General features: G+C 45.3%; 1 protein-coding gene across 1 annotated transcript; it reads left to right on the top strand.

Annotated features, from left to right (window-relative positions):
* The first annotated feature begins 15868 nt into the window (after positions 1-15868).
* On the top strand, positions 15869-49050 carry MAD2L1 (mitotic arrest deficient 2 like 1). Its single transcript, XM_082243584.1, has 5 exons — positions 15869-16051; positions 24737-24883; positions 32189-32309; positions 35455-35558; positions 48745-49050. Exons 1-5 carry the CDS (start codon positions 15982-15984, stop codon positions 48912-48914), a joined length of 612 nt encoding a protein of 203 aa, XP_082099710.1. The 5' UTR covers positions 15869-15981; the 3' UTR covers positions 48915-49050.
* Positions 49051-72089: the final 23039 nt, after the last annotated feature.

Raw genomic sequence — 72089 nt, 5'->3', positions numbered from 1 at the left:
TTTTTTTGCACTTTAATATGCACTGTGTTAAGGCAGCATATTCAAATGAATAGATTGGCAATGCACCAAATGTCCAAAAAAATTGACATGCACCATTTTTGCAATGCAGCACAGTAGTGCATTACCATTTGTTGTGGTATGATAGACAGGTGTGAATGGGCCCTTTAGGATTTATAAATGAAACAAAAGGATTTAAATTGGTTGATACAGGAACCAAAAAAAAGTTAATCTTAGCCTGCTTTTCAGAATAATACTTTCTTTGGTATAATTTGTTTTGCATTTTATTATTTATATTTTTCTTATAAGTATTATAAAGATCTCATATCGGCCAGTATGAAGAAACCACGTGAACAAACTGTAAGATGATAATTAAACAGTAAATCCTGTTATTTTTTGTATTGACACTAGATATTCAATGACTTGGTTTACCGAAAATCTTCACAGACATACTGAAAAATACTGATGAAACTATGTATATACAAAGTAAAACAATACAAGACTATCCCTATTCAATCACTGAATGAATAATAAATGTATTGAAAGACCAAGGCGGCCAGTTATAATAAACATCAGCCAACTGAAAGCAGCCTGGAATTTAATCATAGGCTGACATCACAGGGGGTAGGATTATTTTTATTCTTGCACTTCTATGTGAACAAAATTAATATTTGGTCCCTTGTGATGAACAAAAGCATCCCCCAGCTAAGGAATGAAATAATACTATTTGAAAGATCCAGGGGATAGCAAAGTGTTATTTAGGCTAACACAAGTAATTTAAGTGTTCTGAAAACCTTGTTAAATTATGGTTGCATAGCTACATCAATTTCTTTCCATAGCATTTGTTTCAAATTAGGAAAATTTATAAAGACCTTGAAAATCAAGCACTTTCACAGAGCTGGATTCTCTGTACATTCACTGGGAAATTCACATTTAAAATACTGAGGATGCCACCTTAGCAATTTTTCCTTAGCAATGTCTTGAAAACAATTAATGTGATACAGATAAAGAACCCAGTGGTGATTAAATACCACTAAACAAAATTTCTAGAAGTTAAAAAAAAAATGATAAAAATGTAATTTGGTTACATTGCTGCATGACCGCGCAATTGTCATTCAAAGTGCAACAGCTCCGAAAGCTGAAAATTGACCTGGGCAGGAAGAAAGTGAAAGTAGCCAGTAGGCAAATGGTTAAATAATAAACATGTTATACTTAGCTGCTCTCTGCAATAGAATTTCTCAGAGCAGCCCTGATTTTCCTCTTCTGAGGTCACCTGTCAGCTCTCCTGGATTCTCCTCTTCTCAGTGTAACACCATAGGAAGGAGTTTCCTATCATTGGACTGTCAAGGTCTTACCTTGCCTTCCCGTTGGCAGCCATCTTGGACATGTGCAGACTGCTGTCTCTTATAAACTCTGTTTGTATCATCACTTGCCTGCTGCCTGGGCGTCGCTCAGTGATGATGTTGCACACCTGACTATTTATATCACCTGATGACTTGCAGTCCTTGCCCTTGTATTTGTGCTCCAAAGTGCATCACTTCCAGCAGTCTTCTGTTCTCCATGTTCCTCCATGCATGACCTGGCTTGGCTGATGACTTTCCTGGCTCTCGACCCCGCAATGGCTTACGTCCCCACATCGGTAGATGACCCGGCATCGGCTGACTACCCGCATCTGGACTTGACCCCGGCTTGGATGATTACCCACTTCCAGAATCGATCCTGGCTTGAATGACTACCCGCTTCTGGACATGACCTAGGTGTTCCCGATTACCCTCCTCTCTCTTGCTGTGCGTTTGCTCTAATAAACTGCTTTATTTTACTTGCATCTTTGTGTGGTCTTTTTTCCTGGCATCCTGACATGGACACCTGCAAGCTCGATCCATAGACACAAACAGTGTGGCTCAGCCCCACTTCCCGCTCCCTCATCACAGGAGTTGTCTGACTGACAGCAGCAGGAGCCAATGACAACTTTCTACAAGTTACAGAAGGGCCACTGTTGCCACACAATTGAGGGGCAAAAGGGTCAGTTCTCTTAAAGTACGTAGCTATGTCAGTCATTCTTTCCCAGGATCCTCCCATGTGCAATGAGGGAGGTGGATTGAAAGTCCATGTATAGCCCTGATCACTAAGATATCCACACCTTTGGTGTCAATGTTTGAAGACATTTTTAGTTCTTCTGCTGCCACAACAAAGTTATTTCCTCTGTCTAAGCGGACGTGTTTCACAGGGCCCCAGATAACAATGAAACATCTAAGAGCATGCATAAAGCTGGAAGTGTCCATAGCCTCAATCACTTAAATGTGGACAGATGGTCATACAGGTGAATATGACCACCCTTATTGCTTGCATGACTGCCTCTAGTGTGGCATGTAGCCACAAACCAGGCTCAAAGGCATCAAGGCCAACATTGGTGAAAGGAAGGTCTGGATTTAATCTATCAGCTGGAAGATTAGCCATCTTTTGCAATTGTAGCATGCCACGAAGCCTGTGGCAAGTAATACTTTTGAAGATTACCCCACTCATGCATCTTTTAGCTCCACAAGCCAGCAGCTGGTAAAGCCCCTTCTGTAAATAGCTGTCCTTGATATTTGACTTGGAGGTGATGGTGTAGCACATTTAAAGAAGCATTATGAAGATGGCCAGAGGGTTTAATCATCTGGTTTGATTCTCTGTGATGGCCACCTACTCTCAATAAGTAATTTTTTTAAATAAATATATACATTTTTTGCAGAGCACTGTCAATGGGAATTGATTTCTTGTATAGGGTACAGTCAATCTCTCTGGCATAAGTTTCATATTGCACAGTGTGGATGATGAAGTCTTGAGACTGTTGAAGTTCTTCTGCTGAACTAAATTTTTGACAGTGGTGCCAGTCTTTAATCACAGCTATTTGCATGGGTGGCACATTTAAAGGAATGAGACATATAGATGAGGCAAGTAAGAGCTTGAACAAGTGACTCTAGGTTGTGAATCTGTTAAAGAGGAAGTAAACTCAAATGCATAATTTGTACCTATAGGTAAGCCTACAATAAGGCTTACCTATCGGTACTGTAAATATCTCTTCAACGTGTACCGTTTACACCACATGCAGCCAATGACGTCATTGGCGCATGCGCTCTGAAGGAACGGCCATTGGTGCAGTGAATGACGGCTCTCCCATGCATGCACAGGAGTGACATCATTGCGTCTCAGGCCTGTAACACAGCCAGAGTCCGCGGACCCAGAAGGAAAACTGGGCGAAGATGGACGCTGCCTCCAGCGATTACATCGCATTGCTGGAGGGCTTCGTTTTCAGGTAAGTTTCACATAATGTGCTAACATGCGATGCATACTAGCACATTATGCTTTTACCTTGCGGATGCAGAAAAAAAAAAAAAAACACAACCAGCGGTTTACAACCACTTTAAATCTGTGGGATTTAAAGGATAAGTTCACCTTTACCAAAAAAAAAAATGGTGCATCTGTAACACGTTACACACTGAATATGGGTGCAACATGTGTAACATGTTATGAAAGGTGAAAATATACTGTACTTTAGGCTACTGTAACTCACTGAAGTGTGGAACTCTCAGGGCAGATTTCAACATCTGAGTCTGGATGTACTAGCTCAATTGTGCCACTCCCAGGATTGATCTGTTCTGTACTGTACAAGAATGCTGGTCCTGTAAACCATGTTGTTTCCTTAAGGTGACATGCAGCAACAGCATGGTCTGCAGGGTTATGGTCAGTCGATACATAGTGCCATTGTGTTGAACAGGTGGATCTCTTAATCCTTAGCACTCTGTTGTGAGCATGAACATAGAATCATCCAGTCTCATTATAGATGTAGCCTAACACCACCTTGCTGTTATGGCACAAATTGGCATCTTTAAGCTCAATCTCCATTTCTGATCCAATATGTCTGGCGAGCTCGACAGCTAATATCACAGCAAAAAGTCCTGGTCTAGGTAGGGTGTGCTGAGGGTGTGGAGCCAGTTTTGTTTTGCCCGTAAGAAATCTTCTGTGGCATTGTGCTGTAACATCTACAGTTTTTAAGTAGACAACAGCGGCTATTGCTTTGATAGATGCTTTGGAGAATATGCAAAGTTTTTGGCTTTTACTTCTGTAAAGACTACAAAAGCATTTGGGCCTGAAACACGCAGATCAGATAAAGCCATCAGAGAATTTCTCCACTCTACCCAAGAGTTTCTTTTATCAAGGGGCAGTGGCGCATGCCAGTAAGATGTTTTACGAGTTAAGTTTCTAATTAGTGCTTTATGTTGAATAGTGACAGGGGCTTCAATTAGATCATACAGGCTATTAATTGTGGACAAGACACCTCTGCGAGTGAAAGGTTTTTCCTGCTTATTTGGAAGGTAAAGGAATCAGAGTTCAAGTCCCATAGCAGACTAAGATTGTGTTTTACAGGTAAATAGCCTGTCTCTAAATCCAAGTCTTCTAGATCATTAGAGTGATCTTCTGAAAGGAAAGCTTCTATTACTTATATACTGTTGGGAGATCTGAGATTGGAGCAGGCTATCATTTGCTGTGATCCTTAATTGCAGACTCATTAGAAGGTAGAGATTTTAAACAATTATCTACACCACATGTGTCAAACACAAGGCCCACTGGCCGAATGCAGCACCCAGGCCATTTCATGTGGCCCTCGTACCTTTCCTGCAGCTGTGGCACTCCCCTTTTCTCCACTCCCACCTTCTCTAAGCATTCAACAGCAGAGAGGAGGACAGAACTCCTCCACCAGATCCTGCGCTTCTTTGTGCAGACGCGGGAAGGCTCGTCTCTGCCCCCTCTGTCTCAGAAATTGGCAACAGAGAGGAAGAAGGTCAGAACTCCTTCTACAGATCCTGTACCTCTCTGTGCAGATGCAGCACCCCTCATCTCTGCACCCCCAGTATTAGTATTCAGCAGTCTCCAGCAGCTGACCTCAGCCCTCCTCTCCTCGAAACCCTGCACTTTATGCTTCCCAGCTTCACCCCAGCTTCTTCCTGGCAGCAGCACAAGGTAAGTGGGGGTGCACCATGAAGTAAAAGAAGGTGGGGGACTCTTGACTTCAGCTGGCGGGGGTCTCTTGACAGCTGATGTAAGGGGGGGGGGGTTCTCCAGACATTTAGTCTTACATATACAACCGGCCTTTTGAGGGCAACTGTAATTTTGTGGCGGCTCGTGATAAAATTGAGTTTGACACCCCTGATCTACAAAAAATTCCTTTTCTATGAATTGTCAAGCATCTGAGCCATACTCAGGCTCACCTTCCTGAGTGAAACATCTGAGCTCATAGACAGCAACTGCAGGAGAAGGGCTGTTGCAAAAGATGTGCACTCTCATGCAGTACTCAATGATGTCTTTGGAGGGGTCAATATCTCTAAACCAAAGAAATATCAAGAAGTTTCTGTCTTTTTCTCTGACAAGGGAGCAATGTTGGATGTCAGCTATGAAAGCAACAGAGTCTCTGTGAAATCGTAAGAGCACCTCCATAAGTTTTTTATTTAGGTCTGGACCTGTCAAGAGGACATAGTTTAGGGATATACCCTCAAATTTGGCACTGGAGACAAACACTACCCTGATCAGACCCTGCTTTTTGGGGTGGTATACTCCAAATATCGGTAGGTACCAGCCTTCCTCAGAGTCTTTAACAGTCGGAGCTATTTCTGCATGACTGTTCTCAAAGATTTTTTTCCATGAAAGAAAAGAAGCGGTTTCTCATCTCTGGCTTTCTTTGAAAATTAGGTTGAAGGGAAGAGAAATGCCTTTGTGCCTGTTCTCCATTATTAGGTATGTGTCGCCTCTGCGGTCAGAAGGGAAGGGGGGTGACCCAGCTGTTTGTGTCATCTTTTACTCATATCTGCTCCATTATTTCCAAGAAGAGTTTGTCCTGATTGTCCTCTTTTGCTTTTTGAAAGACTGGGCACCCTAATCATCTTGGTCACTGTCACAGGCAAGGTTGTCACTAGAGAAGCCTGTGAAGGGACAAGGTAAGTGGGTAGTGTATGGCAATTCCTTTATGAGGAAATGGTTGTGATATGATTGGAAAGGCGAGGGACGTTCATTCTCTAATTTACTTGTAAGCATTCTGCTAAGAGAGGTAGGTTTGTGCATGTTTCCTAGAGAGCCAACTCTTATAATGGCTCATCCTAGGTCTAAGTTCTAGGCATAGGGAGCATTTTGGGGACCAATAATTTTAGCTCTTGCTTTATGGACTCATAAGATATCTCTCCCAAGGAGTGGAATTATCTGAGCCTGAAGATAAAGTTCTGGTATCAAGTGCGCTATGCGTTTCAAGTGTGGGTGATGAACTGCTATGTCTGGAATGGGAATCTCAGATCTGTGATCAGGGATCTAATTGCATCCAATAAGAGTTGATAAGGACAGGCATTTTTGTCCATCAGTATACTCGACTAGGTAGAAAGATGCTTTCATACTATCACTCTCCATTATTCTAAGTTATTAAGAAGTAGGGAACACTGGAACATTTAATGCAGAATATGTCAAAGAAGGTTGAGGTGGCTAAAGATTTGTTACTATGATCATCAATAACTGCCTAAAGCTTAATGGCTTTGTTTATTTGGCCTAGTAAATTCTAACTAGACAGATTTTGGAGAAGGACCTACCTATGGTTCCTTTGCAGACCTCTTTGAAATGTGAAATTATCAGTGTAGTTGCAGCAGTGTCCTCCTCCTCCCCACCGGGCTCACTAGTGCTGTAAGTGTGATGTAAAATCCATGGGGCTGACCCAGGATGTCAAGCTGTGTTGTGATCTTAGCTGTCACATTCTGTGCATTTTACATTGACCTTACAATCTTGGCAAAGTGAGATGCCAATGAGCAGCACTTGTAGCAGATGTTGGTCTCCTTCAGGAAGGCTTTGCGGACTTTTCTCTGAGGGTTCTGCATTTTAGAGGAGGATGTCGCTTTTGGTGCAAAAGACACTGCCAGTGCCTATTAGGATCTTTGACCTTTGTATTATGTGAGAGGGGCTGGCAGATCTGTGAAAAGAATCTTGGGGAGTCACATTAGATTTGTGTACAGTGGCAGCTGGTGATCAAAATTTTTTAGGGGGCTCAAACAGACAAATCGAATAGGCATTGCTTTGCGGCAAAAACGCGGCAAAAAATTGCATGGCTCTGAGGTCACAAAAGTGTGAAAGGGGCCTTCAGTAATCAAAGTATAGTGTGCCCCCATTCAATGCAGAGTTACCACAGCATGTCCCCATCAATGCAGAGTTACCACAGCGTGCCCCCTTTCAATGCAGAGTGACCACAGCGTGCCCCCATTCAATGCAGAGTTAGCACATCGTGCCCCCATTCAATGCAGAGTTAGCACAGCGTGCCCCCTTTCAATGCAGAGTGACCACAGTGTACCCCTATTCAATGCAGAGTTAGCACAGCGTGCCCCCATTCAATGCAGAGTTAGCACAGCGTGCAGAGACCAGCGTGCACTTACCTGATGCAGCGGTGGCTTCTCCTCAGTCCTCCGTGTCTCCCGAGTCCTCTTCCTCCTCCTTGGCCAATTGCAAAAGTTTGCCTTTTGGCCAATCAGGAAATGGGTCTCAGACCCGCTTCCTGATTGGGCAGGAGGAGGATCCGTGTGACAATAGCGAATATTCATTCGCTATTGTCACACAATGGGTGGGCCCGGGGCGCACTGTTCTGCGCCCCGGGTCCACGTGCTTCAGAAGAAAAAAAAAACCCATTGAACTCCATGCGTTCGGCACCCCGCATGCAGATTAGGGGGCCAGACGCATGGATAGGGGGTGCGGCGCCCCCAACGCACCGGCCGCCACTGTTTGTGTACCATTACTAGACGCTAAACGTTTTCGAGGGTTCAGTCCCTTGTGAAGTCAAAACTAGGATAATTTCTTGTTCTAACAGACAAAAATTGAATAAGGGGAAACATAACCATCATATATCAACCATGTTGCCTGTAGGGTTCTTGCCAAATAACCTTAGGCAAATGAGTGAAAAAACAAAAATTTATACCTCTGGAGGTAAAGCTCCACAGTGACATAAAAAAGAGGCTAATGACTAGGCAAGTTCAACCGGTATAAGATGAAAAAAGTGTACAAATTTATTGAAAAGTAAAAATAAAAACATATGTTCTACAACATGGTGTCGAATGACAACACAGTATGCACATATATCAGTACCTGATGTCCACACCTACATCACCCATAAAAGACAGACAACAAAAAATATAAAAAGACGCATAAAAATTGAAAGGCAAACAAAAGACAAAAACAAAAAAGTCACAAAATAGCATCCAGACGCAGTGGAATATATGCAATGAGAAGTCTATACGGAAAAACTGTATGTGAATTCAAGAAAAAAATCTTCTAATAACCAAAGACTAATTATTGCACTTAGCCCATATTAGTCTGGCCTATGAAGATGGAAAATGTGCTGAGATTTAAAGCGGAGTTCTGGCCACAGAATCATTTTTTTTAATAAATACTTCCCAAACAGTGATCCACCGCCCTTCAATCATCAGCTAATCTGGTTTTATACAGTTTAATAATAGATTGGCAATCAGAAAATCTTACTTTATAAAATGTGTGCAGAGCGCCGCCATCTTTGTCCGGGTCACCCGAGGCCGCTGTATGCAAATGTCTGCCCTGCTTCCTGGTTGTAGATGGAGGAGGCCAGTGAATGCAGCGTGAAATCTCACGCATGCCCAGTACTATACGATCGGCATAGAATGTGTTTCCATAGGGACACCGTCCATGGCGCCGCCGCGCTGGGCTACGCCTATCATTGCGTCATTTCCTGTTTGGAAATAACCCGATGAGAGGAGCGGCTGGCCACCTACGTCACTGCCCATTGCATCCTGGGAGTGATGAGTAAGAGCTTCCAGGACGCATTACGGGACAGGAAGTGACGGCGCGGGCCGCGGCCGAGGAGGGAGGAAGTGGAAGGAAAGGTGAGTATATTTTATTCTGAAGCCCAATAGGGAGGAAACGCGTCAGAGCGAAGGAGGAGTCACGCCGTCAATCACAATAGCCGCGGCTTGCAATGCAGGCAGCCGCCGCTCTCCAGACAGAACTTGTATCTTCGTTTTTTCCTGTAAGCGCAATCTTTACTTTTCTAATAAATGTGATAAAAGGTAATGCACTATTAGTCTCTTCCCTCATTTTTATGGTGCACCTTATATGAGTGTCATTCCGAGAGAAGAACCAGGAAACACCAGGAGTCCCTCATTTACGTATCCAGAGAGAGTTTACATTCATTACATGTTTGGAAACAGTGGGATCTGGTAAGCAGCCCCCCCCCCCTCCCCTGTCACACACGAGGGTGGATTCCAACATAGCACTCCCTTTGGTTATCTACAGAGGTCCCTTTGGATTCATATTCTGTCTATCTGCCCTAAATCTACCTAAAGCTGGTAAGCGGTGAATTCACCAGGTGATGGGATTTTCTTGTCACGCTCGTTGATTTGCAGCAGCACTTGGTTTTATCACGACCACCAGTGATTATTTTTGGAATTTTCATGAACACTGGACTTCATTTGCACATTCATCTATTTAGCTTTTTTCTGGTGGAGTTGTTCACGGAAAACACATTATATTAATTAGCAAGAGAAACCAGAGACTTTGTTCACTCACATTTTCATTTGTTTCAAATTGTTTGTACACTATTTTGTATGCATGATTGACATTGTTTATTTTATTGCAATTTAGTAGCGCACCAGACTTATTAACACTATTCCTTTATATTAGTTTGTGGAATTTACAGATGCAGCAATTTAGAAACTGGATGAAAGGTTTAGCACTGGGAAACACTTTTTGAATAGTGTTGCGACCTCATCCCTTTAAACCAGGACACATATTAATTACACAGGTTCTGAGGCTAATACAGTATAATGCACTTAAAGTGGAGTTCCACCCTATTTTTATACTTACCTCCATCTTCTCGCTCCGGGTCACCTGAAAAAGAAATGGATAATCGCATATTTTTTTTTTTTTTACTTACCTCGTAGCAAAGAAAAAATACTTACCTTACTTCCTTCTTCCTCCTTCCTCGGCCGCGGCCCGTCGTCACTTCCTGGCTCTGCAATGATTCCTGGGAGCTGAACGTCATAGCTCCCAGGAATCATTGCGCCTGCACCGGCCCCGACGTCAGTTCCGGGTCGCGCGCGTCATCCCCTTCTAAACAGCTTCTGGGCATGCCCAGAAGCTGTAGAGGGATGACGCGCGCGACCCGGAAGTGACGTCGGGGCCGGCGCAGAGCATCGTGGGACCAAAGAAGGCGGAAGAAGACGCCGAAGGGGATCTCGCTGGCTTCAAGCTGCCCACATCTGAGATGGCAGCGCTGGACAAGACGTTTGCAAGGTAAGTATTTGTCCTAACAGGTAAGTGCAACCCGGGACAGATCAGAGGCTAGCCATTGTGGAATGTACTAGCCCTGACTGTCCCGGGGGTATTAAAAAAAAAAAAAAAAAATCCAGGGTGGAACTCCGCTTTAAGGCACGGAAAGTGAGTTTAATCACTGGGCAGCTGCAGGCATTATTCAGATATCATTTTTTTCCTCTGCACAGTAAGAACAATCATAGCGGCTGTTCAGTGGCTTGATCGTTCTTACAGGCAGTGGGTGGGGACATCCGACCGTGTGATCAGCGAGCCAGAGAAGGAATCCGCTGGCAGTTGCAGTACACCATAGAGACTACCGAGAACCAGATGGTCCTCGGCAGTCTCAATGACCCTCAGAGAACTGGGCGCGACTTTATCACGTCATGCCCAGCCTGGCAGTTGTCAATACTGCCGTGATCTTGGCATAGCTGAGATCTTTTTTTTATTTTATTTTTTTATTTCAGGCTTTTCAGCCTGTAGGAGAGATATGAGGTCTTATTGACCTCAGATCTCTCCATAAAAATGACCTGTCATGCATTATTCCTTTTACAAGGGATGTTTACATTCCTTGTAATAGGAATAAAAGTGATTAAAAAAAAATTAAGGTGTAGCACCCTTCTAGTTAGGTAGGTGCTAGGTAAAAGCATCTATTGCTCCTGCTGCTTATCAGGGGAGCCTGATCTATTAGTTTGCCTGTCACATGTTTCCGGGTGTGATTCACTGGGTGTGAGGGAGTGTCCCCACTGTATCCAATGAGGGAGCTTGTTGGAGAGTGGAGGAAACCCAGCCAGTGACACATCGTGTTTTATGGCAGTCCCAGTGGGAGGGCATTCCTGCAATGCATCCTGGGATTGACCATAAATACGGAGTGGACATGTGACAGGGTGTTTTTGGCGGGAAGCAGAATCCCAGGAGGAGGCAGACGGCTGGTCTCTCCTCCTGAAGGTGTGAGGAAAGTGGTTCAGGCAGTCGACCTAGTGAACTGAGTGTGGAGCTGAGCTGCAGAGGATCCAGAGTGCTGACAGTGGAGTTGGTGGCAGAGTTTCTCAGGAAAAACAGTGTAGTGAGCACTCTTGGATTCGCCACAGGGTCTGCCTAGGAGAGGGGACCACTCCAGAGAAGTCAGGGGATCAAGGAGTTAGCTCACACAGGAAGTTTAACAGTAAAGGGGGTGCTGTGTAGTTGACCCTGAAGAATAGGAACAAAGGGGGTGCCAGGAAGGGCCCTGAAGATTGTTCTGCAGTACAGTACAGTTTACCTCAGGAAGCTCACTCAATTCTATTTAAAGAGGAAGTAAACCCTCCTCTGACACTTTTCCCTATAGGTAAGCCTATGATAAGGCTTACCTATAGGTACTGTAAATATCTCCTAAACATGTACCGTACGATGCATACTAGCTCATTATGTGTTTCTCTTACAGGTTGCAAAAATAAGAGAATTTTTTTTTTTCAGGTTTACAACCTAGCTGTAGGTTTATGGCCTAGCTGTGACTAGCATTATACAGTGCAACTCAGTGTTACTCAGAGTTAACCACTTAAACCCTGGAAGATTTTACCCCCTTCGTGACCAGGGCCTATTTTGCGATTCGGCACTGCGTGATTTTAATGGACAATTGCGCGGTCATGCGATGCTGTACCCAAATGAAATTCCCCACAAATAGAGCTTTCTTTTGGTGGTATTTGATCACCTGTGCGATTTTTTGATCATGCGCTATAAACAAAAAAAGAGCGTCAATTTTGCAAAAATAGCAATATTTTTCAAATTTTTTTATATGAAATTCCCCAAAAAAAATGTAAAAATCAAAATTTTATAACATTTTAGGCCAATTTGTTTTGTGCTACATATGTTTGGTAAAAAAAATCACAATAAGCGTATTTTGATTGGTTTGCGCAAAAGTTATCGCGTTTACTAACTAAGGGAAAGATTTTTGTCATTTTTATTGTTTTTTTTTTTAACGAGTAATGGCGGCGATCTGCGATTTTTTTTGCGGGACTGAGACATTGCAGCGGACAGATCGGACCCTTGACTGACATTTTCTGACACTTTTGGGGGTACCAGTGACATTACTACAGTAATCAGTGCTATACATATGCACTGTTACTGAAAAAATGACACTGGCAGGGAAGGGGTTAACTTTATTAGAGATGCAGTGGCTATGTGTGTCCCTAGGGGCGTGCTTCTTACTGTTGTGGGACGTGGCTTTTCATGTAACAGCAGAGATATACGATCCTACATAGCAGGACCGTATGATCTCTGCTGTTACACAAGGGGGAATGACAGGCGGCTTTGTTTACATTAGCCGCCTGCCTTTTTCCCTCTGTAACCGACGATCACGAGTGAGCGGTGGACATCGGGTCCGCCGCTCACACGCGCGGGGGGGGGTTCGTGAGCGAGCGGGAGCGTGCCTCTGGCGGCGCGCGCTCGCTCCCTAGAGCCTCACAGGCTAGTGACATACCCCTACGTCACTTTGCCTGTGAGGGGCTGACCGCCGCCGTATATAGTCGGCAAGTGGTTAATCAGCATTAATCAGTCGTCCCAACTAATTGTGCATAGTTATACAAGTTGGAGTATCCCACTCATTCCCTTCTCCCATCCAAGTTCTCAATAAAAACACAAAAACCAAAGCTCCTGGACTGTTTCCTGACTGAGCCAAAAATCACTTGGGGAATGTTGAACTGTCGTGTTGTTGCTAATGGTAATCAGCAGCTCCCAAGGGAGTAGTGCTACAAAGTGCCACAAAGGGAAAGTGTAAAAATAAAAATAAAGTAAACAAAAAGAAAAATTTAAAGTGCCCCCGTCGCCGTGTGCTCGCACGCAGAAGCGAATGCATAAGTATGTTGTGGCTACATATGTAAACCCTGCTCAATCCATACGTGTGAGGTAGTGCCGCAAACGTTAGAGCGGGAGCAACAATTCTAGCCCAAGACCTCCTCTGTAACTCTAAACTGATAACCTGTAAAAAAAAAATTAAAGCGTTGCCTATGAAGATTTTTAAATACCGCAATTTTTTTTAATCAAATTTTATTGAAATTTTCAAAAAGTATAAACAAAAGAAAATACAGTCTATTTTCAAGGTCTATCAGTCTTTTCGCCTGCTCCCCCATCTCCCTGCGTAGCCGTCACTCATCAACAGCAGCCGTTATCAACAGCAGCTGTGATGGTGGGGGACAGTAGGGCGGCAACGGCTTGGGCTATGTGGGTGTATTGGTCCTCATCGCTGGGGGAGACAGTGCCATCTGTATATGGCTGTGGATAGGCCGCGAGTCCTGCTAGTGGCACAGGAGATGTGGCGGCCATATTGGCTGAGCATGCGGAGGGAGGTTCGGCGTCTGAGCGGGCCTCTCCTGAACCCGGAGTACCGTCTATTACATACTGGTCCATGCCTGCGACTTTCCTGGGTAGGATGGAGGCGAGTTTGGGTGTCACCGCAGGGTGGGGGAGCCGTTGCAGAGGTTTTATAACCAGGTTACTCCGGAGCCACCGCTCTGCCTGCCTAGCTCATCAGGCGCCGGAACTGGAAGTAGTTTGCGCAATTTTAGTGTGACATGTTAGGTATCTATTTACTTGGCGTAACATTATCTTTCAAATTATTTGTAAAAATTGGGCTAACTTAAGAATTTTTTTTTCCAAAAAACAAACGTTTGAAAAAAAAAAATTGCTGCTCAAATTCCGTGTGACATAAAAAGTTGCAATGACCACCATTTTGGTCCCTAGGGCAGTGATGGCGAACCTTGGCACCTCAGATGTTTTACATTTCCCCTGATGCTACCCTACACTCAGACATCTCAAGTCTCCCGCAAGTCGCGGGAGACTCCCGCTATCCGCCCTGAGCTCACGGACACCCGCGAGCTCAGAGCAATATCCCGGCTCTGTGTGTGAGTCAGTCTGAGTGAGTCAGATGAGATGACTCATCGATCGATGCAGGCAGGAGTGTGACAGCTGTCAGCAAGCTGAGCCTGCACAGACATCACGTCGGAGCCGAAGTAGATCCGGCTCACAGGCGGAGTGATATGAGTCATGCACTCCGCCTGTGGGAGGAGCTGCAAAGAGCAAGAAGCGGATTTGCTCTCTACTACAGCCACATTCTACTCCAGGAGGCATTTTGGCGCGCGGGACCGTGACACTGTGACACCCCACTCTGTGACAGTACCAGCAAGTGACCAGGCCAGTACCAGCAAGTGACCAGCACCAGTGACCAGGCCAGTACCAGCACCAGTGACCAGGCCAGTACCAGCACCAGTGACCAGGCCAGTACCAGCACCAGTGACCAGCACCAGTGACCAGGCCAGTACCAGTACCAGAACCAGTGACCAGCACCAGTGACCAGGCCAGTACCAGTACCAGCACCAGTGACCAGCACCAGTGACCAGGCCAGTACCAGCACCAGTGACCAGGCCAGCACCAGTGACCAGGCCAGTACCAGTGACCAGGCCAGTACCAGCACCAGTGACCAGGCCAGTACCAGCACCAGTGACCAGGCCAGTACCAGCACCAGTGACCAGGCCAGTACCAGCACCAGTGACCAGCACCAGTGACCAGGCCAGTACCAGCACCAGTGACCAGGCCAGTACCAGCACCAGTGACCAGGCCAGCACCAGTGACCAGGCCAGTACCAGCACCAGTGACCGGTACCAGCACCAGTGGACCAGTACCCGCACCAGTTACCAGCACCAGTGAACAGTACCAGCACCAGTGAACAGTACCAGCATCAGTGACCAGTACCAGCATCAGTGACCAGGTATACTGATTACATTTCATTTCATTATTCTCTGGTAGTGTTAAATTGGAAAGGGGGGTGCGGCGCAGGCGTGCGTGGGGGGGGGGGGGGAAGGCGTCATGTGCGGGGGGGGGCTCACCTCCCTGAAATGACTTTGCACCTCCCTGAAATGAGTTTTTGCAGGTTGGGATGTCTGCTACACTGCATGAGTGCATGAGCATTGTGGGAAACATAGTTCCAAAACATCTGAGGTGCCAAGGTTCGCCATTACTGCCCTAGGGTCACTGCTAAAAAAAAGTATAATGTTTCAGGGTTCCTGATGATTTTTACATGTAGGAGCTGAGTGGCAGAATTGGCCCCATATGGAAGTGGTTAATTACCACCTTAATCAGCCACAGAACCTGTGTAATTAATATATGTGTCCTGGTTTAAAGGGGTGCAGTGGTAACCCTATTTGTGAAAGATAAAAAGTGCATTTTACATACAACAAACCAAAATGAGGTACAAATGAGGAGGACAGAGGGACTTTGTTCCAAATCTGGGACAGTTGGGAGCTATGCATGAACTCTCCAAGCTGTCCGCCACTCTAACAAGTATATTCATTACAAATTGGCTTAGCTAGCGTGCAGTCACATGCACATTTATGCGTGTTAGTCCCTTCCTGCCCTTAGTAAAAATGGCCGACGTTCACAGATGACGCATACTGCATACAGTGTGCTGTGCATGGCTGTATCTAGCTTGCTTACCCTTACCAAAAATGGCTGAAAACACAGCAAAGACGACTATCTACACGTAACCAACCAGAGAGCACGCTCGTCGGCTGGGCGTGGCAATTGCCTCGCTGGCGGTTTGAAGCGGAAGGCGCGACTCTTCATAGAAGTGTTTGGGTTGCAGTGAATCGGGTGACGGTCGCAGGGCCAGGAAGAGAGATGGCGGGGCAGCTGACATGTGAAGGGATCACTCTGAAAGGCAGCGCGGAGATCGTGTCCGAGTTCTTCTGTAAGGGGAATGAATGAGCTGCCATGTATGATAGGCTGACTGTGACCCCCAACCTCTCCGGTGTACTTAGGGGTGAACTACAAGGTGCAATAGGGTAAAGAAGGAGCGGTAACCAATCAAGTGTCTGATCTGGAGTGGGCGTGTCTGAGAACTCAGCAGCCTTGTTCACACTTTTGTCTGCTCTTTGAAATGTACAGCTAGAGGAAATGTTCCCTATTAAAGGGGAATGTCACGTGTGGCTATTGTATACACATAGTGACATTGATCCAGCTTGGACCCTGTATAACTATGTATATACCATATCTGGCTGATGCCCTGGAAATCACTGCGATACACACTGCTGATCTCTACTAGCTTCAGGGTCCCATGCTCTGTGGCTGCATTAGATTGGTTGCTCAGCATTAATAAAGGGCTCAGATCACAGTCCTAATCTACCTGAGCAATCCCGCCAGGAAGCCGTCATTGCACGCCTCCAATCATAGGCAGTGAGGCATTTCCTGGTCCGCAGCTGCACTGCTTGTTATTGGCGGTGTGCAGTGACAGCTTCCTAGTGGGATTGCTCAGGTGGGTTGGGACTGCGATCTGAACATTAGGAACAAGAGGGCGCACCAGCCTTTCACATTACCTCGAAAAAAAAGAAATTGGCTTTAAAAGTGCAAATTCATTCTCGCAAACGAAGATTATACAAAGGCATATTAATAATATTGTTGCATCACAGATATGAAGTCCTTGCAGCAACTGTCTAATGCGTTTTGAGGACCTGCTTTTCCTCCGAGCCTAGGATCTGAACATGTCTGAGCCCATCACTATTTGGCATGGGCACTGTTCAGAGTATGATTTGCATTTTCCCAGTGAATGCATGTTTCTTTAAGCACTTAACCAGTTTTGGACCAGAAGGATTTGCCCCCTTAATGACCAGGCCCTGTTTTGCGGTTCGGCACTGTGTTACTTTTACGGACAATTGCGAAGTCATGCGATGCTGTACCCAAATAAAATTTACTTTTTTTTCCCCCCACAAATAGAGCTTTCTTTTGGGGGTATTTGATCACCTGTTCGATTTTTTTTTTGCGCTATAAACACAAAGAGCGACAATTTTAAAAAATAAATATATATTTTTCACATTCTGCTATATGACCTTCTCAAAAACAAATTTTAAAAATCTAAATTTTTTTTAACGTTTTAGGCCAATTTGTTTTCTACTACATATTTTTGGTAATAAGCATATTTTGATTGGTTTGCGCAAAAGTTATCGTGTCTACTAACTACGGGAAGGATTTATGTAATTTTTAATGTGTTTTTTTTTTTTTTGCGGGACTGCGACATTGCGGTGGACAGATCGGACCCTTGACTGACATTTTTGACACTTTTGGGGTTACCAGTGACATTACTACAGTGATCAGTGCTATACATATGCACTGTTACTGTAAAATGACACTGGTAGTGAAGGGGTTAACTTTTTTTGAGAGGGAGGGGCTGTGTGTCCCTAGGGGCGTGATTCTAACTGTGATTGGCTGTGGCTTGAGGTGTAGGAACAATGATCAACGGTCCTACATAGTAGAACCGTATGATCACTGTTCCTACACAGGGGAGAACGACAGGCGGCTTGTTTACACTAGCCGCCTGCCTTTCCCCCGCTGTCACGGACGATCGTGAGTGAGCGGCGGACATCGGGTCCACCGCTCACGCGCGGGGGGGTTCGTGACCGCGCCTCCAGCGGCGCTCGCTCCCCAGAGCCTCACAGGCTAGTGACGTACTGGTACATCAATTTGCCTGTGAGGGGCTGACCGCCGCAGTATATGTACTTGCGGCGGACGGCAAGTGGTTAAGATCGTGACAGGGGGGTGAATGGAGGTCGCAATTTTTTTTTTTTTTATTTTTTTTTGATCGTGCAGCTCTAATGTATATTGAACAAAATTATAAAGGCAGCACTTTTGTTTTTGCCCCCATTTTTCATGAGCTCAAAGGTCTTAAGAGTCGGTTCACACTGGGGCGGCACGACTCTGTACTACTTCGGGGGCGTCTTGTGCAGTTCCGTGCACCTCGAATTCCGCACACTTCACATAATGGAAGTCTATGCAAGTCGGTCCGAGGTCGCCCCAAAGTAGTACAGGACCCTTTTTCTAAGTCGGAGCGACTTGTGTTGCTCCTATTAGAACGGGTCCTGTAGCAGTCAATGGACTGCGAGGGACCGCGACTTGTCAGGCTGACAAGTCACTCTAGTGTGAATCGAGTCTAAGACTTTTTCTATGTACACAAAAGGTCTATTTCTCTCAAATATTGTTCACAAATCTGTCTAAATCTGTGTTAGTGAGCACTTCTCCTTTGCCTAGATAATCCATCCACCTCACAGGTGTGGCATATCAAGATGCGGATTAGACAGCATGATTATTGCACAGGTGTGCCTTAAGCTGGATACACACTATACTACTTTTGTTGTTAGATTGCCTTTAGATTTACCTTCAACTATGTAGTGCAAGGGCCTGACTGATTGCATACAAATTGAAAGTGTTTAGATTTGACCTCATATTATATGGTTTTGGTTTCGGCCGATAATGGGTTAACATTGCCAAAAATAATGGCCGCCGTGGAGAAGGAGGAGGGCGCAGCGCAGCGCAGGGCAGGCTTTAAAAGTCCCACCTCTGGCCGGCCGTCCGCCTCTCAATGACGTCCCTACTACTCTGTGCATTAGTGAATGGACATACCAGGCGGGAGGGCGGGGCGAGCGGCAGCTATAGATATTACTATGTGATCCTTCCCTGTGCATCCCTGTCAGCCTGTCAACTATGTGTGAATGAGAACAGAACAGAACTGACCTAACACTGGGCGGGGGGGCGGGGCGAGCGGCCGCTATAGATATTACTATGTGTGAATGAGAACAGAACTGACCTGACACCGGGCGGGGGGAGCGGCCGCTATTAGCTGTAACTATGTGAGCGCTTCACTTCCTTGTCAGCGGAGATACATGCCTGTCAGGGAAGTGAAACGCTCACATAGTTACAGCTAATAGCGGCCGCTCCCCCCGCCCGGTGTTAGGTCAGTTCTGTTCTGTTCTCATTCACACATAGTTGACAGGGATGCACAGGGATGGATCACATAGTAATATCTATAGCGGCCGCTCGCCCCGCCCCCCCCGCCCGGTGTTAGGTCAGTTCTGTTCTCATTCACACATAGTTGACAGGCTGACAGGGATGCACAGGGAAGGATCACATAGTAATATCTATAGCGGCCGCTCGCCCCGCCCTCCCGCCTGGTATGTCCATTCACTAATGCACAGAGTAGTAGGGACGTCATTGAGAGGCGGTGTCCCCGGCCAGAGGCGGGACTTTTGAATGAAGGACACCCGAGGAGGGGTAGCTGAGGCAGTGGGGGGGGGGGGGGGAGCTGAGGCAGCTTACCAATGATATTTGTATTATGAAGCATGAGGGATTAATGTATTGTCACTGCTGGTCACTCATCTATTAGTGACTGACCAGTGGCAGGTAATTAACCCCTTTGTGCTGCATTAGTGCAACCAGTATCAGTGCAACCAGTGTTAATTAACACTGATACTGGTTGCACTAATGCAGCACAAAGGGGTTAATTACCTGCCACTGGTCAGTCACTAATAGATGAGTGACCAGCAGTGACAATACATTAACCCCTCATGCTTCATAATACAAATATCATTGGTAATTTAACCTCTTGCCAACCCGTCACAGTACATATATTGTGACAGGGTGGCAGCGACAGATGTACGTCGCTGCCTGTTTTTGGTGTATGCCCCTGTTCTATCCATTTTACATTTTTTGGGGGGAAAAAGTCGGTTTCGGTTTTTGGCCAAGGGCTTCCTGCATTTTCGGTTTCGGCCCAAAATTTTCATTTCGGTGCATCCCTAGTTTTGGAAAATCTAAAGACAATTGTATAGTGTGTATGGCCCATTAGGCTGGCCACAATAAAGGCCACTCTAAAATGTGCAGTTTTATCACACAGCACAATGCCACAGATGTCAAAAGTTTTGAGTGCAATTGGAATGCTGACTGCAGGAATGTCCACCGGAGCTGTTGCCCTTGCATTGAATTATTTCTCTACCATAAGCCGTCTCCAAAGGCATTTCAGAGGATTTGGCAGTACATCCAACCGGCCTCACAACCCAACCGCAGACCAGTTACACCAGTCCAGGACTTCCATCTCCAGCATCTTCACCTCCAAGATTGTCTGAGACCAGCCACCCAGACAGCTGCTGCAACAATCGGTTTGCATAACCAAAGAAATTCTGCACTAACTGTCAGAAACTGTCAGAAACCATCTCAGGCAAGCTCATTTGCATGCTCACCAGGGTCTTGACCTGACTGTAATTCGCCGTCGTAGCTGACTTAAGTGGGCAAGTGCTCACATTTGATGGTGTCTGGCACTTTGGAGAGGTTTTCTCTTCACGGATGAATCCCGGTTTTCACTGTACAGGGCAGATGGCAGAAGCGTGTATGTCGTAGTGTGGGTGAGTGGTTTGCTGTCAATGCTGTGGATCGAGTAGCCCATGGGTGGCGGTGGGGTTATGGTATGGGCAGGTGTATGTTATGGATAATGAACACAGGTTCCTGAGGCCCATTGTTGTGCCATTCATCCACGACCATCACCTCATGTTGCAGCATGATCATGCACGGCCCCATGGTGAGAGGATCTGTACACAATTCCTGGAAGCTGAAAACATCCCAGTTCTTGCATGGCCAGCATACTCACCGGACATGTCACCCATTCAGCATGTTTGGGATGCTCTGGATCAGCGTATACAACAGCGTGTTACAGGTCCTGCCAATATCCAGCAACTTCGCACAGCCATTGAAGAGGAGTGGACCAACATTCCACAGGCCACAATCAACCTGATCAAATCTATGTGAAGGAGATGTGTTGCAATGCTTGAGAAAAATTGTGGTCACACCAGATACTGACTGGTTTTCGGACCCCCCCCCCCCCCCCCCCTTCCCCAATACCGTAAAACTGCACATTTTAGGCTGGCCCTATATTGTACAGTCTTCTTTAAATTTGCCTTCAACTATATAGTACAAAGGCCTGCCCAATTGGATACAAGTGAAAGTGTTGTTTAGCTTTGACCTCCATATTATGTGGTTTGTGGTAAATCTAACAGAAGATTCTACAAGAAAATTGAACATGTATGGCTAGCCTAAGGGTCCTTTCACACGAATGATCCGATCAGATCCGCCTGTCAGTTTTTTAGGCGGATCTGATCGGATCCCCCATGCATCCCTATGGGGCAGCGGATGTCAGCGGAAACATGTCCGCTGCCATCCGCATCCGATCCTGTCCGTGAAATCCGGACGGATGGAAAACCTATTTGCCATCCGTCCAGGGGATCGGATGAGAGCGGACAGGCGGTCCGCTCTCATCCGATTCCCCCATAGAGATGCATGGGGCTCTGACACCTCCCTCTCCACACACAGAGCGGAGAGGGAGATGTCGCCTTCCTGCTCAGCGTGTTTTCAATCCCCTGCTGAGCAGCACGGATCCGCCTACGGAGGCGGACCGTGTGAAAGAGCCCTTATTGTGGCCAGTTTAAGGCACACCTGTGCAATAATCATGGTGTCTACTCAGCATCTTGATATGCCTCATCTGTGAGGTGGACAGATCATCTCTGCAAAGGAGAAGTGCTCACTAACACAAATTTAGACAGATTTGTTATACATTTTTTTTTTTTCTCAAATATTGGTTGTGTGTATATGTATGTATATGTGTGTGTGTGTGTATATATATATATATATATATATATATATATATATATATATATATATATATATATATATATATATATATATATATATATATATATATATATATATATATATATATATATATATATATATAATTTTTTTTTTTTTTTTTTTTTTTTTACTAGCAATGGCAGCGATCAGTGACTTATAATGGGACTGTGATATTGCGGCGGACAAATCAGACACCTAACTGACACTTTTTTGGGGACCAGTGACACTAATACACTGACCAGTGCTAAAAATGTGCACTGTCACTGTACTAATGACACTGGCAGGAAGAGGTTAACATCAGGGGCAATCAAAGGGTTACTGTGTGCCTAACGTTTCAGTGTAGTGGGGGAGGTGCTTTTACTAGTGGATGGAATGGATCAATGTTTCTGCTTTACAGGAACACAGGATCCATGTCTTATGTACTGACAGAATCTGCCTTGTTTACATAGGCAGACCAGCATTCTGTCAGTGTACCAAATGATCGGCTCCCGCTTGAGTGAGCTGCCAGCGGCGCTCACTTACGCCTAAAACCCGGAAGTGCAGATTCACGCGTATGTGATTTTGCACAGCGTGGTAGTACTGTAGCAGTAAATTTGCTATGGGGCGGTTGGTAAGTGGTTAATGATGCCGAGCAACCAACCTCTTATGTTCAAAATGCAGCAGGGTAGCCGTTCGGCAAGAAACACTGAAGCTAGTGTACCGGGGGAGCAGCTGTGTCTACTACTGCGATTTCCAGCTTCCAGGAGGATCTCACAGATCTAGTCTATGTAAAGTCCAAGCTGGACCTTAACTGTCAAATTAAGGCTGCCTATAAAGTGCAGCCAAAATTTAAAATCAGCACCTACAGTCCGTAGGATGGGGCCTTTGTGCTGATACATACACCGCTTCTATAGGTGTCCGCTCTCCTCCACCGGTACCCGCTATGTCTGTCCCGGGCCCGCAGTTGGAAAAGCAGAGCCCGGGATACATAGGGGTCGCTTTACTGGCGTGTGTGGAAGCAGTTGGGCGGTAGCGGAGCCTTACAAGTAAGCCCTGCTGTTTGCCCAAAGCAGGGCTAAATGTATTAGCAAAAAACCTGCCCAGTGCCCAGAGCTGCACGTATCGGGTGATATAAATAGCGCATCCCTGAGCTGACAAAAGGCCAGGGATGCGCTGGACAGGTAAGTGCCCTAACATTAAAGTCTGCAGCTACATATTTGTTTTTGTAGATGCTGACTTTTAAATGGGGGGGGGGGGTTTGTTTAAAAAAAAAAAAAAAAAAACATGTTATACTTATTTGCCCTGTGCACAGAGGAGCACCTGGCCCCTCCCTCCTCCAAGCAGCTTGCTATGGGCGCACCCGAGCCAAACCGCTGCTGTGGGTCTATTTAGACACAGAGCCGTCGCCCACCCCTGCCCTCTCTCTTTATTGGCTCACTGACTTGGCTCCCGCTGCTGTCTCAGCCAATCAGAAGAGACAGTCCTGGACAGCCAAAGGGAGCTGCTGCATACAGAAGGTTTTTTTTGTCTTAATACATTAAGATAAAAAAAACCTGCCTTTAAAACCACTTTAACAACTTTGCTACCGGGCACTTTTACCCCCTTCCCACCTAGACCAATTTTCAGCTGATATTTAGGACACGGTTAGTGCAGATGTCGTTTTAACACAAGCCGATTTTTTGCTTTTTTTTTTTTTTTCCCCTCTTCATGCTGTCAGAGCGAGGAAAGAAAAGCCAACAACCTGCTTGTGTTTACGTCAGTGATCAGCTGTCAGTGGACACAGCTGATTAGGTGGTAAAGGGCCACTGTGATTGGCTTTTTACCCTGGTCTTGGCAAACAAAGCTGGCCAGCGCGATCACTGGAAGACGTTCATGGACGCCCCCCCAGGCATAGTAAGTTCGTGCTATAGCCATCTACCGGCTATAGCACTGACAGCTTAAAGTGATTGTAAAGCTTTGATTTTCATTTTTGCTAAATGTCATACTTGTCTGTTGCTATGTGCATCACTCCTGGCACCTCCTCTTCAGCAAATGCCCCTATAGAAAAACCCTTTCTTATGGGGGCACTCATGCAGGTTTGCTCCTGAGCCACCCTGTCTGTGTCTATAGACACATAGTGCAACACGGTCCTGCTCCCTCATCACAGAACTTGTTTAAATGCAGCAGGAGCCAATGGCTTCTTGCAGCCTGCAAGGAGAGCGAGCAGAGAAAGCCACTGCTCGCACGCACAATGCTGGATTAAAACCGGACTCAGGAAAGTATAAGGAGGGGGGCAGGGGGATCCTGTGACACAGGTCTTGTAGCTTTTGTAACCCTGGAGATGTAAAAACAATTTAGTGCCGGTTCACACTAGGTCGCTCCGACTTAGGGGGCGACCTGTGAAGTTGCGTGCAGCGTGACTTCGGCGCGACTTGCACGGACTTCATAAAATGAATGTCTATGCAAGTCGCCTCCAGGTTGCCCCGAAGTAGTACAGGACCCTTTTTCTAAGTCGGAGCGACTTGTGTCGCTCCCATTAGAACGGCTCCTGTACCGCATAATGGGAGAGTGACGGACCGCGACTTGTCAGGCTGACAAGTCGCGGTCCAAGTCAGACCAGTGTGAATGCGGTCTTAATGTGAACCTCAAGGTGTTTAATAAATGTAGCCCTTGCTGCAATACTCGCATTCAGCCCAGAACTGCAATACTCTTTTTACCACAAGATGTCCTCAGTCTTCCAGGTAAATGACAGCCAGCATAGTGTGAGTGCAGAGCTTCATAGGTCCTCACTGTGTAATGGTGCAGAGATCATTAACCAGCCCAAAGACTTCAAAAGAAGACAAGTTTAAGAAAAACTGCTGGGGGGAACCTTCAGGAGGGAGGGGGATAAGCCAGAATTTGAGCTTTAATTTATGTATATATATTTTCTTTTACTATTATGGTTATTTATAAAACACACCTTTTGTCACCACAGTTTTTGGCATCAACAGTATTTTGTATCAGCGTGGTATTTATCCTCCAGAGACCTTCACCCGTGCACAGAAATATGGGCTCACCCTGCTAGTCTCTACAGATCCAGGTCTAAAGGACTACTTGAATACCGTGGTGGAGCAACTCAAAGGTACTGATGGGAATACAATTTGGTTCCTTTTTTAGGCTCATTTTCCCTAAAACGTCTTTCAGGACAGCACCTTAGAGAGATGGCTCCTCCCTCTCCTCATCAGGAAACACCCCATCCACCAGATTTTAAAAGGAGGCTTCTCCCACCATTCATCAGTTTTTGTGTTTCCTCCGGCCGAGGAACACCTCTGTGGGGAGCTGGGCTCTTAAGGTGCTATCCTGAGAGACCGGGCTTCCTACGTCCACCTACCCTTTTTTTGGAGACGGTTGCTTCTCCCATTCACGCGACCGACTGCAGTGCATGGGCTCCTTCTTCCTCTTCAGTGCTCTAGGCTGAGTCAGGACCCCGCAGAGCACAGCCCTGGGAAGGCATCTTGGAGGAGCGGAACGATTTTTCTTAGGCTTCCGCCGCCTTTTTTTCAAATTTGCCGCCATTTCTCCGGATCGAGTGACGCTCGTCCGGACCGGAAGTGAGGTTCCGGAAAGGGCAGCGTTCTGCAGGGGGCGTATGGCGTCATTTCCGCCGGACGCAGAGGAAGAAGGGAGGAGCAAGCTGGTGCCTTATTCCGGATCCGGTCCAGTGCAGGTGCGCTTTGGTCTCCGGAACCGGTACCGAAGCCACGGGGTGATACCGCTGCCAAGCGATGGAAGCTCCTTCAGCGAGTGGGACAGGCACAGGCACCAGTAAGGCCCAGGTAAGGGGTATCTTTATATGGCCTATCTTACTGTGGGGTCTCTCTCCATCCCTTTTACTATCCCCCCGGTGGCTGGGGGCCTGTCAGGGCACATGGGACTTCCCTTTAAATGTCTTTCTGTGCACCTTTGGTGGCCCTGAGAATCAGGCTGACTTTTAAGAAGCATGTGTATGTTTTCCCATTCATGTCTTCCAGGCTAAAAGCTCTGAAACTGTTTTCAAGAGAAAGTGTCCTTCATGCAAAGCAAAGTTGTCGGAAAGTTGGAAAAAGACACTTTGCCAGGGATGTATTGATGCACTAGTAAAGGAAGAAGCATCTGCAGTTTGTGGCGATTTAGTCGCATCTGTGAGGAAGGAATTGGATGCTACCATCCAATCTTTTCGGTCATCCCTACAGGACCCTGCCCTGAGTCAGCCATCAGCCTCACTGTCCTCTCAGGGTTCACAATTGCTTCCTTCGGTGGGGACAGAAGGGGTTCCTTCCACCCAAGGAGATAATTCCCCCTCACATTCCAAGGAGGATTCAGAGGAAGAAGAGGAGGGAGGGGCACAAAGCAGGCCCACTAAATACAAACTATCCTTAGAGCAAGTGGATGGTCTCCTGAGGGCAGTTTATATCACCCTGGGTCTAGAGGAAGAAAAGAAGGAACTGTCCCTACATGACAAAATGTATGCAGGCTTGGAAGAGCCTAAGGGCCGTATCTTCCCAGTACATCAGACCATCTCAGATGCAATAAAACATGAGTGGACTGATCCGGAAAAGAAAACCTTCTTCCCTAAAGCCTTTAAAAGGCGATTTCCTTTTGATGAGGACCCAGGAGCTCCCTGGAATAAGATGCCAAAGATTGATGCAGCCTTCTCCCAGGTTTCTAGGTCAACAGACCTAGCATTTGAAGACATGGGAATACTGAGGGATCCCATGGATAAGAAGATGGACCAGCAACTTAAGAGATCCTGGCAATCCATCATGGGGAGTCTGAAACCTGCCATGGCAGTAACCTGTGTGTCCAGGAATCTGGAATACTGGCTTAGCCAGCTAAAAGCACACATCACAGCAGACTCACCTAAACAGGAAATTTTGGATTCCTTTTCCACGCTCTCCACGGCCATAGCCTTCATTTCTGACGCTTCAGCAGAGTCAGTGAAAATGACCGCAAGATCTGCAGCTTTATCCAACTCAGCCAGAAGGGCTCTTTGGTTAAAGACATGGCCTGGAGATACAGCTTCTAAAAATAAGCTATGTGGACTTCCTTTTCAAGGGGATCTACTATTCGGGCCTGGGCTAGACTCTGTTCTAGATAGAACAGCAGACAAAAAGAAGTCTTTTCCTGTGAAGAAGAAACAGGCAGCAAAGAAGCTTTTTCGACCTCAAAAAGCTCAGCAAAATAGCAGACCCCAGGAGAAGAGAAGAAACTGGTCGACACAAAAACCCAAAGGGAAAGGAGGTGTTCTCTTCCATCCTCCTGTGTCAACCAACAAAACACAATGACAAGACATTGCCGGTGGGAGGAAGATTGAGGGAATTCCTCCCCTATTGGGCAGCCATAACAGAAAATCAATACATTCTGGGTATGCTGTCCCAAGGCTACAACATAGAGTTTTCAGAGACGCCACCCGAAAGGTTCTTTGTCACAAACCTCCCAAGAGATGCAGAAAAAGCCCTGGCTATGATGGACCTGTTAAAGGACCTGAGGCGACAGGGAGTTGTCTGTCCAGTTCCAGTGGAGGAACAACATCAGGGATTCTATTCCCACATATTTTTGATAAAGAAACCATCGGGGGATTTTCGTCTTATACTGAATCTAAAACCATTAAACAGGTCAGTTCTGTACAAAAAGTTTCGAATGGACTCAATTCTTACAGTCAGAACCCTGTTAACAAAAGGATGCTTCATGGCATCAATCGACTTAAGGGATGCTTACCTACATATCCCTATTGCCCCTCACTCACAGAGATTCCTAAGGTTGGCAGTAAATCTGGGAAAGGAAATGCTCCATATCCAATTCAAAGCACTCCCTTTCGGGCTATCATCCTCCCCTCGTATTTTTACGAAGGTAATGGCAGAGTGTCTAGCTCCCCTCCGCCTTCAGGGAATCTCTGTGGTGCCTTACCTGGACGACCTGCTTTTCTTTGCCCCGTCAAAGGAAAAACTTCAAGAGGACCTGCACAAGGCAAGAGGTCATCTAGAAGCTCTGGGATGGATAGTGAACATCAAGAAATCGAATCTCACACCGGCTCAGCAGGTTCAGTTCCTAGGGTTTCAGTTATGCTCTGTGGAACAAAGAATCTTCCTACCAGAAGACAAACAGGTCAAAATACAGAATTTGGTAGCAAGGCTACAAACAAATCAGTGGTGGTCGATCAGAGAGATCATGTCAGTCCTTGGAAACCTGACTGCATCAATTCCAGCTGTCCAATGGGCAAGGCTGCATTTTCGACCACTCCAATATTTCCTCCTCAGAATCTGGGATCACAATCCAGAGACTTTGGACTTAAAGGTAAAAATCCCCACCAAGGTCAAGAGGTCCCTTTGGTGGTGGAGAAATCGGACAACCTTGTCTCAGGGTTTGGCCTGGTCCTTCCCGGCAGACCAGAGGTTAACAACGGATGCCAGCAGGTGGGGGTGGGGAGCCCACTGGAACCAAAACCTGGCACAGGGGGTTTGGTCTCAGACCGAGACAAGAAAATCCTCAAATTGGAAGGAATTAAAGGCAGTCGGCCTAGCCCTAACTGCCTTCTCTCAAAATCTTCAGGGGACTCATGTTCAAGTCCTTTCAGACAACGCCACTACAGTGGCATATCTAAACAAGCAAGGGGGCACAAGAAGCAAAACCCTACAGCTTTTGGCAACGGAAATTCTGCAATGGGCGGAAAGGCAGTTACTTTCCTTGTCAGCAATCCACCTAAAAGGTACACTAAACAGTGTGGCGGATTATTTAAGCAGGCAGAAGATCCGAGAAGCAGAATGGAGCTTGAACCCAGAAGTCTTCATGTTGATAACCAAGACTTGGGGAAAGCCAGAGGTGGATCTGTTTGCAACGAAAGAAAACGCAAAACTTCCACTTTACTTCTCACTCCACAGAAGCGACAACTCTCTGGGAGTAGATTCCCTGGCACATCCCTGGAGGTTCAGGTTGGGGTATGCCTTCCCCCCCTTCCAGCTCATTCCGTTGGTATTGAGAAAAATCCAAATGGAAAGAGCCTCAGTGATCCTGATCACACCCTATTGGCCCAAAAGGGTTTGGTTTTCGACTGTCCTTCAACTGTCAGTCAAACCTGCTTTTCAGCTCCCTCTTCGTCAAGACCTACTGCTTCAAGGTCCAGTCTATCATCCAGAAGTGGAAAAGCTAAAGCTCACCGCCTGGTATCTGAGGAGCAACTGCTGAAAAGGAAAGGATTTTCAGACGCATTAATTGCTACTCTACTTTCCAGTAGGAAAAAAGTCACAAGGAATATATATGCAAAAGTTTGGAAGACATATAATACCTGGTGTGAATCGAAAGATCAAAAATTGAACAGTACTACTTCAATTTTGGAGTTCCTACAGGAGGGCGCAGGAAAAGGTTTGGCAGTAAGTACCCTCAAGGTACAAGTTACAGCCCTGGGGGTATTCTTGGAAAGGCCCATTTCTTCAGAATCTTTAATCATCAGATTTTTCAGGGCCCTTACCCGCTCCAGACCAGTGCCTGTCAGAAGCTTCCCCAAATGGGACTTGTCGGTGGTCCTTCAGGCCTTCACAAAGGAACCTTTTGAACCACTAGAAACGGTTACACTAAAAAACCTTACCCTCAAGACGGTCTTCTTGGTGGCAATAACATCAGCAAGAAGAATCAGTGAATTACATGCTTTATCAGCTATCGAACCTTTCTTGTCCATATATCCAGACAGGATAATTCTCAAGACAGATCCAGGGTTTCTCCCAAAAGTAGCTTCAACGAGAAACCGCTCACAAGAAATTGTGTTACCTACCTTCTGCCCTAATCCATCAGGAGATAAGGAAGAAGGCTTTCACTACCTAGATGTAAGAAGGGTTCTTATACACTACTTGGAGGTTACTAAAGAGTTTAGATCATCAAACTCTCCTTTTGTTCTTTTCTCTGGCAACAAAAAAGGTCGCCAGGCATCAAAAGGATCAATAGCCAGATGGCTCAGATCCGCTATTTCAGAGGCTTACTCCCAAATGAAATTGTCTCCCCCACAGGGGATCAGAGCTCACTCTACTAGAGCGTTAGCCACTACATGGGCAGAGAAAGCTGGTGCCACTCCAGATCAGATCTGCAAAGCGGCTACGTGGTCAAGCTACTTTACATTTGCAAGACACTATAGGTTGGACCTTTTGGCAGCTGAAGATCAGGCTTTTGGCAGAAAGGTCCTGCAAGCTGTGGTCCCTCCCTAAATTGAGTAAGTCTCGATAATCCTCTCTAAGGTGCTGTCCTGAAAGACGTTTTAGGGAAAATTCAAGTTAGACTTACCGGTAACTTGTTTTCCAATAGTCTTTCAGGACAGCAGGAGGATCCCGCCCTATTGTATAAAATGTATTGCTGTGATTAACCATATCTGTTTGTGTTCCAGCATGGGCCGGAGGTACTCTTCTACAAACTGATGAATGGTGGGAGAAGCCTCCTTTTAAAATCTGGTGGATGGGGTGTTTCCTGATGAGGAGAGGGAGGAGCCATCTCTCTAAGGTGCTGTCCTGAAAGACTATTGGAAAACAAGTTACCGGTAAGTCTAACTTGAATTTTCACATGTATGCTAATCGGATGCGTTTTGAACCACATCCGATTCGCATTACACATGAACTAGAATGACTTGCAATGGAGCCGGTTCACATGTCCAGGGCAGCTGCAGTTTGTTTTTGATTAGACTTCTGTGTGATTTTTTTTTTTTTTTTTTGGTCCAGTTCAGGTACACATTCAAGTAAAAAAATCGCACCTGAACCGGTGAACAAAGCTGCACCCAACTCAGTTAAAAAAAAAAAAAAAAAAGACTGCAAACTGCAGCCAGACATGTGTGAACCGAGCCTAAATGGGTTTCTAGAGGAAATTTGCAAAATGTATCCTCTCCTCTCTAGTAAATAGTATTCATTAAAATTGTTACATACAAGGCGCAGATTGGTTACTGGGTGCTGTGCTTGTCCTGACATATTCATAGTATCAAGTGTCATACACCACTGAACTCCAGCCTTACCTTCAATTCTGCAAAGTTGTACAGGCTCCTCTCGTTTACTGAAATGATTATGACTTTACTGCTCACTGCAAACTTTTTCACCATATGCATTAGAAGCTGCAGAACTTTCCTCATATCGTGGCTGGCGGATGTACAGATTCGTATAGCCTTTATCCCCTTTTTCAGTCTGTCATGAATGCTGCTGCCAGACTCGTCTACCAACCGTTCAGTGTCTGCCAATCCCTCTACTGGCTCCCTCTTGCCCAACAATTAAAGCTACATCACTAACAATGTCTCAAAGTGCCAACCTAATTGTTCTCCATTTTTTCCAAGATCTCCTGCTCTCTAGCTCCCATGTCACATCCTCCTATGCTCATCTCCAATACTTTTCCCAAGCCTCCCCCATCCTCTGGAACTCCCTACCCCATTGTGTCTATCTCCTCCTCTGCCCACTTTAGGCGATCTCTGAAAACTCTTCTCTTCAGAGAAGCCTATCCTGTCTCCACTTAACAACCATACATTTGTTTTCTCTATTAGCCCACCCCCCACAGCTATTATCTTTTTTGTATCACTTGACCCTCTCTTTAGATTGTAAATTCTGACAAGCAGGACCCTCTGATTCCCCCTGTATTAAATATATTAACGCCTCCCTAGAGCTATCTCTCTGTTTGCATCAGGCCCAAGGGCATTTGAGGACAATTGAGACGGGGTGCTGTGATGATTTCAGAAAGTTATGTATGGCACCCTGCTGTCCTCTTTCACCAGCCTTAATATGTCTACATTGCATATGTCTTATTTTGTCCCTCACTCTAGCAGGTTTTCTTCTCTGTGCAACTGGTCCTCTGAAGCCTGTTCCATTTGGAGCTTTGTCCCTTGGGCGCATTTAGGTGTCATCACATACAATGCAGGAGCAGCAGTCCTGCATTATAGGTGAGGATGCCGAGGGCCTGCCCACAACCTGGAGTGTCCGAGGGAAGAGGAGCATGCCAGCTCCCAGGGTAGCAAGGGGTACAGTAGGTAAAACTGCTTTTTATTGCTACACATCACAAAAACAAGCATTTAATCCTTGCCATGCACGGGGTTTAAGCATTGGCTTTGAGATTTCCTGGAATTCTGCTTTAATATTAAAATTAGAGTTTGGTTTTGCATTAGAGCTGCAGGAGGTTCTAAAGGTTGGGAGGGCAAGATTATAAATGTGCTTTCTAGATTTGTCAAACAAATTTACTATTCCCATTAGGGGTTGTGGTCAAATTAGGAGATGTGTTGGTTACAGTGAAGTATTCCATTATGGCGAACCCTGGTGGCTTTGACTGAACTTTGTTCCATCTTTTAAACTCTAGATTGTTGATTAGTCATTAGTTTTAATGTTTTATTGCTTCTATTCCTTCTTTTTTTTTTTTTTTTTTTTTCTGTTAAAGCTTTTTTCTATTATGCATGTCATTTCAGATTGGCTGTACAAATGTCAGGTCCAGAAACTGGTGGTAGTGATTACAAGTATTGACAGCGGTGACATTTTGGAACGTTGGCAGTTTGATATAGAATGTGACAAAACTGTAAAAGATGACAGGTAAGTATAGTAACTGTTTTTTTTTTTTTTTTTTTTTGTAGGTTAGCAGAATGGCACTCAGCATAATTTATCTGTAACCTACCTGAAGTGAACTTGTCAGTGTTCACAAAGATTTCCAATTGTGATGCTGAAGACTAGCCTGTCTCATAGAACCTTCAGCAGCTTGCCACTATGTTGCACCCTAAATATTGGTGTCATGTTCTGAAAGGTGCAGGTGGCCTTTAAGTCCTGCAAATACTTGACCCATCACCCTAATTAAATCAGAAATTTTCAGAAATGCAGTGGACAGAAAAATCTACAGGGTATGGCCACTGAATGACTGACACACGGGGTTTAGTGGTGGCAGGAGGCAGGCCTAATGTCAGCTTGGCCAAAACACAAGCCTAGTAAAACTTAGGGTCCAAGGGGTAACTGCTTTAGTTAGAAAGTTAACCACAAAGATTAGATTAGGTTCACTTTAAAGCAGAGCTCCACCCAAAAGAGCTCCACCCAAAAGGGGAAGCTCCGCTTGCTTGTTTCCCTCCAATTTTGGGGACAAGGAGGGGTGCGGGAACCTGGTTTTGACACTTACCCGCTACCACTTCCAGCTGAGAACTGAGCTGGATGTTTGGCCGCAAGGCTTTACTTTCTGTTTCCCTTACTTCAAATGCCGGCGCCTGCACCTGAAACAGACCGAAGAATCAACTCTGGTGAGGGTTTTGCTGGATCCAGGTGCAGGGAAGTGTCCTTTTATACTAAGTCAGCAACTACAGTATATCAGGGGTAGGAGGCGCTGGAGTTCCGCTTTATGATCCTTCTCATCGTCTCGTTTTGCTCTGTGTAATGGTTTTGCACAGGGCAGTCCAGATCCTCCTCCTCTTCTCAGATCCCTGGCTGGAGCTCCTGACCCTCCCTCCTGTTAAGTGTCCCCACAGCAAGCAGCTTGCTATGGGGGCATCTGAGCTGAGCCGTAGCTCCATGTGTCCAGTAAGACACCTAGTCGCAGTTCGGCTCCACCCCCTCTTCTCCTCATTGGCTAACCAAGTTTGACAGCAGCGGGACCGAGGCATTTGTGGATATCGCTGGATCAAGAGGAGGCTCAAGTAAGGTGTGTGTGTATATGTATGTATGTATATATATATATATATATATATATATATATATATATATATATATATATATATATATATATATAAAATATAGGGGCTGTGAGGGGAGCTGCACTCAGAAGGCTTTATCCTAATGCATAGAGTGCATTAAGATAGAAAACACCTTCTGCCTTTAAAAAGTGATAGCAAAGCTGAAGTTAGACTTTAGTTTGTTTTGGCCAGGCTGAGTTCTAGGAAAAGGACAAGAAACTCTCATCACTGACAGAACACTGTGCTGTACGCTGTATACAGCTTAAAGCATAACTAAAGGCGAAAAGTTTTTTAGTTTTGGTTAGAGTGGAGAGGATTAGAACACCTGTCATGTTTGTATTGCTTTCTGGGCCCCTGTTAAGGAGATTCACCCTCTCTATCTGTCCTGTTTACCATTCTAATTGAATGTTAAAAAAAAATCATACATTTTCCAATGGGGACACTCTGGTGAGGAAGGAACTCCTTTTAAGTTTGCAGGGATTTCCTGTCCATTCCTGTTTAGCTGTGGGACAGGAAATTAAGTGAAATCTCCCCAAAGGAAAACAGATGGCATAAAAAAAATCTGAACCCTATATATATATATATATATATATATATATATATATATATATATATATATATATATATAGTATGTATATGTTTGTCTAGTCTTGTTCAACTTTAACCACTCCCCGTCCGTCATATAACAAAATGACAGCCGCAAAGTGGTTGCTGTATCCTGACTGGGCGTCATGACGTTCAGCAGGATAGGCCGCTCTGCACGCCCCCAGGGGGCCACTGACACACAGCATCTCTGATGCCGGTAAGGAGCCTATGATGTAGGCTCTTTACCATGTGACCAGCTGTGTCCAATCACAGCTGGTCAAATAATAAATAGGAAATGCCGTTGATCGGCTTTCCTTAGTTCGAGCCTGACAGGTGCGAGTAGAGGAGAGCCGATCGGCGGCTCTCCTGATGGGGGGGGGGGGGGGGGGTCTGTGCTGGTAGAGCAGAGCATTGATTACCAGTGCAGACCCTTGGGTGATGCCACTAGAGCCACCAGGGATTGCCACTAGCCTCTAGTCTAGGGAGCCTGTCAGTGACCTCCTCTATCAATGCATATCAGTGCTGCCTGTCATTGCGGCCTCATCAGTGCAGGGAAAAAACTTATTTATTTACAAAATTTTATAACGTAAACTAACTTTTCGTTCAGTTTTTATTTATTTAGCAAAAAAAGAAAAAAACCTTGCGGTGATCAAATGCCACCAAAAGAAAGCTCTATTTGTGGGGGGAAAAAATGACATAAATTTGGTTTAGGTACAGTATTGCATGACCGCAATTTTCATTCAAAATGCAACAGCGCTAAAAGCTGAAAATTGGCCTGGGCAGGAAGGGAGTGAAAGTGCCCTGTATTGACGTGGTTAAAGAAGGTAGGATCAAGCTTCCTTGTGCTGTTATGGGGCAATCTGACAGAAATGGACCACGGCAGGCAGACCTGATTGGACAGCCCATGTGAAAGGGGCCTTAGACAGCACACTTGGTTTACCTAGAAGAAGGGTTAATGTCTTTGCCAAGCCCTGTCCTTGGCAGCTGTGTAATGCTATAGGAGGAATGTTCTTTCAAGTTCTATGGATGTTGACTCTTAAAGCATGAGTAAAAAAAGGTGATTTACAAAATAATTTTTTTCCCTGGACTAAATTGCCTTTTTATGTACATGGGGAGTTTATATAAGAATTGGGGTACTTCTTATCCCTAAATAGACCAGACTGCCCAAGTTATAATTTAAGTACAGGTGTATGATTTCAAAGTAGGCCTCACTTACAATGACGTTTTATAGTGCTGGGGGGACAAAAAACTCTCGCCTTTTCTGATGAAAAAAACTATAATTTGCTTTACACACCTCAAATAATACAGTTAATTTTTGAATATGTTGGCTAGCTTTTTAAAATCTTAGTTTTTTTTTTATCTGTTAACTGCCCTGACTATCTAATCTCCTGTCCTAATGGAATTTTTTTTTTTTTTTTTTTTTTTTTTTTTTTTTTTTTTAGCGTTGTCAGGGATAAATCTCCAAAGGTTATTCAAGAAGAAATCCGATCAGTCATTAGACAAATCACAGCTACAGTAACGTTCCTTCCATTGCTGGATACAGCTTGTAAGTTTTTTTTTGTTTTTTTTAATATGTATTTTGTATAATCTATATCTCTTGATACACTTATGTAGTGTCTTGCAGCATTAGGGTTGTAAGAATGGTTTAAAGTAAACCTGCGAGAAGCCTGGACATTTGAGCTAAGCATGTGATGGAAAATGCTAAAACGTTTACATAAACTGACCCATGCAGATAGGGGGCCCAAATAGTTAAGAGTCCATTCACACTGAGCATGGCCCGGTCTAGTTCCGCGCTTACTCACACATAAGCGCCTCAATACAATATGCTTTTCCTGACACGCAAGTCTTTTTTATCTGGCTTATTTCCAGCCAAAGGCTTGAACATGCGTCCTGATTCAAAAGCTGGGCATGCCCAGTACATGCTCTTTTCTTCTTTCCCAACTACTCCAAGCTTGGTTGTACTGGGATAGGGGAAGAGAGCACACACTATGCATGCATGGCTTTTGAACTAGGAATCATTCCCATTCCTGTTATGCTGTGGGTGAACAACCAACCTTTGCAGGGTCCTGGAAATAGGCCAGGACATAGAAATGCAAATATTGGGAGTATATTGGTTAGGCTTCATGGATGACGGGAAAAGGCTTTCAGGTATGCATTTGCATTAAAACAATATTTTTTACAAACAGTACAGTGGCTTTAAGACCCCGTTCACATTAGGTCGCTCCGACTTAGGGGGCGACCTGTGAAGTCGCGTGCACTGCGACTTCACGCGCCCCTGCACACCTGATTGGTTCGCTGTGCCGCTACTCACGGCGTGATTGGTTCGCTGTGCCGGTCAAGAGAACTAGCTGCAGGGTGGCAGACTGAAGGTGTGGGACTGGATGGATGTCATGTCAGGCTGTGTTCTTCAACCTCCTGCCACCACTTTGAGTCCCGACTGTGCCTAATCGACGCTGACTGTCACTGTCAATCCCTAAAATAACATTAACCCTGGCCTGCCCTGGCTGTATGGTGCAATCTGCAATTACAATCACAAGAAGGCTGCGCTGCTGCAATACTTCCACGATTTCCTCTCAATATCGCAATCTATATAGTTGAAAAAAAAATATCGCAATGTACTTTTTTTCCAATATCGTGCAGCCCTAACCGATACCAATATTTTGCTAATCGCATACCCGTATCGGCCGATATTTTCACTAGGTAAAAATGACCCAAAAAAAACACAATCGACAAATCTCTATTTCTATTAACATTAAGTGCTCGTTCTTCACACCTTAACTGCATAAAAACTCATATGAAAACTTAAATTCCAGGGACATTTGCTTTGCATTTCACATCCTGATTGTGAATTAATGCATAAAACTGACTGCACTGCAGTAACATATTGCAGTGTGGGAGTCCACTACTGCAGCACTTTTATGATAAAAGCGCTGCAGTAGTGGACTAGTCTTACACACTGCAATATGTTACTGCAGTGCAGTCAGTGCAAAACTGCTAGAAAAAAAGGTAGGCAACAGCTAGATAGTGGATTGGAGTGGAGGAGTGGATACTACTCTTTTCAATACTCCCACTTAAGTAGAACAATATTCTAATGCACAAAGCAGAACATTTTAGCATGTCCATGGTTACCATTTTAAAGGTCTTCTGTTTTGTTCAAACAATGGTGCAACTTCGTAAACATGCTCAGGAGTGGAGGACAGAGGAGCAGAGAGAGAAGGGTATCTTCTAGCATGGGAAGCAAGTCTTTTGTAGCGTGCCTCATTTTCTCTCCACCACTGAAGAGGATGACTTTTTCTGTCAATTACGGCTTCTTTCAAATAGAGATGAAGTTCATCATCAAGGCTCATCGTTGCAGATTCAGAAGAAGAAATAGAATCCTCCGCATGAGGCCCCAATAAAACACAAAAAAAGTCCCGATCAATTAGACGATGAGGAAGCAGATTCTCTTCTATTCGTTGATGTATTTTTGGACATTTGTCTGTTTTGTCAGCATGCTGCTCTTCATAAAAGTAGTGTTCTGGACTTTTCTTTTCGGCAGGAACCTCCTGCACCTCCATATCTTCTGTCGGCCATTGTTTCGCCTTAGCCAATACATCATCAGATGAGAAAGCATGGTTCTTGTATCGAGGATTCAAAAGACTTGCAAGCACAACATGTTTAATCTCTTCATGCTTCTCAAAGCATATATCAATCAAAGCTCTTTGGCTTGACAGACCATCATTTGAAAGTTGGAGGGTGTTGTGTGCTATGATGACATAGAGGTCTGACATATCAGCAAGCCTCACTCCTTTAGGCATGTTTGCTCCACTGTCTCTAAGTTGCGCAAGCATCACTCGGTCTTTCTTGATTCCCCATTCTTCAAGCATGCCTAGAAACATTTCTCTACTGTACTCAGCTGTGTGGGATCCTTGCATCACTTTTGTATTCAACACCAATTGCCTTTTTGTCCATCCGCTGTCAATGAAGTGGCATGTAAGAATGAGTAGTGACTCAGACTCTGTTTGTGACCAGCAGTCCATCGTGAATGAGAGACAATTAACAGCATTCTCTGGTTGCAGCATAGGCAAAGGTGTTTCCGTTTCCTTCCTATTTTGACAGATTTGTCGAAAGAGTGGGAACGTCCAAAATGTCCATTTTATAGTCCCTAAGTGATTCGCAATGAGGTACCCAATTGAGGAGTCCCTCCCTAAGACGTGGACTGTTCCACCGGTGGTGGATTCCCTGGTTTCCAGGTTTAGTAAGGGAACCAGGATTCCGGTAGAAGAATCGCCGGCTTTTAAGGATCAGGCTGACCGAAAGGTGGAGGCTGTGGCCCGCAGTATGTTCGCTGTGGCTGGCTCGACACCCAGACCGGTCTTCAACATTGCCCTGGTGTCACAAACTGACAGAGGTCACCACGGATGCCCGTCTGTCTGGGTGGGGTGGTGTCCTGGGTCGGCACTCCGCTCAGGGAGTTTGGACACTGAGAGTCCAGACTCCTGATCAATGTCCTGGAACTACGAGCGATCAGGCTGTGCCTGAATCACTGGACAGATCGCCTTCAGGGGTGTCCGGTGCAAATCCAATCGGACAATGCCACAGCCGTGGCTTATGTCAATCACCAGGGTGGAACAAGAAGTGTATTGGCAGCTCTGGAGGTGGCCAGCATTCTTCGGTGGGCAGAACATTTTTTGTTCCAGCCCTCTCTGCCGTACACGTTTTCAGGGGTGGAAAATTAGCAGGCAGATTATCTGTTGGCAGGCGTTGGACCAAGGGGAGTGGTCCCTTCATCCAGAGGTGTTTCATTAGCTGTGTCTCTAATGGGGCACCCCGAGGTGGATCTGTAGGCATTTCAGCTCAACGGGAAGGTGCACAGGTTTGTGGCACGGTCCCAGGATCTGCTAGCAGACGCCATAGACATGCTGGTGGCCCTGTGGGGCCAGTATCTGATTTACGCTTTCCCTCCTTTCAAGCCTCTGCCGAGACTCTTGCGCAGGATTGAGGCAGAAGGAATTCCAGTAATTCTAGTGGCCCTGGATTGGCCTCGCCAGTCTTGGTATGCCGACCTGGTACGGCTGGTTGCCTATGCCCTTTGGAGACTACCTCTCAGGGAGGATCTGCTGTCCCAAGGGCCAATCTTCCATCCTGCTTTAGTCGCAGGCTTTGATGGCTTGGCTGAAGAATAGAGGTTTGTCTGAGTCAGTGATTCCCACACTACTGAAGGCTAGGATGTCTACTTCTAGGAAGATCTACCATCGTACGTGGAAAGCGTACATTTCGTGGTGTGACTTGCTCTTTTTCAGTGGCCGGGGCCTTGAACTTCTTCAAAGTGGGGGGGGGGGGGGGGGTTGTTGAGCAGAAATTGGCCTTAAGTACCATTAAGGGTCAAGTATCGGTCTTGGCAGTCTTCTTTCAATGACTCTTGGCCACGCACTCCCTGGTGCATACTTGTATTCAGGGGGTTCGACATTTTACTCCACCGGTGTGGTCCCCACTGCCTTGATCTCAACTTGGTGCTTTCAGCTCTACAGAAGCCTCTCTTTGAAAATATTTGGGAGATTCCCCTGCTTACGCTATCCCAGGTGGTGGCCTTTATCACCTCTGCGTGCAGGGTGTTGGAATTGGCGGCGTTGTCTTGTCGTTTCCCCTTATTGGTGGTTCTTCGCCCCTGTCCGTTGTTCCTTCCAAAGGTGGTCTCTTATTTCCATCTGAATGAGGACATTGTGTTGCCTTCCATGTGTCTTAGGCCAAAGCATCCTAAAGAACTTGCTTTGCATTCCCTGGATTTGATTTGGGTTATTCGGGTGTACCTAGCTATGGAGTCTTTTAGAAGTCAGACTCACTAGTAGTCCTTTTCCAGGCCCATCCAAAAGCACAATCTGCTTCTTCTGCGACCATTTCTAGATGGATCAGACAGATGGTGACTCAGGCCTATTCCATTAAGGGTCAGGTATCTTCTTTACCTGTGAAGGTGCACTCTACGCTGGCGCTTAGTGTTTCTTGGGCCTTTTGTCATCCGGCATCAGTAACACAGGTGTGAAAGGCGGCTACTTTGTCGTCTGTGCACACTTTCACAAAATTTTATAAATAGTATGTTTTGGCATCTGCGGATGCCTCTTTTGGCCGCAAGGTTTTGCAGGCTGCTGTTTAGGGGGCTTGTTACCTTTTTTGGGGTTGTAGTGTTTTTTTCAGGTGGGCTCCAGTTGCTTTGGTTGACCTCCTGTTACCTGGTTTGGCTGCGGTTTAGCCTTGGGAATTTTTTTCTTGCTGTTCCCACCCCTCATGTTTGACACTGATTTGGGATGTCCCAATGGTCAAGATCAGGAGCTGTGTCCCTCAGTAAACTTGCCGTAAAATACATTTCTCTGATCATTGACTGACACAGTACCCAACCCTCTATGGACTTGTATTACTTCTGACACTGCTCGTAACAAAACTGAGTACCTATAGCAGAGAGCGGGAGTAAATCTCCTGGGACTGCCCATATTCGTAGTCCAAGTTTTTTTTTTTTTTTTTTTTTTTTTTTTTTTTTTTCTGGCTAGTTCCCTTCTGTAGGGGGCAGTATAACCCAATGGTCAAGAACAGGAGCTGTGTCCGTCAAAGAACATCAGAGAAATACATTTTACAGTAAGTCAAAAAATTCCCATTTTCCCATATAGATCATATCTTCCTTACCATTGGCTCCCCCCCCCCCCCCCCCCCCTCTACCTGGCCTCCAACAATCGTTTCCTTTTCTTGAACTGTTGCAATCACATCGCCCTCATCTTTAATCCCTAGACTTACCAATATGGCTTGGTACATCAATGATAGTCTCTTGGCGATCCCAACCCATTGACTGGAAATTGAAACAGCTCTTAAGGAATACATAACCAACAATGCATTGACAGATATTTCCCCACTAACGTTATGGGAAGATCACAAACTGGTTATCAGGGGAGTCTGTATTAGTCAAGCTTCTTATCAACGTAAGGGGGAAGCACATCCAACACAAACATTTGGAGGAAGCCTTCTATAAGGCCTCAGCAGCCTTCCAAACCTGGCTCTTCCCTACGTCCAAACATAACTTTGAAAAATCGCGCCTAGAACTGAACCTCTTTTTGACACGGAGCAGCAGGTAAAAACTCTCCGTAGGTCATGACACACACACTGCATGAAATTAAACAAACCTGGTACCTTTTTGGCCCTGGCACTACGTAGGGTTGTACCCACCCCCTCCCAAACCCATCAGACTGAAGCTGTCCACTGACACGCATTCCAACAAACATATGAAAATGAAGGACTTTCGTAGACACCTTGCGGACCTTTATCGCGACACCAAAGCTTTTGACCAAGCCTGTGCGGAAACCTTTCTCTTTACCCTTTAACCTTCCTCTCCCTCCTCCCATCGGGAAAACCTAGAAAAGCCCATTACGGGTGATGAATTCAAATTTGCAATCAAAGCCCTAAAACAGCGTAAATTCCAGAGACCTGACTGGCTTTCTGCGACCTACAAGAAATTTGCTGACCTCCTCCCCCCCCCTTTAGTTAAAGCCTATAATTCTCTTGGATGGCTACTTGTTCCGCGCTGAATCAGTGTTGCTAAACCCACAACAGTAAAATCTGTTTGTATATGCAGTAAAGCATGCTTGTTATACTGCCACTGTGGAACCTAAGGGGTTATTCCTCTGCATTGTGTAAAAAGGCTGTTTGATCCTTGCTTCTCCGATCCTCCCCTCCTACCACTGTCCCCTGATAATTTCCTGATAGCACAGTCTATGGAGTCAAACTGCACATGCTCAAATTGTTGTGTATTGCTAGAGAGGTTTTTTTTTTTTCTTTTCTTGGGAGGGTGCATGTGATCAGCGCAAGGCCAGGCAGCACTGTCCAGACAGAGGATCAGGGGTTTTGCAGTCTGCTAGGACAGTCAGAAAACTCCTCCTACAAGCTTTAACCAGTGCTTGTCTGAACACTTGATAGAAGTCACAAGACTGCTCTAACTGCTGATGAGAAAAGGTATTAGCAGTTTATATTTACTAAAACTATTAAATTTCCATGTTGCTTGCACATGCCGGATTCCCTTATGCTTTATATCCCTAGATATATGCAAGGCCTTTGATGAACTACGCCGTTGGGGTTTTAGTGACCATTTTTTATGCTGGACCTCAGCACTATATGCGAATCCCACAGCCGTTGTTTAATACGCTGGCTTTCCTATACAATGCTTTACCCATCTAAGATGCCTGCCTTCCCCTGGCAATAGCCTCTGACCCTCCTAATTCATTCAGACCCTAATATCCATGGCCTAGAACTTGAAGGTCATCAACACAAACTGTCTCTTCGTAGATGATCACTTTGTCTCCCCGTAATTTCAGCACCTACCTTACTGGACACACTTTCCAGCTTTGGACACATTTCTGGCCTCATAGTTAATCCCAATAAATCATTAGCTCTCAACATCTACCTCCAATGCACTCTGTAGACCCAGCTCCGTGAGATTCTTCCTTTTCCATGGGCCGCCAGACACATTCTCCTCCCCCCCCCCCCCCCCCCAGCTAACCCTTCAGATCTTTAAGCTGCCAACTGTCCACCTATGCTTTCCAATCTTACGACACTACTGTCCAAATGGTCCTCGTTTCCTCTGACCTGGATGGGCAAGATTACTGTTAAAATGTCTATTCTCACTAAAATCCTTTACCTCTTCCGGGTACTCCCAATCCCGGGACTTTCCCCTATTTAGGCATCCTGCAACGCCGAGCCTCTCAATATGTCTGGGGCAAGCTAAGGTCCCAAACCTACGCTATACACACCCAAGATCGGAGAAGGCCTTGGGGGTGCCTAATTTTTTTGACATATTAGAAATATTATGCTGTTCCCTATATACCATGCTGCTTCAGAAACCCCCTTTATCGGCAGCTTTAGAATCTGTGAAATGTGACCCCCCCCCCACTCTCCCCTTTTCTAAAGCCAATCTCCTCTGGCTGGCCCCAGCTCATTGTCCTGTCAATAACCTGGTTATGAGACAGCCTTACTATATAGGATAGAAAAAAAGGTTGCTTGGCCTGCAGTCTCCTCATAATCCCTTACTCTCCTTGGTTCACAATCCACCCTTTTATCCAGCTTAGTCCTCTCCGACCTTGTTTACTGCTTGGTCAGCAGCAGACCTGATCTGAGCCCATAAATTCTTTGCGACCAATACTTTCAAATTCTGTCCGACGCTTTGTGAGACCTATGGTCTTCCCTCCTCTGAACTTTCGGTGCCTGCAAATTAAAGACATGGGCTATTCTCCAAACTATATGCCAATATCCTAACTCCAGACAGGGCAAAATCCTGGCTTATGTTAGCAAGTGGGAAAGATCTTAACCTCACCCTTTACCATGCTACTTGGTCACTAATCTGGCAGGCGACTAATCGTTCCTCTCCCAACGTCGCTACCTTAGAAACAAGCTACAAAGTGCTCACCAGGTGGTACCTGGTCCCTGCCAAGATGAACCAATTCCCGCAATACTCGCCACACTGTTTTCTTGGCTGTAATGAGCTGGGCACACCTCCACATTTGGTGGGAATGCCCCATAGCCAAATCCCTCTGGGAAGACAGCTTTGCGTTCCTGTGGAAACTCTTTGCCACTCCCCTATTGCCGAACCCTGCTGTGGCTCTCGTAAATAACAAACCAATGTCTTTTCACAATGCCAGTTTAAACTTCTGATTCATGTTACTACTGCAGCCAAAGAGACAATTGCTAAGGCCTGAAAATCCACTTCCCTGTGTGTACTCTAACTTCCCTGTGTCAAAACCTAGAATTACCCAATCAATGGTCCAACTATGCCAAACTAGAAGCTGTTCTATTGGACAAAGGGCATAAATTGGGGTGCCCTTGCATGTGTTTTCCTCTCTATAACTGAGAGGCTAAGCTGGGTGTCAGTCAAGACACCTGGCTGATCCCGACTTCCATTGTCATGATGACGCGGTGCCTGGACTGACTTCTGTGATGTCGGCAGAGAGAGGACTTCAGCCCGCTCTCTGCTGAAAACTGGTCACAGCAGTGCAGAAAGAACTGCACTCCTGTGAGCCATAGATGTACAGCCAAATGAGCTTTCAGCCCACTTTTGTATGCCTCTACAGAGAATGTTATGTACCTTGTGTTTGTTTTTTGTTTTTTGTTTTTTTTTTATCTCTTCTCATCCTACATGGTTGTTTCCATGCTCCATCTTTGTTGAGTCAAATGTGTTGTGAATATATACCTATTGCCTGTACCTTTTTTGTACTGGAACATATTTTGAATAAACTATATGAACAAGAAAGAGGTCCTCCAGGCCCCTCACTCCTTTTTAGTGTTTCCTCCAGCGGAGGAGATATGTTGCTCTGGAATCTGTTTTTTAACCATTGGTTATACTGCCCTCTACAGGAGTAGGACACTAGGCAGAAAGTCTGACTATGCCTATGGGCAGTCACAGTGGGTTTACTCCCTCTTCTGCTATAGGTACACTTTTTTTTTTTTTTTTTTTTTTTTTTCCTTTTACTAGACAGAATTTATTTTATTTTTTTTCCCTGTGAGATCTACAATCAACTGCCAGACTGGGCGACGGGCTGTATAATCTAGATCCAGTGGTCAACGCAATCTGGCCAGCGTGTGCAGACCTCAGCTCCACTGTTGGCTGTGACATAGCCCCACCGCTGTGAAAATAAATGACTTGCTGGCCTGCGTAAACGTATCACGAGGTTGCATACGACCCAGTCTTGGCCCGAGTGACAGCATTCCTCCTGGCCTACAGCCCCCCATTTCTTTTTTTTTTTTTTCTGTGAGATCTACATCTGCCGGACTGGGTGAAGGGCTGGATAATCTAGACCCCAGTCTGGCCAGCAAGCACACGCAGACCTTAGCTCCGCGCTAGGTCGGCCGCAACATAGCCCCACCAGACGGGGGCTGGCCTGCGAGTTAAACGCCTCGCAAGGTCGCATACAAGTGGGGTCTCTGCTGCTTTGCAGCGTTCCTCCTGGCCAACATCCCCCATTTCTTTGGAGAGGAGGTTCTGTCTGGAGCAGGGCCCCCTGGTTCCTGGTATGGTAAGTAACCCCCCTCTCCTCCTGCAGGGTTTTGGGGTGGACATGGTTACCTCCATGGGAAAGTCTCGACACCTGGGTTCACCACCTTCCTATTAGGCACCCCCCTTGTCGGTCTGGTGGTCCCTGTGGGCCATCTCGCCCCCCCCTTCACTGGGGCTGTGGGGTGGCATGGGTCACCGCCTAGGGTGGGGGCAGGGGGATGTGCCGCTGGCAACCGGGCGATCGGCTTTGGGGGGTGGGCTGTACCTGGTGGGAGCTCCTGCCAGGTCACCCCCTCCTGCCTTTTGCTGTTTTCTGTAGCCTAGGGATCCCTCCTGGGAGCCTTGTGGTGCCGCCATTTTCTTGTAGCCTGTGTGCTTACTGCACAGCGGCCATATTTGTGTATTCCAGTGGCCATTTTTCGGGGATTTGCCATTGAAAATAGCAGTGGCCATGACAGTGGAGCCCTCTGAGTGGCGATTTTGACGGTGGTAGCCCCTTCGCATCCCCTGGTGCTGACTCCCTGATCTTAGTTTCCTGGTCGCCGTTCATGCAGATTCTCCTGGTAGCTGCGGTGCCTGGTTTCTGCGGGGTGGTGAGTCTGCTGGGGTCCTCTCCCTCTGAGGATCGATTGATGCTCTGTGGCTGGCAACTGGGTGGGCTGCCAGAGCACTGGGGATTGTCCCTTCACAGTGTTTTAAAAAAATGTTTGTGGGGTCCCCTGGTGACTCATGGAGTCTTTGGAGCACATCTCCCCACCTGATCCCCTCTTTAAGGCTGTGGGACCCTCTGGGTCCCATCCATCCCAACGATGCACTGACGGTGGTCCTGGAGTCCTTGGTGTCCCAGGGGGAGTTGGCTTTTGGGCGAAGGGCTGGAAAAAAGCGCCCCCTTCCTCATCTGTCTCATCAGATCCTGAATCTGATTCGGCTGCCGCGGATGTGGGTCACCCTACTGGGTCTGTGACCACATCTTCCCTCGGGGTCGACTGACAAGGGATCGGAGCCCTTTGGGGCCGCCTCCTGGAGAATCCAAGGGAGCTTGGTCTGGCAAGTCGAGAGTGGGCTTCTCTAAACCTGCGGACAAGCCTCCTTCAGCATGGAGGTGGGCCCTCACTTGTAATTGGGGTGGGGGGGGATGTCTCTGCTGGTTCCCGGACCCGTGGACTGCTCTGGTACAAGTCAGGTGGGTCCACGAGGTCATTCGATCCAACTACAAGATCGAGTTTCGTTCTTACCCTCCGTAAGGTTCTTCCTTCCAATGTGTGATTGTTTTACTTTAAAGGGTGATGGTCCCGGTTCTGACTTAGGAATGTTTTCAGGGGTTTTTACTCAAACCTGTTTACAGTCCCCAGGAAGGATGGCAAGGTGCGTCCAATTCTGGACCTCAAGGCGCTGAATTGCTTTGAAGTGCAGAAGTTCAGAATGGAGTCCTTTCGCACGATGGTGGCTTCCCTGCCTCTGGCGGATTTTTCTTTCCTCCATCAACATCAAGGACGCTTACCTTCACATTCTAGTATGTGTCAGTCTCCAGTGCTTCCTCCGCTTTGCCGTGGGAGAGGAGCATTGTCAGTTTGTGGTGTTACCCTTTGGTCTCGCTTCTGCTCCTCGGGTCTTTACTAAAGCATTTAGTCCCGCTGCTAGCATTGTTACGCCAATGGGGGGGATTGTGGTACGGGGCTACTTGGACGTCTTCTACTGCTCTGGTGGAAAACCTGGAGATCACCATACAAGCTTGAGGTTGTTTGGGTGCATTCTGCTCTGTTTCCATCCACAAAGCTGGACTATCTGGGTCTGACTCTGGACTCGGCCTTAGCCAGAGTGCTCCTTCCTCTGGACAAACTCCAGAAACTGCAGGCTGTAATTCGTCTCCTGCTGTCCAGCAGATGGTAAACCCACAAATAACTTCAGGTGAAATACAGGACTCTCTGAAAACGTGGTGTGGCTGTTTCAAGATGCACAATAAGGAGGCACTTGAAGAAAGATGGGCTGCACGGTCGAGTCGCCAGAATAAAGCCATTACTACGCAAATGCCACAAAGTATCCCGCTTACAAAATACGCCAAACAGCCCAGAGATGAGCCTCAAACCTTCTGGCACAGTCATTTGGAGTGATAAGACCAAAATTGAGCTTTTTGGCCACAACCATAAACGCCACATTTGGGGAGTCAACAAGGCCTATGATGAAAGGTACACCATTCCTACTGTGAAACACGGAGGTGATCGCTGATGTTTTGGGAATGTGTGAGCTACAAAGGCACAAGAAATTTGGTCAGAATTGATGGCAAGATGAATGCAGTATGTTATCAAAAAATACTGGAGGAAAATTTTGCATTCATCAGCCCGGAAGCTGCGCTTGGGATGTACTTGGACATTCCAACTTGACCATGATCTTAACACAAGGCCAAGTCGCTCTGTCATTGGCTACAGCAGAATAAAGTGAAGGTTCTGGAGTGGCCATCTCGGTCTCCTGACCTCAATATCATTGAGCCACTCTGGGGAGATCTCAAACGTGCAATTCATGCAAGACGGCCCAAGAATTTACAGGAACTGGAGGCTTTTTGCCAGGAAGAATTGGCAGCTTTACCATCTGAGAAGATAAAGGGCCTCATCCACAAATGCCACAAAAGACTTCCAGCTGTCAATGATGTTAAAGGGGGCAATACACAGTGTTAAGAACTGGGGAATGTAAACTTTTTATCAGGGTCATTTTGGTAGTTTCTGTTGTCCTTATGATTTAAAAAGTAAACTCAGTTAATTGATTGGCTTCAGCCAAACACTAACCATGAGTGAAAAAAGTTTATCATTCATATTCTCGGAAAAATGGCCAAGAAATCATAAATTCTGCCAGGGTATGTAAACTTATGGGGACAACTGTAGCTAGGCTTTAACCACTTGCCGGGCACCAAAACAGCCTCTCTTGCGCGCCCTCAGGGGCGCGCAGTGCGGTGATCGTGGCCACACCATGTTGCTAGAACACGGCACGACCCCGATCTTGGTAAAGAACCAATGACTTTGCTCTTTACCCATGTGATCGGCTGTGTCAAATCACAGCCGGTCACATGTAAATGAGGAAGTGCCGTTTATCGGCTCTCCTCGCCTCATACTGTCAGAGCGTGTGGCGAGGAAAGCCGATCAGCGGCTCCTCCTAAAAGGGGAACCTAGGAAAGGTAATCAGGACACTGATCATCAGTGCCCTGATTACAGAAAAGCTAAAAAAAAAAGTGCCCACAGTGCACACAATCAGTGCCCATAGTGTTGCCAGTCAGTGCCTGCTCATCTGTGCCACCTCATCAGTACCCATCAGTGAAGGAGAAAAATTACTTATTTTCAAAATTTACTCACAGAAAATAAACTTTTTTTTTTTTTTTTGGGGTAAGAAATAAAAAAACCCAGCGGTGATTAAATACCACTAAAAGCTCTATTTGTGTGAAAAAAATGATAAAAATGTTATATGGGTACAGTGTAGCAATTGTTGTTCAATGTGTGACAGTGCTGAAAGCTGAAAATTTGGCCAGGGCCGGAAGGGGGTGAAAGTGCCCTGTATTGAAGTGGTTAAATACATTTTGGTCATTTGTGTCAATTTTAACTAACAGCTGCATTTAGAATGGGGAAAAGCCCTAGTTTTGTTTCAAGTACAGAACTAGTTGATATAACTGTCATACGAGATTGTTCATAGAAGTCACCCCTTTCCTACGTGGCTACAATTCTCTCATTACCTCTGATCATTTTAGGTGCCTTTGACTTGCTGATCTACACAGACAAGGATTTGGAAGTGCCTGAAAAGTGGGAGGAATCTGGGCCTCAGTTTGTTTTCAATTCTGAAGAAGTCCGGCTTCGTTCCTTTACTACTACAATCCACAAAGTCAACAGTATGGTGGCATACAAGAAGATAGACTCCTAGATTTTTTCTATTGATGTACAGAAAGCTGCTTCATCTTTTTCCTTGCTGCGGATGTCACTAGTGACTTGTGTTCTGATGTAGCTTTTAATTGTCTGCTTTCCCTTGTCTGGGATGTTGATATATTGTATAATAATTGGGAGGGAATGTGGGCATTTTATTCATGCATAAAAGTTTTGGAAATGTGAAGAGATTTTCATATGTTAAACTCTATTTTTTGACACTGCACATCATTGACTTTGTACTTCTTGTCAGAAGATTTTTTTTTTGCTGCTTAACTGTTACATTTCCTATCAGACACACATTTGGTTCCATCACTACTCCCAGTTAACTCTTCTGTTTTTATTTATGTGGATACTATGTTTGTAAATCGTAACATCAGATTTTTTTTGTAAATGTCAAGTTATCCATTTCAAAACCTTTTGATATAATAAAGTGTTGATATTTCTTAATGTGTGTGTGTGTGTGTGTGTGTGTGTGTGTGTGTTTTTTTTTTTGGGGGGGGGGGCTATATAGTATGATTGATATCTTCATGGCATAATGGTGCAGCACTGTGCTGATGAGCACAACTGCAGCTAGAAAAAGATTTCTTAATCGTATGCAGGACACGGGGTACTTCATGACTACTTTGGTTATGTTGCAGGTGGACACTGGCCACAAAAAGGCAGCAATTCCCCCATCTGGGCATAACCCCCTCCCAGCTCAGCTAAGGAAATTAGATGTTTAATTCATGCCAGTAGAACACCTGAATAGGGCTGCAACTAACGATTTTCATTATCGATTAGTTGGCTGATTAATTGGATAAAAACCTCCAAAAAAAAAAAAAAAAAGGTTGGTGTATAAACGTTCTTGAATATCTATATGCAGTGGTAATTTATAAATATCCAGCTATATAGTTAGATCTGTCTCAGAGTGGATTAAATATCTATGTATTATTAGAGGTTGAAACATGGCACATTTAAGACTCGGATCAATATTTTTAAAAAGACCTAAAACACTGTTTCTCTTACGTCCTCCGACAGTCGCCGCCACTTCATATTCATTACTAATGGGGTTATTGACCTTTGCTCCGTAGGAGTAGCTAGGCAACAAAAATTGTTAATATCAAAGCTTTTAGCATATCCCACCCCTAGGGGGTGGTCCCCTCAGTCAATACCTCCCTGCTTCCTGCATTCCCAACTCAGTTTCTAATGCCTAGCTTAGGACTAGCAAGGCTGATCCTGTGCTGGGACTCTGTCTCAGCCTTTATTCTCTTTTTCATTTTATTTTGAGTATTTTTCTCTTTCCTTTTACTTAGCTGTTATTTTTCAGCATTAGTTAGTTTCTTCAAATGAAGATGATCATGCGGAGCTGGGTCTCGGTCTGGCCACTCTGGTTCCCAGGGTTCAGGGCCAGGGGCTTCCCAGCCTGCCATCGAGCGTTCAGCTCAGGTTTCCCTGGCACATTGAACGACCCATCCCTGTTCGCTGCAGGGATGCTAGCGGTGAGGTGGCTACCTCACTGGAAGCCATTGCGGTTTCGCACCGCAGTTCCACTGCGTCCTGGCTGCGACACTCCCTGTCCTCTGTACGGCGGTTTGGTCGCTGGAGCAGGCTCCCCACGCCATCCGGACTGGTAAGTGCAAATCTATGTGGGGACCTGTCTGTTTTGGGTGTCAGTCTGGGACTGTGTGACCCTGCATGTCTGTGTTACTGCTGAGCTCCCTGTCAGTTCCTGTGAGGAATAGCTGCTTTTCTGTGGGCTGCAAGGGGGGGGGGGGCTCTCCCGCTCTGCTGTGTGACAGTATGGGACAGTCTGTGCTTGGACATGACGTGCGGCGGTCGCTGCTGCGACCCACCGTTTTTTTGCGGCAATATATGGTGGCCGGTCCTGTGTGGCGTGGCGCGGTGTTTTGGGGCCAAACGCCGCCATTTTGGCGGCGATCGATCAGGCCACATGTCGGCGCCATTTTCTAATTGCCCAAAGAATCCTCAGCCGAGCGGCTATGTTTCTGTAGCCTGCATAGGCTTTATAGGGCGGTCAGCTATTGCATCACTTCCTTTTGCTCTGGGACAGCGATCGGTGGCAGCAGCCTGTGTGATCTCTCCAGGTTTTACCTTTTTCCTTTTCCTGTATTCCTTGCCCAATGTTCTCATCCCTGTGGGGGTCGGTGTATTCGGTAGTGTGCGGTGGGCTACGCTTGCCGCGGTCTTAAAGGGGCAGTACTCCTTTTTTCTGCTATTGCTGGGGCATGGATTCTCAGGATTGCAAGTTTCCTCCCACCTTGGTGGGGGGCCAAGGGGCTGCTGCTTCCCCCGAGGGGGCTGATCTGGCTGCTATTGTGGCAAATTTGGCTGCTCAGGTGCAGATGCTAGTGGCTGATCGATCCACAAAACGGCCCAGAGTGTCAATTTCCTCTGATTCAGAGGGCGATGGGGCTGCTATGGCTGGAGTGCCTTTCTCAGGGTCTCGCTCATCTCTAGACCTTGTGGGGTCTGAGGGGGAGGCTGAGGTAGAAGGGGTTGATAATTCTCCCCCTGGCTCGTCTGAAGAGCTTGCACTCATGGATGAGCTAGTTGCTTCTATCAAGCAAATGCTGCATTTGGAGGAGGAACCATGTCCTCCTGCTTTGATGTCCTCTTATGGGACGCAAAGGAAACGCAAAACTACGCAGGTTTTTCCTTGCTCTGCAGAATTTCAGCGCGCGGTTGATGAACAATGGCGCAATTTAAAGAAGCCTTTTGCTGTGCCGAGTAGGTTCAAGCTGCGCTATCCCTTTACGCCAGCTACTGATGAGCGTTGGTGTGTACCGCCTCAGGTGGATCACGCGGTGGCTGTTTTGAATAAGTCTACTGCGATTCCTGCTGAGGATACCCCGGTGTTCCGGGACCCTACGGACAGGAGATTGGAGTCTCTTGCCCGTCATACTTATACGGTTGCTGGTTCTATGCTGAAACCTATTTTTGCTTCCATTATGGCAGCCCAGGCTATTGCGGATTGGATGCAGATGCTCAGGCGCATCCTGGTGGCTGACTCTGCCCCGCCGACAACGTTGGCTATGGTGGATCAAATTCATCAGGGTGTCATGTATTTGTGTGATGCGGACTTAGATATAGTCCCTTTGGCTGCGCGTCTCCAAAGTGTGGCGGTGTTGAACCGTCTTCTGCTATGGCTGAAGTGCTGGTCTGTTGACCAATCTTCTCGCAAGACTTTAGCTAATTTGCCCTACGCAGGATCTCGCCTTTTTGGTGAATCCTTGGATACTCTGATAAAGGGAATTTCCGGGGGTAAGAGCATGCTCTTGCCCCAATCTCACAAGCCTAAGTTTGTTCGTGGTAAGAAGAATACCTCGTTTCGGTCCTCTCAGGGGTCCTTTCGTGCCTTTCAGTCGCACTATAAGGGCAAGCCCTTCAAGGGCCAAGGCTCCCAGAAAAAGCCGTGGACAGGTAAGCAGAAGTCCGGCCAGTCCGGGTCCACTGCCCATAACAATGCGGCCTGAAGGGGCGCCCTCACCCAGTTCTGGGGTGGGGGGACGTTTGCTCTGTTTTCTTCAACCCTGGCTGGCCCGCATTCGGGACAGGTGGGTTCAGGAAATCGTTCGATCTGGATACAAGATCGAGTTTCTCTCTCGGCCGAGCAGATTTTTTCCCTCAAATCTTCAGCTGTCTCCGGAGCGCTTGCAGGATCTGCACCTGGTGGTGCGGGACCTGCGGGCCCAGGGAGTGGTGGTTCCGGTGCCTCATCGGGACAGATTTCGGGGGTTCTATTCCAATCTGTTCACTGTGCCCAGAAAGGAGGGCAAGGTACGTCCGATTCTGAACTTGAAAGCTCTGAACTGCTTTGTGCGGGTTCGCAAGTTCCGCATGGAATCCCTGCGATCAGTGGTGGCTGCCCTGGTTCCGGGGGAATTCATGGCCTCCATCGACTTGAAGGATGCGTATCTTCACATCCCCATTTTCGAGGGTCACCAGAGGTACCTTCGATTCGCCGTTGCGGAGGATCATTACCAATTCGTGGCGTTACCCTTTGGTCTCGCTTCGGCTCCGCGGGTTTTCACCAAGGTGCTTGCGCCTGTTCTGGCTTTATTGAGAGCCCAGGGCATTTCTGTCCTGGGGTATCTGGACGATATCCTGATTCGGTCTGCGACCAGTCAGGGCCTGGTGAACGACCTGTCCGTCACAATGCAGACTCTGCAGGAGTTTGGTTGGACGATAAATTTTCCAAAGTCAACGCTGGGTCCGTCGGTTCGTCTGCCCTACCTGGGGATGATCCTGGACTCTGTTCAAGCGAAGGTCTTCCTGCCGGACGACAAGCTTCGGACGCTTCAGGACGAAGTCAGGTCCCTCAGGGACAATCAGTGCTCGTCACTCCGGACATGCATGAGGTGTCTGGGATTGATTGTCTTGGCTTTCGAGGCGATTCCCTTCGCCCAGTTCCACACGCGGGATCTTCAGGCGGAGATTCTGGCCAAGTGGGAGGGGCGTCCGCAGTCCCTGGATCTGAGGATCTCATTGAGCCAACGCACCAGAAGGGATCTTCTGTGGTGGCTCCAGTCCCCGGCGGTGTCGGGGGGCAAGTCTTTTCGTCCTTTGTCGTGGACGGTGCTCACCACGGATGCCAGCCTCTCGGGCTGGGGTGGTGTTCTGGGCGTTCTGTCCGCCCAGGGAACTTGGTCGGAGGAGGAATCCTCCCTTCCGATCAACATTCTGGAATTGCGAGCGATACATCTCTGCCTTCTGCGCTGGACGGACAGGCTACAGGGCCGTCCGGTTCGGGTGCAGATGGACAATGCCACAGCGGTGGCCTACATCAACCACCAAGGGGGCACCAGGAGTGCCCGCGTGGCTCGGGAGGTGGCCGACATTCTATCTTGGGCCGAGACGCACGTCCCGGCGATAACGGCAGTTCACATTCCGGGGGTGGAGAACTGGCAGGCGGATTATCTGAGTCGCCAGACCTTGGACCAGGGGGAATGGTCCCTGCACCCGGATGTCTTCCAGATGTTGTGCGCGAAGTGGGGTCCTCCAGATGTGGACCTGTTCGCGTCTCGTCTAAACAACAAGGTGGAAAGGTTCGTGGCAAGGACGCGTGATCCTCGGGCAGACGCATCAGACGCGTTGGTGACGCCCTGGCATCGGTATCATCTGATGTATGCCTTTCCACCGATTCAACTACTGTCCAGGCTTCTTCGCAGGTTAGCCTCGGAACCGCACACGGTGATTCTGGTGGCGCCAGACTGGCCTCGCCGGTCTTGGTCGACGCTCCGTGGAGTCTGCCACTTCGGGAAGATCTCCTGTCTCAAGGACCAATATTCCATCCTGCTTTGACGGCCTGGCTGTTGAAAGCCAGGTCCTTAAGGATAGGGGTCTCTCCCCTGAGGTCATTCCCACTTTGATCAAGGCTATAAAAGCCTCTTCGGGGAAGATTTACTACCGTACTTGGAAAGCGTATTTTGCCTGGTGTGAGTCCAGGGGGTACTCCCCTCGCTCATACTCGGTGTCGAGAGTGTTGGCTTCCCTTCAAACGGGCGTGGACCAGCGCTTGGCGTTGGCTACGATTAAGGGTCAGATTTCTGCGCTGGCCGTTCTCTTTCAACGCCCTGTGGCGTCTAACTCCTTGGTTAGCACCTTTGTTCAAGGGGTGCGACACCTGGTCCCTCCTAGGAGGGAGCCTTTGCCTCCATGGGACTTGAACCTTGTTCTGTCCGTGTTGCAACATGCTCCTTTTGAAAAGATCAGGGAGATCTCGTTGCCTCTGTTGTCCAAGAAGGTCGCCTTTTTGGTGGCGATCACTTCGGCTCGCAGAGTGTCGGAGCTGGCAGCTTTGTCCTGCAGGTCTTCATATTTGGTGATTCACTTAGATAAGGTGGTCTTGCGACCTAACCCGTCTTTTCTTCCAAAAAGGATTTCGGAGTTTCATCTCAATGAGGACATTGTCTTGCCTTCGCTTTGCGCGAAACCTACGCATCCGAAGGAGGTGGCTTTGCATTCCTTGGATGTTGTTTGGGCGATCAGGGTTTACCTGTCATCGATTAAATCCTTTCGCAAGTCGGATTCCCTATTCATCCTTCCAGAGGGACCTCGGAAGGGCATGGCGGCGTCGGCTTCTACCATCGCCAAATGGATCAGACAGACCATTGAGCAGGCCTATGCTTTGAAGGGGAAAGTCCCTCCAGTCTCTGTGAAGGCGCACTCTACCAGATCTCTGAGTACGTCTTGGGCCTGTCATCATCGGGCTTCTGTGGCCCAGGTGTGTAAGGCGGCGACTTGGTCGTCCGTTCACACCTTCTCAAAATTCTACAAGGTGGATGTTCAGGCATCGGCAGATGCTTCCTTTGGCCGCAAAGTTCTTAGTGCGGCAGTGCCTTAGGGTCCCTTGTTTTGGGTCCTTGGCTGTTGGGATGTTTTTATCCCTAGGTTACTTGTTTTTCCTGGGTTGTTGCTCCTGTTGAGCAAGTAGTTTTTCCATGTTGCCCAGTTGGTTTCCTTACTTGGTAAGGTTCCTTTTTTTCTGATGTGGGTACTGCGGTGCTTTAGGCGCGGCTGCGTTTTTCCCACCCCTCATGTCTACACTGCTATGGGACGTCCCCATTAGTGATGAATATGAAGTGGCGGCGACTGTCGGAGGACGTAAGAGAAAACTGAATTTTTGTAAAATCTTACCTGTAAAATTCCTTTCTCTGAGTCCTCCGACAGTCGCCGCCCCCGCACCTCTTTTTGGGGGTTTGTTTTATGTACTCTACTGCTATGCTACTGAAACTGAGTTGGGAATGCAGGAAGCAGGGAGGTATTGACTGAGGGGACCACCCCCTAGGGGTGGGGATATGCTAAAAGCTTTGATATTAACAATTTTTGTTGCCTAGCTACTCCTACGGAGCAAAGGTCAATAACCCCATTAGTGATGAATATAAAGTGGCGGCGACTGTCGGAGGACTCAGAGAAAGGAATTTTACAGGTAAGATTTTACAAAAATGCAGTTTTTGCAAATTTTCAGACTGGATTGGTATAGAATATTCATGATAGACTCCCTTATTAATAGGCAGGTAGCTGGATACAAGCTCCCTGCACCTGCTGTCACTTTTGTTGGCCATACACAAACTAAATTTATTTCGAAAATTTTTAAAAACCTTCATCTGATTTCCTCATTCATTCATTAGTGGGGCCTATTCGGTGTTCGTTGTCAAGCACAGTGACAGGAAAATTCGAAGGATCAGAATAGAAAACTTCTCAATCAAACAAATCTTCAAATGGTGTATGTGGTTTTTGCTCAGAAGCTATATTCATTTTAAAATTGAATGTTAAAAGCAAGTGGAATTTTCAAACACTCGTCCATTCAACGAATATACAATAATTTTTGTAGAAATATAGATGCAAATATTTTTGTCCAAAAATCCAATACATGTATGGGCAGCAGAAGACATTTAGTAGCAGCAGCATGCTTATTTTTTTTTTTTTATCACCTGTCATGATGGGGTTAAAAGAAAAAAATAAAAAATAGCCCTTTTAAAGTAAAAAAAAAAAAAAAAAAACAGCAGATATCGCTACTGTAATATAATTTCTACTGTGAGAGACGGTTCACATATGAGCGATCCGACTTGCCGGGGCGACCTCACAGGTCGCGGTGCGCAGCTCGCACCGCGACCTCGGAGCGGCCGGCACGGACTTCATATCATTGAAGTCAATGCAGGTCGCTCCGGGTCACCCCAAAGAAGCTCTGGACCCTTTTTCTAAGTCGGAGCGACTTGTGTCGCTCCTATTAGAACGGGTCCACAGCTTCTCTATGGCAGGCGACCAGGTCGCCTGACAGGTTGCCCCAGTGTGAACGGGGTCTTAAACAGTGAAAGTATTATCTTGTATCATGTGTATGTACATAAAAAAAAAAATATGCCCAGAAGTCGGATATGCAGGATATTTTAACTGGGAGTCAGACATGAAGCTATATGAAGGGCGGAGGGGGGAAAAAAAACATTTTATATTTAAAGGAGTACTAAAAGCTGATACTTTTTTTCATGAATATAATAATTTTAAATATAATGCACAATACTAGTAAACTTTTACTTTAAATGTAATTGTAATGCCTTATATTACCTCCAGTTTATCGGCCTCCACCTTCTCTGGGTTCGGATGCTGATCTTCCCTGCACAGACCCTTAGGCCTCATGTACACTGCTACTTGTAAACGGACGTTTAGGAGCAGTTGGGTGTTTTTTTCAGAAGCCTCTGAACCCTCCTCTGTTATCTTATCTGTCCATGTACACTGAGTCGTTTACAGTCATTTATAAGCAGTTGAGTTCAGTGTCGTTTTTTTGGAAAGCAATTATTTGCGTTCAGAATGTGTGTTTACCGGCGTTTCAAACGCAAAACTCGACCGAACGCGGTCACCCGCGTTTAGCGCTTGCGTTTTTACTGTTTAAAGGGGAATTCTTTTTTGACCTCTAAAAATGGATCTGAGCGCAAATGCCCGCTAAATGCTGCTAAACGCGGCATGCAAACTTGATACAACGGACGTTTTAAAAGTCCTTTAAATTCCAGCGTTCAAAGGACTTTTGAAAACGTCCCGTGTACATTAAGCCTTAAAGTGATTGTAAACATTAGATTTCTTTTTTTTTAACAACAATCTTGTCATACTTACCCTCTCTATGTAATGATTTTGCACAGAACAGCACCTGATTCTCCTCTCCCCCCCCCTCCCCCCACATCTGGCTCCTCCTGCCTTTAAAGTGCCCCTAAAGGAAGCAGCAAAGTATAGTACTGTACAGAGTGTCCCTATAGCAAGGTAAAAAAGCCTCTGCCTTTAGAATCACTTGGTTCTTTCTTTTGCCCAGGAATTAATTTCCCATGAGGCATTGCTCCTCACAATTTCACACGTTCTCTGCCATCTACCTACATGTATGGACGGTGTACTGAGCTGTATGTGCGTTGCACTGTATTTTCTGATATGTAAACAAATAATGCATTCTGTATGCAGGACAACTAATCAGCTGATCGATTACGAAAATAGTCGACTATTTTCATAATCGATTAGTTGTCGATTAAACGATTAGTTGTTTTAGCCCTACACCTGAAGGTGCTCCTTGCACAGAATATATAGTACACTGGGTCTATGTGGCTAGGCTATACAAGTCTTGCATGGTATCTCTATCCCCTGGAGGTGTAGCAGAATGTGTTTTGAGGTGTAATTCGAAGTATACCTGTAACGGAACTGTCCCAGCACCCAGCTTTGGTGCTTCCGTCAGTATACAGCTTCTTCCAGTCGACATAGAGATCAGATATTATAGCGGACCATACAATACTAGCTGACAATAGCTTGTATGAGAATTTAAACTGTTTATTGAAAACTTACACAGAATATATAGTGCACCAGGTCAGGTGAGCCTGATCACATCATATGCAAAGGCAACTGTATACAGAAAAAAAAATAACAATTAGGAACAAAACAACATATGCTATAAATGTTAAAACAACTAGCAACCCAGGCAATGTGATTAATCTGAGATCTCACTCTAGGTCAGACTTCCCAGTCCCAAGGTCACAACAACGTACATTATACATAACATCCCACAATAGTGTACTAGCAGTCAGACAATAGGTCTTAAGTATACTTCCCCCATTGTTAATTAACAGAAAAACACAGAACACCTTATTAAACACCTATAGCAGGAGTCAACCAGCACGTGGCAGCTTCCTGATTATATTACCATCTGCAATGAGTCTCAGTCTGATACAGTAGAATTATTCATTTAAAGTACTCCAAACCACGCTCTGTCCACTAAGAAGTTGTCTATTTTCTCGGTCACTCTGTGCACCTAATAGACGCAGGGTGTCTTACTCCTAACAGGGCCCTGTGGTGCTGAAACAGGAGTTTCACATCCTCTCTAAGACTGGGCTCTGTGAGCCTCCTGCCCAAAGTGACTTCCATCACAATACCTATGCTCTGTGTTACACAAATATTTGTCAGTTAATAAAATATTTCTAAGGGAAAAAAAAAAATAATTTTCTTTCGTGCATTTTCCAAAAAATCGTACTCACTATATCTTTCATACCTTTTGGTGTTTGCGTTTCAAAATTAGGTAATTTTGTGGTTGCTTCGCCTTCCTGGCACTTCAAGGACCCAAGAAATCTAATGGGAAGTCAGGAAATTAGATGTCATTTTATGCCCCTAGAATGTCCAAAGGTGTTCTTTAGATTTTGGGCCCCTGTGTCTAGGATGTGGAAAACAAAACCCACACACGTGGTTTCCCTATACTCGAGAGGAATAGAAGAATGTGTTTTAGGATGTAATCGTGTGTCTGCTGTGTGCGAAAATTTGTTAAAATGACAACTTTGTGGGGGGAAAAAAAAAAAAAGTAATTTCTTCACCATGCCTCTTACTAAATACATTGGGCAACCTACTTTCCAAAAGGGATCATTTTGGGGATATGTATACTGTTCTAGCAACTTAGGGCCTCAAAAAATTAGATGGGCAGTTGGTACATAAGAACTGATCTCTCCATCTATATATATATATATATATATATATGTAACTTTCTCCCCCCATATGTCGGCCCCCCATCTACCCACACCTAGCTCCCCCCCCCCAGGGGGTTCTCCAGATAACCTGTGGGGTGTTGAGCAGGCGATGGGGGACACGCGGTTTTATGGGGTGCTGTCCTGGTGGGGGCTCCTGCCAGGGCCCCCTTTACTGTACGAATTTCCCTTGGTGTCCTCTGTGGGTCCTGGGCGCTGCGTGCAGCCACCATTTCGCCATGGACGGCTGACACTACATACAGTGGCCATGTTTGTGTAGTCCAGGAGACATTTTCTTAGTGTTTCCCATTGACTAAAGCGGTGGCCGTGTTTTTTGGAGCCTTGAGGGGTGGTGATTGTGGCAGTGGACCTCTAGTGACTGACTCCTGGACTTCCTCTTCCTTTACGATAGCCGCATGGAATGGTGAGTGATTGTGGGATACTCCTCTCTCTCCGCTATAGTAGCGATTCAGCTGTGCTGAGACTAATAGTGCCGGGGTCACTTGGCAGTGTTTGTTACTATTTTTGCCTTGAGGTTCTCTGACTAACATGGGAGTCCCTGGAGCAGGTTTCACCCCCTGATCCCATCTTGGAGGTCCCAGTCCACCCTGTCTGCGATGGCGGTGGCTCTGGATTCTTTAGTGTCCAAGGTTGATGTGTGCAAAAGAGGACCAGAAAAAAGCATCTCAGCACTTGCATGCGGGTGCTGGGCCTGATGGTGTGTACCTTCGAGGCGGTTTCGTTTGCACAGTTCCACGCGAGACCTCTGGAGAGAGAGATTCTTGCCAAGTGGGACAAGAATCCACAGTCTCTAGATAATCTGATGCTGCTGCGTAGGGGATGAGAGGGTCCCTGATCTAGTGGCTTCACTCTCCGGCTCTTCGACAAGGAAAATCCTTCCTTCCCCCTGTACTGGACGGTAGTCACCATGGATGCCAGCCTGTCCGTGCCCAAAACACCTCCCCACCCGGATTGTGCTCAGGGGGTCTGGACTCTGGAGGAGTCCAGACTACCAATCAATGTACTGGAACTTCAGGCGATCAAACTTTGTCTGGTCTGTCCGGTTTGTCTACAGGGGTGTTCCCTACAGATTCAATCGGACAATGCCACGGCCGTGGCATATGTCACTCACCAAGGGGGCACAAAAAATGTCCTTGTGGCTCGAGAAGTAGCCCGTATACTAAGGTGGGCGGAACGGTTCGTTCCAGCTCTCTCTGCTGTGCATATTACGAGGGTAGAAAATTGGCAGGCGGATTATCTCAGTCGACAGGCCTTGGACCAAGGGGAGTGGTCTCTTCATTCCAGAAGTGTTTCACCAGCCGTGTCTCCGGTGGGGAACTCCCGAGGTGAACCTGTTGGCCTCTCAACAGCAAGGTGCAGAGATTCGTGGCAAGGTTTCGAGATCCTCTAGCCGACGCCACGGACGCACACTGAAGGCTCCTTGGGGCCAGTACCAGCTGATATACGCCTTTTCACCTCTCAAACTTCTGTGGAGACTTCTACGGAGGATCAAGGCAGAAGAAATTCCGGTCATCCTTGTGGCCCCAGACTGGCCTCGTCGGTCTTGGTACCCAGATCTAGAAAGGCTGGTCTATGATGTCCCTTGGCGACTCCCTCTCGAGGAAAGACCTGTTGGCCCAAGGGCCGATCTTCCATCCTGCTTTACAGTCGCTGGCTTTAATAACTTGGCTGTTGAAAGCCAGGTGCTGAAGGATAGGGGGTTGTCAGACTCAGTGATTCCCACGCTGATAAAGGCTAGGAAATCTACCTCTAGGAAAGCATACCGCGTTTGGAAAGCATACATTGCTTGGTGTGAGTCTCTGGGGGTTCCTCCCCATTCATTTTTGGTGGCTCGCATTTTGGCGTTTCTCCAAAGAGGTGTGGGACAGCTCCTGGCCCTGGGTACCATCAAGGCCCAGGTTTTCGGCCTTGGCGCCTTCATTCAGGGGGTTTTCCATTTGGCTCCACCTATGCAGACTTCTTTGCCCCGGTGGACCCTCAATTTGGTACTGTCAGTTTTTCAGAACCCCGCCATTTGAAAATATTCACGAGATTCCTTTGCTTACATTGTCCCAGAAGGTAGCCTTCTTAGTGGCAATCACTTCCGCACGCAGGGTGCCTGAGCTGGCAGCCTTGTCTTGTCATTCACCTTATCTGGTGGTTCACAGAGATAAAGTGTTGCTTCGCCCTTGTCAGTCGTTCCTTCCTAAGGTTGTCTCTGGTTTTCATCTGAATGAAGACATTGTGTTGCCTTCCCTGTGTCCTAAGCCTAAGCATCCTAAGGAGATTGTCTTGCATTCTCTGCATATGGTTCGGACGATCAGGGTGTAGCTGGCGGCAACTGAGTCGTTTAGAAAATCAGACTCACTTTTTGTCCTTATGGATGGACCTCACAAAGGGTTGGCTGCATCTGCCACGGCCATTTCCAGATGAATCAGACAGACGGTAGTGCAGGCTTATTCGATCAAGGGTCAGGTTCCTCCTTTCCCTTTTAAGGCACATTCTATGCAGGCACTTAGTTTTTGCTGGGCCTTCCGCCATCAGGCGTCAGTGATGCAGGTTTACAAGGCGGCCACCTGGTTGTCTGTGCACACTTTCACAAAATTCTACAAAGTAAATGTGTTGGCATCTGTGGATGCTGCTTTTGGCTGCAAGGCTTTGCAGGCCTCTGTTTGAGAGGACTTGGTCCTCTTTGAGGGTGTATTGTTTTTTTCAGTTGATCTCCAGTTGTTCCTAGTTGAGTTCCATGTTCCCTGGTTTGCTAGGTTTAGCCCTTGGGAATTTTTTCTGTTGTGTTTTTTCCCACCTCTCATTTTGACACTGCTTTGGGACGTCCCTATGGTCAAGAAGATTCTGTCAGTCAATGAACGAAAGAGAAAACTGGATTATTGTCTTACCGTAAATTATTTTTCTCTGATGTTCATTGACGGACACAGCACCCACCCCTTTATTGAGTTGGGTTATTTTTCCTCTGACACTGCTTGCAACAAAACTGAATGCATATAGCAGGAAGTGGAAGTATACCCCCTGGGACTGTCCCATTGGCGTGGTAAAGCTTTTTCCTGCCTAGTGTCCTCCTCCTGTAGGGGGCAGCATAGCCCTATGGTCAAGAAGATTCTGGAGCTGTGTCCGTCAATGAACATCAGAGAAAAGGATTTTACGGTAAGACAAGAATCCAATTTTTTTTTCTACAAAGAAATGTAGAATGTTTTTTGGCACAGATTATTTGCAAAGTTTAACAGAAAAATATTTTTTTTCAAAATGTCAGTCTTTTTCCTACCACCAAAATAAAGGTCTGTGTAAAAAAAAAAAAAAAAAATTATATAAAATTAATTTGGGTACACTGTTGCAATACTGAGTAATTGTCATTCAAAGTGTGACAGCGCTGAAAACTGCAAAATGGCCTAAAATGGAAGAAGGTGATGCTGTCTAGTCTTCAAGTGGTTAAATATGTATTGCAATATATGCAAACCATCAATAATTGTAGAGAGACAACGGCAAGGGGAACTTTTTGCTGTCAATACAATTTTTATTCAGAGGTTAGTGAAGACCTACATTTTTAAGGGTTCTTCTGTGGTAAAAAAAATATTGGAGTTTATGGATAAAACTTTTTCCTTTGAATACTGGATTACTCCAGATAAGTAGAAAAGGGGGAAAGAAAGGAACTGGCCACAGCTGGAAAAGGGGCTGCAGAAATTCACCCAAATTATTTTTGGTAATACATTTGGTAATAGTTCGTGGTCAAGTTTTTATTTAAATCTTATAGCATAACTATTCAGGGAAAAATGGACTGTCATTATTGACCTCTTCTTTTGGAAGAGGCAATCTCCTAATGGCCTCAACTTTTTTTTTTTCACTGTCCCAAAAAATGTATGCAGATCAGGAGTTATAACTTCATGTCAACTTTCTCAGACCCCGTTCACAACTTAGCATTTCTCAGCTCGTAAAACGCTCATCTCTGAAGTTCCAAATCGCTCAACAAGCAAAATCCCATTCATTTCAATGGCCCCTGGTCACATTTGAGCGGTTTGACGCCTAAAGCATGACCGACTTTAGGCCAATTTGGAGTGTATATTTTTATGTATTCAATTTTATGGCACACATTACATTTTATAGTGTTCATTTTTATTGAGATGAATTGTCTTTCATTTGTATGGAGGGGGATCTCGGGCTGCTGTGGACTGTTACCATTCAGAACTATATACCCCTTTCTTTTGTTTCTGGCGCCTGTTCTTTTTTTGAGTGTTCAGTTTACAAAAAGCAAACCTGGGTTCTTATAAAAACCCAGAACAAGACAACACTTTTATCATGTAAGATTATAAAGAGGCCACACAGCACTTCTGCACCTGCAACAGAAGGTATTGGTTTCTGTATTGGTAATTAATATCCTTGGAGAATATTCTGTATAACTACAATAATTGTGTGACTCAAAGAGACAAGAGTTCCCAAGGCCCAAGTCATCTTCTAAAAGACCAACATTAGATACCCATTTGGATTTAGTTTTTTTTCCACAGGTAACCCTATATAATCTTTATGTCTACTTATAACTTACTTTCAGAATAAAGATTATTTGAATTTAACTCAATAGCAATTGAAATATGTAAACTGCTTATGTTGTAGATACGTACAGTGATAATTTTTCCTACTAGCTATAATTTATGTCCTATTGATTTGTAAGCAATAAGCAATTAGAAGCTATAGTTTAGCATAGAATATAGTATTCAACTGCAGGTGATACTCCTCACTCCAGGGGCTGAAGTCACAGTTACATTTGTGAGTTACCTTGTGCTGGGTTACACTGATTGCTTTCTGCATATTGTCATATTTAGGTATACAGAGATGTACTGGTGGAATATCCAGTGAGGTATAGTCTCGCCGGCCCATGGGAGAAAGATCATCCCCACAGTAGAGCTCTTTATACAGAAAGACCCTAGAGTTTCCACATGGTGTGGTAGTAGGAGGAGCTCCTCAATTCTTTCTCCCATGGGCCAGCCAGACTATAACTCACTGGATATTCCACCAGTACATCTCTGTATACTGTGTGATCTAGTTAGAAGATGAATGGAAAAATATATAAACTGAAATCTTCTGGAAAAAAAATCTACTTTTGTGATCATGTACATTTAAGAGGTCCTGAAGAAGTGGTCATTTCCGCGAAACGCGTTGACCCTGGTTCCTCATCTCGACCAACACCCATATATGTTTGTAGTGGATAATGTTTTGCTGTTATCAGTATGCAAGCCATGTTAATTTGATAAGTGTTTTTAAATATTTTATTGTTTAAAATAAAGATTTTGGACATATTTTTTCTTACATTACTTTTGTGATCACTGGAGAAGTATATAAAATTCCACTACCTACCTTTTGTTGCAATATTTGTATTCAGTGAATAGTTCAAAGAATACAAGTGAAAGGTAGCTGCAGTAGGCCAGAAGTACAGCAGGAGTGTACTATCCGAAATAAATAAATGTATTAATTTTACACTACACAGAAGAGATCCAGATACGCATTAACATCAGCAGAGGTAACTTTTTTCCTAACTGAAATGACCAAAACCTCTTTGCTTGGAGTTCTGCTATAGCTGTGGCTTAAAGTATAACTAAAGGCAAAACTTTTTGTTTTTAGTTTTGGATAGAGTGGAGCAGGATTAAAACGTTTTTCAGTTTTTATTGTTGTCTGTGCCCCCATTAGGGAGATTCCCCTTCTCTCTTTGTCCTATTTTTGAAAGTGGATGTAAAAGAAAATCCACAATTTTGGGTTGTTAACAGAAAAGTAATAGAGGAGAAATCTTCCAATGGGGACACTACTTCTGGTGACCTGGGAGGGTCCCCAAGGAATTGCCTTAATTTGCAGGGATTTCCTCTCATTTCCTGTTTGGCTATGGGACAGGAAGCAAAGCGAAATCTCCACAATGGGAAACAAATGGCAGAAAAAAAAAAAAAACCTGACAGGGATTGTAGCCCTCCTTTGCTCCATCCAAAATGAAACTTTTTACTTTAACAATGTAACTTTCATCTACATATATAAGATTTTAAAGAAATATTGCTAGAGATGAAGTAGAAAGCACCACATCCCTTTGTTTAAAGTAGCTACAATGGAGGGGGGCAAAGTAGGACTTTAACGGTGCAAAATGATGGAGAAAAATCTGGATTCTCAAAAAGGAGGTGAGGACAAGACAGTACATCAATATAAAATGATAAAATCAAGAAAATGCACTCGAAAATATCAACTCTACATGTTTCGTCATCTTCATAATAGCTTCTTCAGGAGTTTTCATAGACATTTACTCGAGAGTGAACATTTCTAGGTAACAGAAGGAAAGAACATAAAAGACATAGCATGTGTATATACATAGGGCTTATCTCAATGGTCCTAAAGTTGAGTGCCCAATTGATTTACATATTAGAAAGACAATGATACCAATAAAAGTACCTTAAGATGACCTGAACCCTTTCTTATGCCGAAGGTGGAGGCAATAAAGGTGACGCCACCCAAGCGAGCACAGTGGGGGAGGGGAACCGAGACATCCAACCTCTTAAAGTTGACCCATAGAGAGGGTGACAGCCAAGCTAGGAATGATGGGTAGAAATAATGAGACCAGAGCATGGAAATACACTTCAACCCAAGATTGCTATATCTCCAGTTGTATAGGACTAAATATCAGGTTGAAAAGTTGCTAAAATATTCACCTGATTATAATGAATGTGCAGTTGATTCACTAGGTACCCCAATGTAAAAAAGCAGGGAGGGAAAACAAAGTTTCCTTAGTATCCCCAAATGGGAGGTATCCCTTAAAGAGAAAAATGGAGTTTATTAATGACAATGACAAAGGCAATGCGGGTCTGTCAAGTTTTGAGGGTATGCATACTTACCCAAAATTGGCAAAAATGGGGCTCATAGATTATCATGCAGTATTCAAAAGTTCACCGCCATTGTAATTGAACAAATTTTCCAATAGTACGCTCAAAATGAAAGAGACTGCACGGGAGGAGAAAGAAGAGAGAGGCATGGAAGGACATAGTCAGCATCTAATATACAAAAGATGTAAGGAGAGAAGCAGGGTTTAGAAGATTTCATTTACCGCAAATGGTCTCGAAGCTCATATGTCGTTCCCCGGTGGTCTAGTGTAATACTGACCGTATTGCGCCGGCATTTATACACCCTCTCCACTCCCTCGGCGTCTGACGTCACAGAGGGAGTGAGAGCGAGGTACGCCCAGTGGTCCAATGGAGACCGAAGAGGAAGTGCGTCATCAAGACGCGACCGCATCGCATTGTTCCGCCAGAACCGGAAGGTCGGGGATGGCAACATCCGGTCCGGACATAATGTATGCAGAGGAGGTAGCAGATCGCCAGAGACAATCTGAAATGGATCCAAATTAAACTGACAGTATTATTAAAGGCCGGATTTTTCAAAAGATATATCCACAATGCCTGTATAATGGGGAAAATCTAAAGACACAAAAGGTCATAAAGAAGAAGATTAACCCAATTAGTAAATCAGTCAGTATTGTGATAGAAATGAAAATTAGAAAGAAGAGGTTTTATGAAACTCCATTGAAGGACACCTGGGAGTTTGAAAGTTTGAATGGGGACACTACTTCTGGTGACCTGGGAGGGTCCCCAAGGAATTGCCTTAATTTGCAGGGATTTCCTCTCATTTCCTGTTTGGCTATGGGACAGGAAGCAAAGCGAAATCTCCACAATGGGAAACAAATGGCGGAAAAAAAAAAAACTGACAGGGATTGTAGCCCTCCTTTGCTCCATCCAAAATGAAACTTTTTACTTTAACAATGTAACTTTCATCTACATATATAAGAGTTGCTTAGTGCTGGGTCCAAGGATTTTAAAGCTAGCGCCTAGTTCTGGGTGAGATTTGCCTAGTGTAAAGTATGCAATGTACATAGTTTACAAAGTGTAGGGATAAGGAGTATGTAATGTCAAGCAAAACATGCAGAATGAAGCAGGTGGGAGTATGTCGAAGTAATGTACTGTGGAGTGTAATGTCCCCTTAAATTGGTGTTCAGTGCTGACGTGCCCCCTATATTGGTAGTCAGCAGAGAAAGGTCCCCTTACATTGGTGACCAGTGGAGAAGAGTTTGCGTCCATTGGTGGTCAGTGGAGAATGATTTAATTCCATTGATGGTGAGTGGTGAAGTGATCTTTTATATTGGTGATCAGTACTGTAATACCCCGATCAGAAAGTAAAGCGTTGCTGGCTTAGGTACCACTGAGTGACATTGGTGCCCGAATAATGAGGGCCAGATATCACTTCACCCAGCAGTGCCTAAGAAAATGTTGGAACGATAAAGACATTTCTTATTTGACAAATAAATGCATTTTTCATTCGAACTTTTGAAACTAGACAGGGAGGTGAATCTACTATAGACAAATATACTGTGTACTGCAATGCACTTGCTCCAGAGCTTAGTAAATGAGGTAAAGCTTCACTTTGCAAAGAATACCCAATCACATACAAGGAAAAGTAAAAAAAACTTCAGCTTTGCTTGCACATGATTGGATGATAGAATTTAGCAGATCTTCCCCTGCTTTACTAAAATCTATTCTAGAGCAACTGCCCATGCAATGCACAGTATATTTTAGCGATGTACCAAAATTTTGGCGGGCAAAAATAGTGTTATCTGCGTTTTGCCGAGAAGAGAAAAAGGTGCCGATAATGGCGCCAAAAACGCACGCAAGTTTACCACGATTTCACTGTGCTTATGGTTTGTCTTCATAGCTCATTTGACTTTAAAACCACATCAAAAACGTAATATGGGTGCTCTATTGATGCGTTCTTGCTGTGTTTTCAATACATTTCAACAGGAGGTTTTTGGTGCGTTTTTTTTTTTAACTGACCAAAAATGCAGCAAGAAGGATTTTTACCACCACAACAGAAGCGCAACAGACCAGTGTGAAGACATACAAAGAATGTAAAATGATACATTTTTCTTGAGCTTTTCTTGTGCCAAAGGTGCCAATAATGGCCAACAATAAATTCACATTCATTTAAATTCATGTTATTTTTTAAAAAGTCGAATACAATACAATTATATATAAAAAAAATATATATTTTTTAAAAACTGTTAGTTTCGGTTTTCAGTCAAGTTCATCCTGGATTTTTGGTTTCGACACCAAAGTTTCCATTCGGTGCACCTCTAGTATATTTGCCTTTAGTAAATCAACCACACTGTGTATTGTATTCTGGCATGCCATTGTTTCCTATGTCCTAAGTTAGGGTTTCTCAACCATGGTTCCGTGGAACCCTAGGGTTCCTCCTGAGGTTGCTAGGGGTTCCTTGAGCAATGGGCAATTTCTGCATCTCCGATAAGTTCGCAATGACACCATTGTTCCTTTTAGCTATCTGTAAGGGGGGGGGGGGGGTAATTCTTCCCAATGATGACAAGAGTAAGGAGCATTCTTCCCACTGATTGTCACACTAATGTGTCATGAGTTGTAGATTTTTCATTTTTAGCAGGGGTTCCCCCGAGACCAGAAATTTATTTCAAGGGTTCCTCTCTGTTAAAATGGTTGAGAAAGGCTGATCTAAGTCTTTAGTTGTCCAGTAGATGTCACCCTTGTACTTTTTACAAAAATCCTGTACAACATCTTATGTCCCATTTTTGACATTAATTTATATTTCCAACATTTCATGTCTAGTGCTGGAATTTTTTGCAAGCTACTTTTCATTCTACTCCTGCAACAAGTCATGATAAAAGATGTATGTTTACGTAATGTGAACTGAGATTATATATCTTATTCCAATAGTATTTAGAGGATGAAATAAAGCCATGTACACATTTGTGAAGACTAAGGTAGCCTATTTTATGAAATAAACTCACATGACCACGGAGAGTTAAAATTGTAGTTTGTCTTTATTACTTTGCAGGGCTTACTGGAGTTTTATTTAGCAAACCCAACCAGAATGCAGCTACTGCATTTTGTCTGCTCTTCTAGTAGTTCTATAGTATTGTATGTCCTAAGGACAAGTTCATTTAAAGCTTCTTTGGAAAGCAATATAATAGAGCTTTCTGCATTTATTAGACATGGTATGCAGCATTTGGATTCAGTTAGCATGACTGAGTAATTTAAGTTTGTTACAGTGCGAGGACCATAAATGTCAAGGCACAAAGATTACTGGCTCCTTACAAACTAAACACAGTTGAAATTCCTGTTTCTTATTTGCAAGAACTGAAAGGGCAAAAGCCTTGAATAAGGAAATGCCATTGATTCTTTGCTAAAAATAGGTATTTCAATAATTGTGGATGCTGTGCCCAGGGGACAGTGTTTGCAAGACCCTTTGTTGCATTATGTAATTTAAAAAGAAAATGTGCGTCTGTTTCTATAATCTTAAATATTATGTTGGTTGTCCATTGTGCACAAAAAGTTTGTTTTTTAATACATTGAAAAATTATCTGAAGGTATTCAGAAAGTTTTTTACAAAAATTATTTTGTTTTATTTACACTGTTACAATGTATCGTTTTCAGAAATTACCGTTGCATGCATCCTTACATGGTAATTGTTATTAAAGCCCATCTGTGGGGAAGGGAAAAAGTTTGCCTTCCCGGGGGTTGTCCCTGCTCTGCAGGGGTTAAATGCTGTTAAAATCTAAGGGACCACAAAAGCACTTTTACTTACCTAATCCTCTGCCCTCATGTTGTCTTCATGTCCAATGCACAGTGTTCTCATGTCCAGTGCAGGACTACAGGTTCTGCATTGGACTTGATGACATCAGAGGACCTGCCACTGGTGGAGCATAGAGAAGAGGAGACTGTAGGGACCGATCTTTTAGCCCAGAAGGGACTTGCGAAAGTGAAGGATTGAGAAAGTAGAGGTGCTTTTTGTGGCTCCCTAGACCTAAACAAGCATTAAACCCTTGCAGTGAGGGGCAGTCCCACTTTTAGGGAGACTTTTTTTCCTTTCCCTGTTCAGCTTCAATTAGCAAAAATAACCGAGATGAGGCTCTGAGCATGGACAGCACTGACCTGAGAGGCACGGATCCGGACCAAAAGAGCTCCTAACCTGCACTAAAAGACATCAAGACAAGGCTCTGAAGAAGAGGGAAACCTTGAAACGCGTTAGCCCATGTGTCTACAGGCATTGTGAATTTAAATATATGAACTTAATCAGTTGATGTTGTGTTAAAGCTATGATGCAAGCATTGGTTTAGTGGGAGATGGAATCTTAAAGGAACAACCACTAAGGATCACCAGGATACTTTTGGAACGAAGCCAGGACTGAAGTAACCTCATCCCAAATATTGCAACCATAAGGCCCCTTTTACACATACGGACCATTCATTTCATCAGTTCAGTCACGTTTTTTTATCATCAGTTTTTTTTAGTCAACATCAGTTTTTCATCCTTTGTCATCCGTTTTTCATCCTTTGTCATCAGTTTTTTATCCTTTCATCAGTTTTTCACCCATTTTTCATCCTTTGTCATCCGTTTTCATCTGTTGTCATCCATTTTTCATCTGTTTTTAATACTTTGTCATCAGTTTTTCATCCACTGTCATCCGTTTTCATCCGTTGTCATCCATTTTTCATCCGATCCGTTTTTTTAATGGATGAAAAATAGGGCTTTCATTTGTTAAAAAAAAAACGGATGCTGACGGAAGCAGATGAAAACAGATGTAAATAAATCATCATCCATTTACATCCCTTTTTTCCATAGGAATGCATTGATGTCCGTTTTTCATCCGTCAACGGATGGACGAAAAACGGACAAACGGACAGCATGTGTGAAAGGGGCCTAAGGTTTATTTAATTGCATTTTAAGGTGAGAGTTCTGGGAGCATGTGTCACTAGGAGGTGAAAGCACATTGATCCTTATTTATATATGCATGACCTTATATATGCATGGCAGCACCTTATTTGGAAAATAGTGATTATATTTGGCACATCACCGCTGGAGAAAGAACTGTTATTTATTATAATTTAATTTTACACCCTGCATTGGACTACACCATATGACACACTTTATATATTTATGTTCATGATATTCAATATATATGTTTTCAATGGTATATATTTTAGGATTTGCATATAGATTTTATTGGTGATACATTACACACGGTACTTATTTTGCGCAACATCATCCTTTACATGTACACAAGATAAGTACCGTGCCACATGGTATGCCTGGATAAGTATTACTGCATCCTAGAAATATGGCCTCTTAAACATGCAAGTGAGGCAAAGGTGCATGGTGGACCGACAGGAGCCAGTTATGTTAGTATGGGTTGAAAAGATGACAAAGGTAGTACTTTCCTGATAAAACCACACTCCCAATTATGACTAAGGCCTGGTTCACAACTATGCATTTTTTAGTGCGTTTTCAGTTTTGCAGAAACACACTAAAGTCCATTTACCGTGGTTTCCCATTGGTCACATTCACATCTGTGCATTTTATGGAAAGGGCCAGGGACCAGAAGGTTCTGTTTTTGGTTACATAGACATCAATGGATCAAAAACATGTGTTAAAAAACGCAAAATGCACCTAGAATATGCATCAGCTGCAACCTGCATAGGTGTGAATGAGACCTAAGTATTGAATATTTCTTTTGGAATTGTGTATAACCAGAGTGCCCATACATGGATCAAACTCGGCATAAGACACGCTGCACAACAGCTGCAACAGGAAAGTGGAGGTAACACTATAACAATTAGGGTTGTTAATATAATGTCAGTGTGG

Source organism: Pelophylax lessonae, assembly GCF_965119305.1.
Source record: "Pelophylax lessonae genome assembly, chromosome: 1".
NCBI classification, from domain to species: Eukaryota; Metazoa; Chordata; class Amphibia; order Anura; family Ranidae; genus Pelophylax; species Pelophylax lessonae.
This window is presented reverse-complemented; position numbering and strand designations above follow the sequence as displayed.

Coding starts and splice junctions, on each gene's coding strand:
- MAD2L1 (XM_082243584.1), top strand. CDS start 15,982: ATGGCGGGGCAGCTGACATGTGAAGGGATCACTCTGAAAGGCAGCGCG. Junction 24,884..32,188: donor CGTGGTGGAGCAACTCAAAG/GTACTGATGGGA, acceptor ATGTCATTTCAG/ATTGGCTGTACAAATGTCAG. Junction 32,310..35,454: donor AAAACTGTAAAAGATGACAG/GTAAGTATAGTA, acceptor TTTTTTTTTTAG/CGTTGTCAGGGATAAATCTC.